The sequence below is a fragment of the Trachypithecus francoisi genome, unplaced genomic scaffold, assembly GCF_009764315.1.
Source record: "Trachypithecus francoisi isolate TF-2019V2 unplaced genomic scaffold, Tfra_2.0 Lachesis_group7, whole genome shotgun sequence".
NCBI lineage: Eukaryota > Metazoa > Chordata > Mammalia > Primates > Cercopithecidae > Trachypithecus > Trachypithecus francoisi.
The window spans coordinates 66,763,714-66,835,802 of NW_022681472.1; the positions used below are offsets into that span (position 1 = coordinate 66,763,714).

Below are 72,089 nucleotides of genomic sequence, written 5' to 3' on the forward strand. Positions count from 1 at the left end.
GCTTAAAATAGTAACTTCCAGATCTGACCACTGGAAGTTATTATTTTAAGTGAAATAAGTCAGGTACAGTTACTGGAAATGCTCCAGGATGTCGGACTGAACAAAGATTAGGCATAGGCATAGGCAACCAAAGCAGAAATGGACAAATGGAATTATATCAAATAATAAAACAAAACAAACTATTGCACAGCAAAGGAAACAACGAAGTGGAGAGACAACCTGCAGAATTGGAGGAAATACTGGCAAACTATCCATCTAACAAGGGAGTAATAACCAGAACATATAAATGATTCAGCAGGAGAAAATTAATAATCTGATTAAAAAATAGGTCAAAGATCTGAATAGACATTTCTCAAAAAGAAGACATACAAATGACACAGACCTGTGAAAACGTACTCAGTATTATTGATCATCAGAGAAATGCAAATCAAAACTACAATGAGATGTCATCTTATGCCAGTTAAAATGAATTTTATTTAAAAGACAGACAATAACAAATGCTGGCCAGGTTGTAGAGAAAAAGAAATCCTTGTACACTGCTGTGGGGAATATAAGTTAATACAACCTTTATGGAGAAGAGTTTGGAAGTTCCTCAAAAAACAAAAAATAGAACTAACATATGATCCAGCAATCCCACTGCTAGGTATATATCCAAAAGAAAGGAAATCAGGCCGGCCATGGTGGCTCACACCTGTAATTCCAGCACTTTGGGAGTCCGAGACGGGCGGATCATGAGGTCAGGAGATCCAGACCATCCTGGCTAACACCGTGAAACACCGTCTCTACTAAAAATACAAAAAAAACAGCTGGGCGTGGTGGCGGGCACATGTAGTCCATGCTACCTGGGAGACTGAGGCAGGAGAATGGCGGGAACCCTGGAGGCGGAGCTTGCAGTGAGTCGAGATGGCGCCACTGCACTCCAGCCTGGGCATCCAGCGAGACTTAGTCTCAGAAAAAAAAGAAAAGAAAAGAAAAGAAATCAGTATATCAAAGAGATAACTGCACTCCCATATTTATTGCAGCACTCTTCATACTAACCAAGATTTGGAAGCAACCTAAATGTCTATCAACAGAGGAATGTATAAGGTAAATGTAATATATATACACAAGGAAGCACTATTCATCTGTAAAATAAATGATCCTGTCATTTACAACAACATGGACGGAACTGGAAGTGATTATTTGAAATGAAATAAGCCAGGCACAGAATAACAAACTTCACACATTTTCACTTATTTGTGGGAATTAAAAACTAAAGCAATTGAAATTGTGAAGATCTACTATAGAATGTTGGTTACCAGAGGCTGGGAAGGATAGTCACTCTGAGGGTGGGGAATGGGATAGTTAATGAATAAGAAAATGTATAGTTATATATAATAAATTAGATCTAGTGTTTGATAGCACAACAGAGTGGTTAGAGTCAACAACAATTAATTGTACATTTAAAAATAACTAAAAGTGTATACTTGCATTGTTTGTAACAAAAGAAGGATAAATTCTTGAGGTGAGGAATACTCCATTTCCCTGGATGTGATTATTATGCATTGTATGCCTGTATCAAATATCTCATGTACCTCATAAATATATACATCTACTATGTACCCACAAAAATGAAAAATGAAAAATAAAATTAATACAGTCACTTAAGCTTCTTATACTTATTATCCAGATAGTATACCATTTTGCAATTTCTAATTTAATTCTTTGTAAGCAGAGCACATACTAATATTTCAATATTTGGAAGTATTTGAAATCTATTTAGAATTATTTTATAATCAAGTGTTTATAAAATGCCCAAACTTGAAAATAATGTGTATTTTTCAGGGTTTGGATGTAATATTGTATAAAATTCACTATTTGATTGACAGTATTCAAATATTCTGTATTTATTTTGTCTTTTATTTATTTTGTTGTTGTTTATTTCTTCTATCAACATATGTAAGAGATTGTGACTTTAAAACACTTCTAGGTTTTCAATCTACTCTTTCTCCAAAATCCAGTCAAAACTGATACAAACAGAGCCTAAGATGAGGACATTCTCTTTTGCACAACACTTGGGAAGACTCAGATGTGAAAACACCTCTGAAGATGGAGAGTGAAGACCTTTCTTGAAGAATTGTGTGGGGCACTAGAATGGGCAACTTTAGAAAGGTAACATGGTGACTTCTTTTCTTCTTAGTCTTTACTTACCTTCTCAGATCTACTTTGTTTATTATTTTAAAAATAGTGTAAACTCCAAAGACAGCTGGCTTTCATCATATGGGGAAGATTCACTAGTTGGGAAGAGACAGCAAAGGGACATTATCCACCTTAAGTATCTCAGAAGACACTGGTAATGATGAGTATGAATAAGCACAAGGACAAACGTGAAGACCTGGTTAGAACCCTAATCACTACTTGATAATGGATTCTAGACATAGAAAGTACTGCCTGGTATCTGAATAAGGTAAAGTCAAACAGAACAATGAAACTGAATTACCTATATGGCAGTATGAAATAACCTTTCAAAACAGATTATGACCTCTTCCATATTTGTGTTGTTTCTGTTATCTTCATGATCAAAATAAATATATCAATGGTGTACTAACAAAAATTTATAGAAAAAGATAGTTAAGTACATTAATATCATACAGCTATTAAACATTAGCTCTGTACTGCATTTTTGACTTAAGGATGGTCAGACTCCACATTTCATTTTCCTGATACTTTACTGCACTATATGCAAAATAATATTTTCTCAGACAAAGATCCAAACTGCATTATTTGTTCTAATAATATTTAACTATAGAAATAGATGGATTTTTTGTATCTGTTAAATAATAAACTTATTTCATTGATTATATTTAAGGAATTAATGTCAGGATAAAGACCCATTTCTCAATAAGCAAGTGACCAGTTCTGCCTCCAAGCAAACAACTATATTATCTCTCTCTCTTTTTTTTTTTTTTTTGTTTATTTTTTTTTTTTGAGACGGAGTCTCGCTCTGTCGCCCAGGCTGGAGTGCAGTGGCCGGATATCAGCTCACTGCAAGCTCCGCCTCCCAGGTTCACGCCATTCTCCTGGCTCAGCCTCCTGAGTAGCTGGGACTACAGGCGCCCGCCACCTTGCCCGGCTAGTTTTTTGTATTTTTTAGTAGAGACGACATTTCACCATGTTCGCCAGGATGGTCTCGATATCCTGACCTCGGAATCCACCCATCTCAGCCTCCCAAAGTACTGGGATTACAGGCTTGAGCCACCGTGCCCGGCCCCTTATCTCTCCTTTTTTAGAAATCATTTTTCATTTCCTTTTTCGCTTTCTTTTTTGAAAGAACATGCTTTAGTTGTGTATGTAAAGTGGCATGGAATTAGGTCAGAAAAAATTCAAATACCAGCCAGTTCTTGAAATCTTTGTTTCTTTTCCAAATCAGTGAGCTGGTAAAAGGTCTCTTTCAATGAAGTGGAGTTCTAAAATTTAATAAAGTCTAACTTATCACTTTTCTTCTTTCATGGATTATGCTTTTGGTATTATATCTAAAGAAAAATTACCAACTGTAAGACTACATAGAATTGATCTGTTTTATTCTAGAAACCTTCAAGTTTTGCATTTTACATTTAAGCCAATGATCTATTTTGACTTAAATGTTTTGTAAGTGTAAAGTCTGTGGTTCCATTAAGTTTTTTTGCATATGAATGTCCGATTGTTGTAGCACCACTGTTGAAAATATTCCTTTCTCCTCTGAAGGAATTGCTCCTTGAGTTCCTTCCTTAAAGATCCTTTGACTATATTTGTGTGAGGGTATTTCTGGGCTGTCTACTCACTTACATTGACATATTTGTCATTATTCCTTTTTATACTGTTCTTGATTTCCAGCCTTTCCTTTTGAATCTTTCTTATTATAATTAAAATTTTCACAAAAAGACATGATTAAGAAACTGTAGTAGTTAATTTTGTGTATCAATTTGACTAGGCCGTGGGGTGCCATATTTGATTAAACATTATTCTCTGTGTGTTTGTGAGATTTTTTTCTGGATGAGATTAATATTTTAATTGGTAAATCAAGTAAAGCAGATTGTTTTCCCCAAAGTGGGAAGGCTATAATATGAGATAATTTCTTATAATACATTAGTTTCTCACTACATCCATTTATCTATCTAAGTATAGATATATTAAATAGATATAGACATAGATATAGATATATCCTTTTTTTTTTTCATCTGGAGAACCTATTACAGAAACTAAAAGGTCAAATCAAAAATGGAAGAAAATATATGCAAAACACGTAAGAACTTGTTATCTAAAACTTTGCCAGAAAAACTCCTTAAACTTGACAATAAAAAAAAGACAACCTAAGTAAAAATAGATAAAATATGACCTGATATCTCACCAAAATGATATAAAGATAGCAAATGAGCATATAAAAATATACTGAACACCATTTGTCATTATAGAATCACAAATTGAAATAACAAGATACCACTACACATCTGTTTGATTTGCTAAAATCCAAAATACAGATAATACTAATTTCTGATAAGGATATAGACGAATGACACAGCCACTTTGGAAGACAGTTTGGTCAATTTTTTACACAGTTAATTATCGTCTTAACATATTATTGAGAAAATCATGTTCCAACATATTTCATCTCACCTGATTTGATAACTCAGGTTCACAAAAAACCTGCACACAAATGTTTATAATAACATTATTTATATTCTCCCCAAACTGGAAATAATCAAGATGTCCTTCAATAGGTGAATGGATGAACTGTGATACATCCATACAATAGAATGGTATTTAGTGATAAACAGAAATAAGCTGTCAAGACATGTACAATCATTAATGAATCTTAAATGTATATTCATAAGTGGAATATTCCTAAAAAGGCTACATACTGTATGATTTCAACTATATGATCTACTGCAAAAGGCAAATCTATAGAGATTAGAAATAGATCACTAGTTGACAAGAACCAGGGGGAAAGAAAAGGATTGGATTAATGTGGCACTAGGGATGTTTTAGGGTGGAGAATCTATTCTGTATAATGCTATAATCATAGACAGATGTCACTATATTGTTGCAAATACACAGAATTTTACATTACACAATTGATATCTGCAATTAAAAAATCCTTTAAGAAGTTGAGAGATTCTAGGATCAATGCAGAATATGACAGCAGGTAAAACCAACTGTATTGCAAACGTATAAAACAATCTCACTAAAGGTGGGGGTGGGAAAAATGCTGATCTAAGTAAGCTTTGAAACTGTAAGTCTAAGTGCAAAGTAAACTGTAAATGATTATTCTAGTTGACAAAATTGTTTTTCACAGGAATATGTGTTAGTTCTGTTTTGATACATACGTACTAGAATTGAGTAAGTAAAAAAGCTAATATTGCATTGTGAAAACTGTATTTCTTACTATTTCAGAGCTTGGTATACAGATAAGCAAGGGAGGAAAACAGGAATGATTCACATAATAATAAATTAGAGATAGAGGTATGATCTCATGAGTATAAATCATGCTTATCATAATAGAGATACAGATGTGTATGTACAGAAAATATTTACAGATATTGTATATACACAAGCTAGTATACACACTTTCTTTCCTCTTTTAGCTGATGGGCTTCAGAAACGAAAACACTGTTAGCAACAAGAGTCTCTAACAATCAGATATGGTTTCTTATACCATTCCTCATTCAATACAAGAAAAAAGAGCTTATTGGAGACATGGCTGATCCTAGGAATGGAGCAGGAAATATACAAGATGAACCTGGAGTGTCTTGTAGTGCCAGAAAGGAAAAAGTGCTCCAAAAAATGCACAATGAAGAAGGCATATCAAAAGGTCACAGGAGCCAAACAAAAGAGCTCCCAATGGCTAAGTCTGGAACAGTGTAAGCAAAACAAATTAAAATAATACATAGTATTGTTGGATTATAACAGAAAGTATAAAATGTGCAGGAGCCAATAAAAGTATAAGCAAATTATTGAATATGTACACAAATAGAGGGGAAGAAAAGAGGCAAATATCTTATACTGTATCTTATATTGACAGATCCTAAATAATTTATATGAATGAGGCTCTTAAGGACGGTAACATTACTTGCCACTCTTTGGAGCCTGGGCTGCACATAGTTGATTCTTTCAGAAGGAAAGAGAAAAATAGTAACTTTAAAGTAGTACAACCTGACAATCACTACCTCAGCCAGGAACTCAAGGTTATCATCTACAATGATAAATCATGTGAATGATATGCACCCTTGATTTTGTGATGGGATTAGATTTTACCTCTGTAGTCTTTCTCTCTAAAACCCATAAACTCAGTCTAATCATGAGAAAAGCAACAGACCAATCCCAATTAAAGGAGAGTCTAAAATACACCTGATCAGTACTCCTGAACACTGTCAAGGCAATCATTAACAGGGAACGATAGCAGTATTACAGCCAAGAGGAGCCTAAGGAGAAATGATAACTAAATGGAATGTAATATCCTGCATGGGATCCTAGAACAGAATCAGGACATTCGGTGAAAATAAGAAAATCTGAATACAAATAAAATATGGACCTTAGTATAAAAATGTATCAGTATTGCCTCATTAATTTTAGCAAATATACATAATCGGGGAAACTGAATATTGGGAATGTGGGAACTCTACTATCATTAATTTTTCTATAAATCTCAACTTCATATAAATAAAACTGATTTAAGATAAACCCCCCTCCAAAAAAAAAAAAAAAAAAGAAAGAAAGAAAGAAACAAAGGGAAAGAAGGGAAGGGGAGAAAGGAAGAATATAAGAAAGGAAGGGCCGGGCGCGGTGGCTCAAGCCTGTAATCCCAGCACTTTGGGAGGCCGAGACGGGCGGATCACGAGGTCAGGAGATCGAGACCATCCTGGCTAACACTGTGAAACCCCGTCTCTACTAAAAAAAATACAAAAACTAGCCGGGCGAGGTGGTGGGCGCCTGTAGTCCCTGCTACTCGGGAGGCTGAGGCAGGAGAATGGCGTAAACCCGGGAGGCGGAGCTTGCAGTGAGCTGAGATCTGGCCACTGCACTCCAGTCCGGGCGACAGAGCCAGACTCCGCCTCAAAAAAAAAAAAAAAAGGAAGAAAGGGATCAATCAAGCAAGGAAGCAAGAAAGAAGATTAAGGAAAGTTAACTGCCCCTTTTGATATTAATTTCATTCCTTTATCCTTTTGTAGCACAACTCCTGAGCGATTCTCTATAAGGCACTGTGTCTACGTCCTCACCTCTCATTCACTATGTTCCCTACTCATCACTCTGATAAACTCGATCTAGGACACCAGAAACTTCCCTCTGTCCAAATCTAAAGGCATAATTCTGCTCTACTGCATTCTCTTGCTCTGCAACATTTTATACAGTTGACTGTACCTTCCTTCTTAACAAAAAAGGGTATTTTCTTGATTTCCTTATTCTTCTTTTTGTTCCTTCCTCTTCTTTAGTGGCTAGTCCTTTTCTGGGTTTTTCATCTCTCTCTGTCTTTTTTTTTTTCCCACAAAATGTGCTTTTTGTGCTGGACTGAAATTATTGGAATGTCTCAAGGTTAATACCTAGCTCTTTTAGTATTATTTGTCTATATTTTTTCAAGGTGGGTATGTAAAAATGGTATTTATCTTCAGTTCAGACCTCTCTCCTGGATTCTGTACCATTATATAATAGTTGAATAGCCAATGGGGATGTAATCATAAAGGAACAGAATATAACTATGATTTTCCCACATGCATATCTGCCGCATCTGAATCTTTCTTAATTTAATAAATGATGCAATAATCAATGATGCAGTTCTCAGGCCTAACCCAAGCATGATAATTAATTGCTTACTTGACTTCAGACCTTACATCCAGTTCATAAATAAGTCTGATTAACTCTAACTCTAAAATTTGTTCAAATTCATCCACTTATATTGATTTTTACTACTATAATTTTAATTTAGACCCATGTCATCTCTTACCTACCCTACTTCAAAATAGTCTTCCTTTCTTCTTTCTAGGTGGCAAAGGCAACCATTAATAAAGTAAAACAATTTATATTTCTTCCTAGCTTCAAAAATATGTATGGTTTTCTATCACTTTACAATATTCCACAAGGCCAAATAGAATCTGACTCTTGTTTATCTTCCTAACTTCATCTTTAACTGTTCTTTTTGGGCTCATGCTTTTCCAGGAAAATAGACTTCTATTGTTTCTTGAATATACAAAGATCTGTGAAACACTTATAGATTTCTTTTGCTGTTAGAGAAACTTTTTTTGAAATTTTTTGTCTTCATATCATTATATCTTTGAGAACTGTTGAGGTCCTAGTGGTAGTAAATGCTTATAACTTTATCTTGTTTCAGTATCCACTTGTAAAATTACTATAGATTCAGTGGGTATATGTGTATGTTTGCCATATGGATATATTGTGTAATGATGAAGTTTGGATTTCTAGTGTAACCATCACCCAAATAGTGAACATTGTACCCAATAAGTAATTTTTCAATTGTCACCTTCTTCCCACACCCCTACATTTTGTAATCTCCGGTGTTCATTATTTCCATCTTTATGTTCATGTTTGTTAAGCTCCCATGTGAAAGCATGTTGTTTCAATTTTCAGTTTCTGAGTTATTTCACTGAGGATAATAACCTCCAGCTCCATCTGCATTGCTGCAAAAGACATGATTGTGTTCTTTTTATGGCTGAAGAGTATTCCATGTCATATATATTCTTTATTGCAGTATCTATTGATGGGTACTTAGGTTTATTCCATGACTTTACTATTGTGAATAGTATTGTAATGAACATGTAAGTCCAGGTGTTTTATCATTTATATATCATATATATATATCACATATATATATATATTGCTGGGTTTAATGGTAGTTCTATTTTTAGTTCTTTAAGAAATCTCCATAGTGTTTTCTATAGAGTTTCTATAAATTTACATTCCCACCAACAGTGTACAAGCATTCTCATTTCTTCAAATCCTCATCATCTGTTGTTTTTTGAGTTTTTAGTAATAGCCATTCTAACTGGGTACGATGGTATCTCATTTGTGGTTTTAATTTGCATTTATCTGATGATTAGTGTTGTTCAGCATTTTTGCACATTTGTTGGCTTCTTGTATGTTATCTTTGGGTAGCATCTGTTCATTTCCTTTGTCTACTTTTTAATGTAACTATTTTCTTTGTTCTTGTTGAGTTGTTTGAGTTTCACTATTTTAGATATTATATTCGTTTGTTTCCATACTGCTATAAAGAACTGGTCAAGCCTGGGTCATTTATAAAAGAAAGAGTTCAGTATGACTCACAGTTCGGTATGACTGCAGGAAATTTATGGTCGTGGTGGAAGGCAAAGGGGAAGCAAGGCATATTTTCACAGGGTGTCAGGAAGAATTGCTGAGAGAAAGGGGAAAAGCCCCTTGTAAAACCATCAGCTCTCATGAGAACTCATTCACTATCACAAGAACAGCATGGGGAAAACCACCCCATGATTCCATTACCTCTGTCTGGCCTCTCCCTTGACACTGGAGATATGGGGATTCTGGGGATTACAATTCAAGATGAGATTTGGGTGGGGACACAAAGCCTAACCACATCAGATATTAACACATTGTCAGATGCATAGTTTGCAACTTTTTTTTTTATTATTCTGCAGGTTATCTGTTTTTTGTTGTTGTTGTTGTTGTTTTATTATACTTTAAGTTCTAGGGTACATGTGCATAATGTGCAGGTTTGTTACATGTGTATACTTATGCCATGTTGGTGTGCTGCACCCATCAACTCGTCAGCACCCATCAATTCATCATTTATATCATGTATACCTCCCCAGTGCAATCCCTCCCTCCTCCCCCCTCCCCATGATAGGCCCCAGTGTGTGATGTTCCCCTTCCCGAGTCCGAGTGATCTCATTGTTCAGTTCCCACCTATGAGTGAGAATATGCGGTGTTTGGTTTTCTCTTCTTGTGATAGTTTGCTAAGAATGATAGTTTCCAGCTGCATCCATGTCCCTACAAAGGACGCAAACTCATGCTTTTTGATGGCTGCATAGTATTCCATGGTGTATATGTGCCACATTTTCTTAATCCAGTCTGTCACTGATGGACATTTGGGTTGATTCCAAGTCTTTGCTATTGTGAATAGTGCCGCAATAAACATACGTGTGCATGTGTCTTTGTAGTAGAATAATTTATAATCCTTTGGGTATATACCCAGTAGTGGGATGGCTGGGTCATATGGTACATCTAGTTCTAGATCCTTGAGGAATTGCCATACTGTTTTCCATAATGGTTGAACTAGTTTACAATCCCACCAACAGTGTAAAAGTGTTCCTATTTCTCCACATCCTCTCCAACACCTGTTGTTTCCTGACTTCTTAATGATTGCCATTCTAACTGGTGTGAGATGGTATCTCATTGTGGTTTTGATTTGCATTTCTCTGATGGCGAGTGATGATGAGCATTTTTTCATGTGTCTGTTGGCTGTATGAATGTCTTCTTTTGAGAAATGTCTGTTTACACTATTGATTAAATAATATTGATTGTTTAGTCAACACTGTAAACAACCTACAGAATGAAAAAAAAAACCAATTTTTGCTGTGCAGAAGCTTCTTAGTTTAATTAAGTCCAATTTTTCTATATTTGGTTTTGTTGCATTTGCTTTTGAGCTCTTAGCCATAAATTATTTGTCTGCACCACTGTTCAAAATAGCATTTCCTAAGTTTTCTTTTAGGATTTTCACAGTTTCAGGTCTTACATTTAAGTCTTTAATCTATCTTTAATCTAGCTTGAGTTTTATAATATTTATATGATACGAGATAGTGGTCCATTTTAATTCTTCTGCATATTACTATCCAATTTTCCAAGTACCATTTATTGTCCTTTCTCAATTTTTTTTTGTCAACTTTGTCAAAGATGAATTGATTCAAGGTATGTAGCTTTATTTCTGGGTTTTCTATTCTGTTCCATTTATCTATGTGTCTATTTTTGTATCGGTATCATGCTATTTTGGTTATAATAGCCTTGTATTATAATTTGAAGTAAGGTTATTTGATGCCTCCAGTTTAGTTCTCTGTGCCTAAAATTGCTTTGGCTATTTGGGCTCTTTTTTTGTTCCATATGAATTAAAAAAAAATTTTCTAATTCTCTAAAAGATGATATTGGTAATTTAATAGAAATAGCATAGAATCTGTAAATTGGTTTGAACAGTATGGTCATTTTAACAATAATGATTCTTCCAATCCAATATCTTGGGATGTTTTTCCATTTGTTTGTGTTATCTAAGATTTCTTCCAGCACTGTTTTGTAGTTCTCTTTGTAGAGATATATCACCTCTTTGGTTAAATATATTCCTAGACATTTTATTTGTGTGTGTGTGTGTGTGGCCACTTTAAGTGGGACTGAGCTCTTGACTTGGTTCTTACCATGAACATTATTGGTGTATAGATATGCTACTGTTTCTGTACATTGATTTTGTATGCTGAAACTTTATTGATGTTATTTATCAAGTCTCTGCTAAAACAGACTTTTTCCTAAAGTCTTTTGGAGAAGTCTTTAGGGTTTTCCAGGAATAAGATAATGTTATCAGTGAACAGAGATAATTTGACTTCCTTGTTTTCAATTTGGATGCCTTTTATTTCTTTCTATGGTCGAATTGCTCTGACTAGTACTTCCAGTACTATGTTGAATAAGAGTGATGAGAGTGGGCCTTTGATTTAGTTTGGCTGTGTCCCCACCCAAATCTCATCTTGAATTCCCAGTGGGAGGTAATTAATCATGGGGTCAGGTCTTTCCTGTGTTGTTCTTGTGAGAGTGAATAAGTCTCATGAGATCTCATGGTTTTAAAAAGGGGAGGTTCCCTGAACAAGCTCTCTTTTTGTCTGCTGCCATCCATGGAAGATATAACTTGCTCCTTCTTGCCTTCTGCCATGATTTTGAGGCTTTCCCAGCCACATGGAACTGAAAATTCATTAATCTTTCTTTTGTAAATTGCCCAGTCTCAGGTATGACTTTATCAGCAGCACGAAAACAGACTAGTACAGCATCCTTATCTTGTTCCAGTTCTTAGGGAGATGTTTAGCTTTCTCATAACAGAGGCAGGGTTTAATCACCCCTTAACATATTTTTCAGTTCTACCTCACCACCAAATGGCTCAAGCCAGTGGCCAGAGATAAGAATGAGGAAACATCTCTCCTGCCCAGAAGACTAAGCTCTCCACTTTCCCACTACTCCCTTTAAAGGGAGCATTGAGGTATTTGCCCACGAACTTAAAGTGACCCAAACCCTATGCCCTAATATGTATGGTTAGTTGCTGTGATATCTTCTCTCTCTCCAGCTGCACTTTGGGACATCTATGTGTGTGGCCTTTAGGTATGCTGGTTACCCCTCAGGGTCAGTAATTACTATAAACTCATGCTTTTACCTTGTGGACAAGACTGCCCTGAAGGGACCCATGCAAGTGGATCTTCTTGCATGTTTTCCTTCAGAGCAACCTTGCCCACAAAGGTGTCCTTTCTCTGGGCCTCTGGTGGCTTCAGTACTAACCACCTAAGTTGATGAGGAAACTCTCAAAGAGTTTCATTCGAAACACTAATATTACTTCAATGTCACTTCTTTAGAGAGGATTTCCCTGAGCAAGAAATATGAATATTTTCTCCAGTCTATCTACTCCATCAGTCTATGTTTATTTTATTGTTTTCAACAACATTAATATTATTGAAAAGTTCCTTATCGCTATGGTTGCTAGTATAATGTCCATTTATCTCCTTCTTGACACCTGCACTATCAGTTACTCTGTGAATACAAGACCCAGATTTGCTACAACTTAGGTCATCTCCTTAACAACTAAATCTTTAGGGCTAGCACAGTACCAAGAACATAATAAATATTAAATAAACTGAATATGTAAATTTGTATATTAATTAAATTAAACAATATTTGCTACTTAAGTAAATATTTAATATCTGTAGAGACAAATCAAGACAAATCACGAAGATTGAGACTGAGATATATTTACTTACCATGATCTAATGTTCTAGAATTGACTTCTACAATTAATTATGTATTTTATTATGTCATAGCTCTTAGTAAAAGAAATGTCTTAGCTTTCTAATGTCTGAACTAAATCTCTCAGACATCAAGTTATTGTTGGGCTGGCTATTCATAGTGGGAATGGAGAAATGTGGAAATTCTCCATTCTGGAAGATCGTGGAAATCAGTGGAAAGGAAATTTTAGTTTTGGGGTCAGAAACATATGGGTTTATTTTGTGCTTAGTAGGTAGATTTATTATTCTTTAACTAAATAAGATTAACCACAATTCTCTAAGCATTGATTCTTTGCATTTGTGAAACATGTCCACATATAATTAGCATACACAAATGCTATCATGAAAACATGCATATAACTCTATAGGACCCCAGTCGTGTACAAATCACTCTGGCCTGATGAAATTAGGAAGACTTCGAAGAGTAGAATATTTTTGAGCTGGATCTTGAACTTTGAATACAAATTTAACAGAAGTTTGACAAAAATGACAGTGCAAGGAAAAGGTACAACATGCAAGAACAATGTAGGATAAAAACATGAAAGCTTGTTCTAAGTACACAGATGTATCCCTTGTAACTGGAGCATGAGTTTTATGTGGTTAGAAACTATAGTAACATGTCATTTCCAGACTTTAGATTTACTAATGTAAAGTTCTTAATATTAAACATATGGACACTTTCTCAGTCATCATAATTTGCCCTTAGACAGTTGGGTAAAGCACTGCTTATTCAGATGTGTTCCACTAATAGAAATGCCAGAAACTACTTATTGTCCCAAAATATTCAGAATTATTTAATATTATTTCTTTAATAATGCAATGCCCAAATTTTAGCTGAGCACATTATTACCCAGCTATCCCACTACATTTCCTCAAAATTTTCAAAGCTAGATGTGGTCATGTGGTTACGTTCTGGCCAATACAATATTGCCAGATAAGTAAAATGTGTTACCTCTGGATGTGCTCTTAAAAACGTCATTTATTGGCCCATTTTCTCCTTCTACAGGGCTAGAGTGTGAACATCATGGTTGGCAGTGAAGTAAACATCTTAGAATTTACAGTGGAAGTTACATGCTTCAAGATGATAGAGTGGAAAGATAAAATTAGCCTGGATCACTGGTCTGCCTAATGAACCTAATAGAAAAATCAAATTCTATCTTGTTTAAACTATGGATCTTTTCTTTTTTAGCTACAGCAGCTTAGACTGTATAATAACCGATATAAAATAAACCGTTAAAAAAAAAACACAGTGAAAGTAGAGATATGTTAAATTGGACTTTTCTTCCTGCCCCAAAATTGACCATGATGACCCAAAGTTAGAGGTGACAAGATAATAAATACCCTTATCTTATGAAGGAGGCTACCTAAGAATTAAGAGTTACAGATTTCTGCTACAGTTTATCAAGAGCTTAATAAACTGGCACTACTATTACCATGTACCACTGTTCTAATGAATCTTATCAAACTGTAAATAAAATTGAGAAGTGGAAAGAAAGCCAACATTTGTAAGCATCGTTTGTGCTAAATATTTTTCTGCCCTATTATATAATGATCTTTTCTGAAAGTGAGAGACGATAGATTCCAAAAAAATATATTATAGGGTTCAAATGAGTCTACAATAAAAAGGAACTAGTATTTTGTTCTCTGATGGAGTTTGCATAAGCAGCAGACCTGTTTATCTGCCTTTAATCTATCTGAGCCGTGATACGGATCAGTAAACCAGTTATTCACATATGCATATCATACAAAGGAGCACTCTACCCTAAAAATATGTCGGATTAATTGTCAAGTTCCTTAGCTATTTGAGATCCACCAAAATCACAAATTCATAAAGTAAATGCAATGCATTTTAAAGTTGTTATCAAATCTGAAAATTAGTTTAGTCTAATTACTTTTCTACATATTGAAATAAATCACAATTTGTATGTGTTAAGTGGCACAAAATTACACTGATGGAGTTCAAATATCTGTAATGCTTTGTTACTTTCTATAGAAATGAAGACTAATTTACAGTAAAATTATTATAAAATGTTTGGCAAGCAAAGTCAACTTAAAGTGCTACTATTTTATAGGAAAATATGAAGCTAGCATCTTAATTTTGGAGTACATTAACAATCTTTGCTTTCTAGGCATCTTGAATTCTCTTGCAGAAGATATCATTTCAAATAGAGAAACAAAAAGATGCTAAAATGTTTGCCTTTATAAAATGAGTAAATTTTCTTGATTAATTTATTTGATAATTTATTTATTAACAACAAACAAGTTATCTTAAACTTATTATGTGTTCAAAATATTCCAAAAATTCCTAAGGTTTTAAACATCTTTTTCAAAGTTCATAATAACCAAAATCTAAGCATCTACAATGAAAACTTATTATTGTTAATAATAATAAGTATATGTTTGAGAAAATAAAAGCTTTAAATGCTCCAGAGAATAAATATAAGTGGCTGAAAAACATCAATTAAAATGGTTTACTTGTTTATGTAACATACATAAATGATATTTTACTTTTTAATAAATCACTTAACTTATTACATCTCAGATTTGAGCCAAGAGAAAAGCTAGAGTTTTCTTTGTCCTCAATTAATTTTAGTAAATAAGTGAATAGTTATTTAAACAACAACAAAAATATTATTTATACAATTATTGGCATATACTGGTACATGTCCTTAGTTCCAGAGTCATGTGAGTTCGGGAATGTTATGTTTGAAAAGATAATAGAAAGCTTCTGAAAAATCACTTTAATAATATCTACTCCATATATTTGCTCATAAGTTTATCAGAGCCTCTGGCCTACCAAAGGGTCAGTAATGGCATGTTTTAACAGAAATAATGATGATATATGAAGATTGGCATTGGAGCGTAATGTGAATAAACTTTGTCAGTACAGATGCAAATTGGAATATCAAAGAAATAAGGTTTAAAGTATCGCCAAACTGTATCTTTAATGCTCAGCAAATGTTAGTCATATTAACAAAGAATGCAGTAACTTCTCAACCTCAGTAATTATGAATCAATTATTTTAATAAATTGCCTCTCCCCTCTCTCTTTCTCAATCTGTCTTTCTCTCTTTCTCTCTCTTTCTCTCCTCTCTCTCTCTCTCTCTCTCTCTCTCTCCCCATCCCTCTCCCTCTCTCAGTGGTTCTGTCTGGAGAACCCTGAGTAATACAATTATCTTATGTGTATATGAATTTGTTCTAATCCAAAGAAACACCAGATCTATTTGAAACAAAACCATCTGGTCTAACAACCACAATACCAGCTGGTTCAAACAAGAAGCCCATTATCTTACTTGAAAATATTTGCAGTTTTTTGTTTGTTTGTTTGGTTTTGTTATTTTTCAATTATCTTCTTTAACAACAGCTTTTAGGAGTTTCTCTCAGAATTAACCTTGACTAGAACCCAAGGAAAGAATGAGAAGTTTTGATCTTTCTTCTTCCTTTATTTTTCCATTCTTACTCAGAACTACACGTATTTTCTATGCACCAAGAGGGAGAAAAACATACAATAAATTACATGAGTCTTACTTTGATGACCACAGATCAATTCACATTTTCTGACATGTACCTTATATTCTGGTTTCATAATAAATAGAAAAAATGAATCAATGACATTTACTTAAAATCTTCAGTAGCTAAAATAAGACATTGAATGACAGAAACAACTTAAATTATTGGATATTTAAACAATTACTGTATTCAAATAGTACTATATGGACACTAATTAGTTGCAATTCACTACTGTATTAATTTATCTTGTTGCTCCTATTACCGCAGGCACAAGTGTGGATGTTCCATAACTTTGAATTTATTTGCCTAAGATCTACAGTGATAGCTATGACTAGTTTCCATTCATCAACTCCCATTTTCATTATATTTGAATTTCAGATAAATTTGATTCAAGATCCGTAGCCCATAGCAATTTTACTGAGATGAAGGAGGATGAAAATAGAAAGATGAAAAATTGAGCTGACAAGGCTGTATGGAAAGTTAGTGATGCACAGTCACTAAACCCTCTATCTGTTGCATTTCATAAACAGCTCACAGAAGAGGTGCAAACTAGAAGACAAGCAACATTCACTCATTGGATGATTATTTAACATGCCCTTTGACAAGGCTGTGTGGAAAGTTAGTGATGCACAGTCACTAAACCCTCTATCTGTTGCATTTCATAAACAGCTCACAGAAGAGGTGCAAACTAGAAGACAAGCAACATTCACTCATTGGATGATTATTTAACATGCCCTTTGACAAGGCTGTGTGGAAAGTTAGTGATGCACAGTCACTAAACCCTCTATCTGTTGCATTTCATAAACAGCTCACAGAAGAGGTGCAAACTAGAAGACAAGCAACATTCACTCATTGGATGATTATTTAACATGCCCTTTGACAAGGCTGTGTGGAAAGTTAGTGATGCACAGTCACTAAACCCTCTATCTGTTGCATTTCATAAACAGCTCACAGAAGAGGTGCAAACTAGAAGACAAGCAACATTCACTCATTGGATGATTATTTAACATGCCCTTTGACAAGGCTGTATGGAAAGTTAGTGATGTACAGTCACTAAACCCTCTATCTGTTGCATTTCATAAACAGCTCACAGAAGAGGTGCAAACTAGAAGACAAGCAACATTCACTCATTGGATGATTATTTAACATGCCCTTTACAGTGCAATATTTAAATGCCTACATTAAGTCATCTCACTTAAGACATTTTTGTAGTATATACAAAGCAAACTTGTATTGAGGAAGACATTCAATACAAATGTACACCATTCCTAAACCATTAGGTCATAAATTAAAAGCTGTATCTAGAAAGGACAATAATTTGAATCTGTAAAATATCAGCACCAGGAAAACATATTAGAGAGTTGTGTATGTGTAATAACTTAAAGCTTAAATTGAAAGTAATGATACATAAAAAATTAGGGTACAAATGAATATAATTGAATAATGTATTAATTCATTCACTCAAGCAATATTTAATGAGTGCCTAGAACACAACAAACATTGGCAGAGATTTTTACTCAGTGGTGAATAAAAGTGACACTACCCTTCCCACATTGAGCTTGAATTCCGGTGAGAATCATAGAAAATAAACTATCACTTTTGGCCAAGCAGGGTAAGTGTAGAGGAGATTATGAGGTGCTAGAAGAGCAAGGTTTGGCTACCTACCCATTATTTGGGTGGTAGGAAGAGGGTTAAGGACATTGCCTGACCACAGCAACTTCCAAACTGAGATTTGTATACCAGTAAATATTAACCAAACGAAATGAGAGGATCAAGTGTTTCAGGAAGAAGGAGCCAGATCATGAACACCTTATAAGTTACATTTATTGCTTTTGTGCTTTAATTAAAAGACACATCAATTGAAGTATTTAAAGCTCAAGAAGACATGGGAATATTTTATGAAAATTGTGTAACCTACAGTGTAGAAAAGAAATAAGAGGTAGTCTACCTTGATGGCAACAGGATGTGTTGAGAAGCTGTGAACGTTTTGAAAGGTGATAGTAATTTGAACTTGGATAACCAAGGGAGGTAGAGAAAAGTGAACAAATTTAAATGATAAGTAGGCTTTAGAATTGATAATACATCATGATTTAGTAGATATGTGTAGCACTGAGTGGCCATAAAGGAGGGTAGGATGGAGTAGAATATGCCCCAGCTTTTCTAGCTAAATCCACTATAAAGATAGTCTTAGTATCTTTAGTAGTTCTTGAGTTATTGAGACAAAGTAGATTGAGAAAAGGGAATAATGAATTGCGTTTTCTGCATATTTAAGTGAGCCTGCTGTGTAGATGTTCTCTGTGGGGCTAGATTATGTGGGTTTAACAATCCAGTGCTGTCATTTACTGTGAATTTTGGGTGTGTTATTTAACTTTCCAAGATCAAGTACAGATATCAATAGAAACAAAAGTATAGGGTTATTGTGATTGTTCAGAGAAAAACTAGAATGAAACATTCAGATTAGGGCCAGGTACATAACAAGCACTCAATAATTTTACATATTCTATCATTATTAGATATATATGAAATATGCAAGTAGGCATCCCAGAAATGACTGGTGACACAGATTTTATATGAACAGTGTTTTGGCTTGAAGATACAGATTCAGGAATTATCAGAACACAGTTATTATTTGAATGACAAAATAACAGCACTGCTAGAAGCATGAAATATATAGAGACAAAAGAGAAATGGACTTTTGCCGGAAGATTAAAAATATGCAATTAGAAAGTTAGGAGAAAAGGAGAATATGTTATAAGAACATCAGTGAAGAAATCTGTCAAAATGGATATGCTTCAAAAATAAAATCCTACATTTGACAAATGAAAATGGGCTGGAGAAAAATCAAGGAGTCAAGGTAGATTTCAAGATGTTGTACAACCTGGTAAATGACAGTGCTATTTCTAAGATTGGAGGAAAGATGAGGTTTGAGGTGGGAAAAAATAATCATTACCAGTAAATGTCTATATAAAAGAGGATTTGATCACTTTTAGTTTTAAAAATAGAGAAAAGAAATAGGATATAACTAAGAAAAATATGAATGAGTGAGGAAGAATTAGGAAAACGCAGAGAATATGTCACTGGAGCCAAAGGAAGAAGGAGTAAGAGTTACTGAGTTACAAATAATGTTGAAGATGAAGACATTGGCAGAGGCCACCAGCAGCAGAGGGAACCAGGTAGGACCAGAGTCAAGCCAAGGTGGCTTAATCTCAGGTTCACAGTTCCCAGAAGGAATGTGTATATGTGTGATACAAAATGATAAAATTCTGCTGGTTAAAATCAAAACCTTTTTAAAATAAGACAAACACTAAAACACACGATGTAATGAAGCCTAGCATAATGTTTTCTGAACAGTCTTGCTCTTGATCAAAAAGCATAATGAGTATGATCTGTGGCAAACTCTCTGGGTCATATATTCTTATTCGTGTAAGCAGGTTATTCTCTTCAAATCTCAGCTTCCTTATCTATAAAATAAACCGTACTCCATTATGTCAAAATTTGAGGGATTTTTTGTATCAAAGAAAATCTGGTTCTAAACCATAAAATACATCAGATGTCCCGATTACAACTGATTAATGAGTATTGCACAGTATGTATACTGATTTATCAACTGATTATCATTTAAAATATATGTGTTTGAATGCATGTAAAACCTAAACACCAACAACTAAAAAACAGGTTCTCAGTTAGGGTGTAACCACTTTTTGGAAAGCACTTTCGGCCAGGTGTGGTAGCCCACGCCTGTCCCAGCATTTTGGAAGGCCGAGACTGGTGGATCACCTGAGGTCAGGAGTTTGAGACCAGCCTGACCAACATGGTGAAAGCCTGTCTCTACTAATAATACAAAATTAGCTGGGCGTGGTGGCGCATGCCTGAATCCCAGCTGCTTGGGAGGCTGAGGCGGAAGAATCTCCTGAAGCCAGGAGGTGGAGGTTGCAGTGAGTTGAGATCGCACCATTGCACTCCAGCCTGGGCAACAAGAGTGAAACTACATCTCAAAACAAAACAAAACAAAACAAGACAAAACAAGCACTTTTTTTCCCTACATTTGTCAACGCTTAGATTTGTCACCAGTTTTTGACAGACTAAACAAGATAAGCTAAGAGTCATGACCTGAGCTGGTATCATGAAACATTTTTGAAAAGCATTTTCCTCTCAAGGCCCATGCATTTTTATTTCTTCTGATGAGTTTTTGCCCTTGAATTAGAAAATTGATCATTTTACTGTGATGCTTTGACAATTTATTACTATTATTACTTCTAGTTTCATCATGTTTTTGTACTTTTCAGACTTAGAAACATGAATATTGTATGTTTCTGCTGTTATATGAAATATTGTCAACTAAGATTTTAGTTTTATTTATCTTTGTTTTGTTAATCAGTCATAGGCCAATTTTCTGCTAAATTGATGTTGTCTGTCTCTTTCTATAACACAGTATTGTTGATCATGCCGTTTTCTCAATTAGACATGCTGTGCCTCTCTATCCCACTGCATTTCACCTCACTTGTACACACTTAAAATTTTAGAGATAATTATTAATCAAAACACAGTTATTTTGCTTTCAGTAGCAAACAAGAAATGAGACCAAGTTGCTATGATTTTTCTTCAACTACAGTTGAAGGAAATGGTCAGACCATTCTTCTTTATTAACACTAGTGTATATACCATAACTATAATATATTGTATACTTAGTGACCACAGCTACTTCCCTTATGAAGTAAAAGATACTCATTATTCAGATACTATAACTTTGTTAAATGTTTTCTTTTCATGTGTGTTTATGTTGAAAACACTTATGATATATGAGAGTAAATCTAAGAAAGTAGTTTATAAAACATATTTTATCTTACTAAATCCTGAATATGATATGTTTCTATTCTATAGCTATTGCATCATAAGATTATGACATTAAAGTCAAACAAAGACAACTGGGATCTAATTAAACTAGAGATCATCTGCACAGTAAAATAAAATACCAACAGAGCATATAGACAACCTACAGAATGGAAGAAAGAAGATACTTGCAAACTATGCATCTGACAAAGTCCTAATATCCAGAATCTATAGGAAACTTGAATAAATCAACAATCAAAAACCAAACAACCTTATTAATAAAATGTGCAAAACTTTTCAAAAGAGAATATTAAAGTGGCCAAGAAACATATAAAAAAATGCTTAGCACCACTAGTCATCAGAGAAATGCAAATCAAAACCACAGTGAGATACTATCTCATACCAGTCAGAATGGCTATTACTAAGTAGTCAAAAAACAGCAGATGCTAGTGAGGCTGCAGAGAAAAGGGAATGCTTAAACACTGTTGTTTGGAATGTAAATTACTCCAACCACTGTGGAAAACAGTCTGGAGATTTTTCAAAAAAATTAAAACAGAACTACCATTTGACCGAGCAATCCCATTACTGTAGACATATCCAGAAGAAAATATGTTATTCTACCAAAAGACATGCACTCATATGTTCATTGCTACACTAGTCACAATAACAGGCATATGGAATCACTCCAGGTACCCATCAACAGTAGAGTTGATAAAGGAACTGTGATACATTAATACCATGGGATACTATGAAGCCATCAAAAAGAATAAAATAATAACCTTTGCAGCACGATGAATGGAGCTGTAGGCCATTATCCTAAGTAAATTAACACAGCAACAGAAAAATCAAATACTTCATAGTCTTACTTGTAAATGAGAGCTAGGCATTGAACAAACATATACGTATACATGAATATAGAAACAACAGAGACTACTACAGGGTGAAGGGAGGGGGTAGGTTAAAAAACTACCTATCAGGTAGTATGCTAACTATCTTGGTGACGGGATTTGTACTGCAAACCTCAGCATCATGCAATATTCCCATGCAGCAAATCTGCACATATACTTTCCATATTTAAAATGTAAGTTGAACTTTTTTACAAAAATGTAAAATAAATGGAAATATAATAAGCAATTTCAGTGGATTGACACAAAGTAATAGAATGTTGGACTTTATTCTATTCCAAAAATGCATTTATTATGTTCTTCATGATAATGAAAAAAGAATTGAAGGAGATCTATTAATTATAAGATGCTTTAAGGAAGTAAATAATATAGTAACATACTTAGATATTTACTCAAATGAATCAACTATTTAAAACTATGAGAAAATTGGAAAACTTTAAGTTTGACTGTGTAGTTGATGGAATTATTAGATTGTTCTCATCTACAGATAGGTAGTAAACATTAGGGCTCTCCTATTAAAAGGATGCCTTTCTTAAGAAATACATCTTTGATTATTTTTGGATATATGTACAAAAATCTAAGTTTTCCCAAAAATAATTCTCTATGAGTAACATAGTGGATACAAATGAAATGAAACAGTCACTTGTTGATATTTACTTGTTGAAGCTGCTGATGCATTCACAGCCTTTATTATATTTTTTTCTTTTTACTATATTTTTGAAAATTTCCATTGTAGTTGCTTTCAAATTCTTTCCTTAAATCTATAATTTTATTTTTGAAATGTTTTGCAATGTCAGGTGAGGAAGAAGAGAACCATATTGACACCAGCATATAAGGGTAATTATTTTCCCAGTATAATTTAATCAATGAAACAGAAATAATAACTATCAGATGAATGTGTTATAAAAGTAATGTATTAGAAATTAAAATATTAGATTTTTATAATTGTGATCAGAATGGTTGTGTACTTGTGACACATGATAGATCCACAAAAATATTATTGGAATTAACTACATAATTTCGGAAACAAATAAATTCTAAGCAATCAATCAGAAGGAAAAAGATTTGCTATTTATTGATAATATTATCGTAAATACTAGTATTTGTGAAAGTTAATTTTCAATAAATTCAAATAAACAGAAAAGATAAGAATACAAATTAACATAATCCCAGAATCCAGAAATACTTATTCCTAATATTTTGATTAATGTGTTTTCAAATTTTTCAACTTTTCCATACTTTTACTATTTTGTTGCATAATCACAATAATGTACATGTATGCCTACTTTTAATGGTTAAAATTATAAAGTAAGTTATAAAATAAATATTTGCTTATGCCAGTTTTATAAGTTTGAATTCTATGTGCCACAATATTTCACAGAGCCTTTTTTAGATATTGATATTATTGTGTATGCATAATAGGTTCCTTTTGACCAAATATATAATTACTTTAAAACACTTGAAAATTTACTCATTAATTTTCATTATAATAGTCAATTTGATAAAAATGTCAAATCTCTTGGGAAATAATGTGATATTATTATGCTGAAAATTTGGTCATGCTATTGTCAAGAAAAATATTTAAGATGGGACTATCTAGTTGAATAAAACTATATTTAAATTCAGACCTATAAATCCCAGTGCTTTGGGAGGTATAGGCAAGAGGATCCCTTGAAGCCAGGAGTCTGAGGCCAGCCTGGGCCACACAGCAAAAGCCTGTTATTATTATTATTTTTTAATTAGCCAACTGTTGTGGCACATGCCTGTAGTCCCAGGTATTTGGGAGGCTGAGGTAGGAGGACTGCTTGACACCAGGAGTTTGAAGTAGCAGTAAGCTATGATAGCACCACTGCACTCCAGCCTGGGAGAGAGGAAAGGAGTTTATTAAATTACTTAAATACTTAGAGACCCTGTCTCTAAAAAATAAATAGATTAATTAAGCCTATTTATCCATCATTTAATAATTCAATATTTTTATGACATCTTATTTGTGGACTTTTTTCCCAGTAACATATTATTTAGAGTTAATTGATTTAACTGATGCAAAAAAAAAAAGATTATTGAAGAAAAATTAGTTTTTGTAACATCAAAAACAAATTCTTGTATCATTTTCTTATACGATTTGGTGAAAATTATTTATCGAACATGAGATAAAAACCAACTCTAGCACAGTTTAAATTAGTCAATTCTAAATTCTACCTCTAGTCTGCTGGATATTAACCTGTCTGTGATACAGATACTTCCATAGGAATGTGATTTTCATTTTATCTGCCTTCTGCCTACAGTTGAATTGTACACTAACCTTCTCTTATTCTCATATCAAAGTGATAATATTGTTCCAGATAGGTTTGGGTTACATAATATGGTGGCTAATTTTATGTGCCAATTTGGCTAGGTCACAGAGTACACAGATATTTGGTCAAATATTATTCTGGGTTTTTCTGTTAGAGTGTTTGTTTTTGGATAAGATTAACACTTAAATTAATATACTGAGTAAAGCAGATTGCCCCCTTAATATCGGTGAGTCTCATTCGATCAGTTGGAGGCCTAAATAGAAGAGAAAGGCCAATTCCTGCCTCCCACCAGCCAAGTAAAAGAGAACTCTTCTTGCCTGATGGACTTTGAACTGGAACACTTGTTTTTTTCACACTAGAACTGAAACATTGGCTATTCCTGGGTCTCCAGGCTGCCAGTCTTTGGACTAGAATGGCACCATCAATTCTCCAGGTTGCTGACTTATCCTGAAGGTCTTGGGACTTGCCTGCCTTCATGATTACATGGGCTAAGTCCTTATAGTTTATCAATCAATTATCTATCTATCCATCTATCCATCTATGTATTTATTTACAAAGCAATATACAAATAATTGAAATTTACTGCTCAAATTCTGCGTGTATTCTGAAAAAAGGTGGATGCAATAAAGAAACTGTAATAGCGTGTGGCTTACCCAGAGTGAGACATAGTCAGAAATGTTTGTTTTTTTATAAAAACTAAATCTACATAATCAGAAACCCATATGTATGTGCTCCATAGACTATTAATATGAATTCTTCTAATCATTTACATATTCATGTTAAAATACTTTGTATTGATTACTGCATTACTCAGCTTCTGTTAAGTAATTTAAATGATCATCTCCAAAAATCAGACACATACAACATTAGGCATTTATTCCTTGTTCTTGGGTCTCCCTGTTGGCTTGGGCAGTTTGGCCACATTTCAGCTCCATACGTAGCTGCCAAGAGCATCTTCTTATCAAAGATGTGAAGAGGGCACAGAGGATTCATCCTCTCCCTAAATGTTATAGATAGGTAGGTGGATAGATAGATAGATAGATAGATAGATAGATAGATAGATGATAGAGATTATGGATAAGTAATATATAGTGGTTCCATGTAGCTTGTGGTGTGAGGTCTAAAATTAAATATGTGCTGCATTGACATCTGGTAAAATGAGGAGGGCCTCAAATGACCTAACTGGCAAGATTCCTGCCTGCTCTGCTCTTGCAGATAAGGACACCTAGCCAAAGAAACCTCCTTATCTCAGAGAACAGGTACATTTTCTGCTTATCTCTGAGTGGTGGGTTTCAGTTTCCTGTCAGCGTTCAGAATTATGCAAACAACACAAGGACTTCCCCATAAGGAAGTAAAAAGTCACTCTACTCTAGATTCTACAAAGCCTGCATCCCACAGTACATGGTTGGTCATTCCATTCCCAAGTGCAACTGCCAAATATGGTATGGGTTGTCCTCCTCCACTGCACTGTGAGTGTAAGTGACTAATGAACTGCTGTCCATTTCATCTGTCCAGTGTTAAGAGTCATGTGTTCAACCATCTTCATAATCCTAAGGCAGAAATTCCTCCTCTATTAATGGGATCAATAGGACACAATAAAAATATAACATATGAAAAATAGATTGGTAAAAGCATGAATTGAAATGCTTAGGCATTGAGGGCCTTTTCTAAATTTTGTTCTGACAGTGCACATGTTGCAGCATATTCATAAACAATATTAACATGAGGCAAGTAACAGATAAACAGATCTGAAGGTTTGTAATTTCAGTTATTGCATTTTTAAATAATAGTATACCTCAACATTGCTTCTCACCATTTCCCCTTAAATTCTCCCACCTGCCCTAGTTCTCTTACCAAGGGAATAAGTCCATACTTTTTCTTGTAATAAAATTATTAAAAGCTAATAATATTTCTAATGTGTACTTAAATAATGATTTGGAGCCAGTTTATTCAAAAATCACATTTTTACTAACTTAACCATAGATTTGGAAAGCTTGCAATTTTTTACCATTTGGCAAAAAAAAAAAAAACCTGTCTTCATTAATTTTGACATTAATAATGATTTTTTATAAAACTCTGAGTTGTAAGCTAGAAAAATTATGAACCATTTTACGCTCTATTGTGTATATATATATTTTTTAACCTAGTAACTCAAATAGTATTTAATGTGTTATAATGCACATAGAATTTATCTAGAGCTGGTATAAACAGCAAGGTACAAATATGATTTGTCATGTTTCCATATCATGTTAAATATTTTTTGGCTATCATGAATATTTATAAATAAGTGAAAAGATAATTATTATTAACAACTCTGTACAAGTTTCACTGTTGAAAAGCTGAGACTGTAGAAAAGCTGAGACTGTATAAACCTGTCTAAAAGCTGTACTATTCCAAAATCTTGTAGATGCAGTTATTTTATTTTAAGAAGTTTATATATTGAGTTATCCTGAACTTCAGACTTCTTTATCAGTATTATCATCGAGAATTCTATTAGTGTTTCCATTTTGGTCTAAAGCATCATTATCTCTTTCCAGTATTGTTTCAATAGCCTCCTAAACTGATCTCACTACATCTCCTGTATACTCCCTAGAAACTTTTCTTCATCCTGCTGCTATATTAATTTCCTTTTGAATGTGCACTCTTTTGTGGCACTCTTCCAATCAAAATTATCCAATAATTTCCTATCTCAGAGAGAAAAACAAAACATATATATATATGGTTTTCAAATTTGGCTCTACATTCAGTCACTAGGGCTTTTTAAATTTGTTGTGGCTAAACCTTAGCCCAGATCAACTGAATCAGAATTTGTGGAGTTGCTAACCAAGCAATGGTCCTTTCGTAGTGATCTTATTGGGCAACTGGGGCTGATAACCACTGACAATTTTGTTCTAGCTCCTACTTCTCTATAACTTTATCTAGCACATTATTTCTTGCCAACTCTACTGCAGTCACATGGCCTGGTGGATAGTCCTCAAACTGCTGCTGCCATTAGATAAAGAAGGATCTCCTTTTCTGAGCTGGATATTTTAAATGGTTCTAGTTGGCCTTCGTATAGCAATACTCTTCCCCTAAATGGGAGTCTGTGGAGACAGAGAATGAATGTACTAATGCACATACCCATTCTAGAATATGCTACAAACACCTGGAATCCCATAATTCCCTATGAAAAAGATTCTAATCCCACCTCCAGGGTCTTCACAAGCCTCTTCTCTGGACTATATTCACAAGTGTGGTGGCCCAAAGAGTGGCCAAAGGCTGTGTTCATTGGGAAGTAAATAAGAGTTTGGATATGGAAGGTAAATTCCCACAAACACATGTGACCCTTTGTGGTGTGATACAAAAGCCCAGGGTGGAAAAAGAAAGGAGGTGAATATCAGTCTGCTGTCCCACCTTGAGGGCTTGCCCTTCCCACAATGGTATATGCTCCTGTGTGGAATTTCAGAATCCTAAATACCAGGTCATTATAAAGGTTTAATTGTCAAATATATATTATAATGATTTGTTAACTTGATATTTAGTTTTAACATATTTAAATATATGGTTTATAAACCTCCATTTGTATTTTGGTCCATGACTCTACAAATGTTAAAAATGGGCGATCTCGAACACGTGAAGCATGATCTTGTCTTGAGGATTTTGCGCTTTTGTTCCCTCTGCTGGGAAGTCTACCTCCCAGAGTTCTTCATGGCATTGTATCCCACTTTAAATCTCTGTTTAAATATTATTTTGTCGGCCGGGCGCGGTGGCTCAAGCCTGTAATCCCAGCACTCTGGGAGGCCAAGACGGGCGGATCACGAGGTCAGGAGATCGAGACCATCCTGGCTAACACAGTGAAACCCCGTCTCTACTAAAAAAATACAAAAATCTAGCCGGGCGAGGTGGCGGGCGCCTGTAGTCCCAGCTACTTGGGAGGCTGAGGCAGGAGAATGGCGTAAACCCGGGAGGCGGAGCTTGCAGTGAGCTGAGATCCGGCCACTGCACCCCAGCCCGGGCGACAGAGCGAGACTCCATCTCAAAAAAAAAAAAAAAATTATTTTGTCTACGAGGTCTTTTCTAACACTCTTGTTTTGAATGATAATTCGCCTCCTCTCCAAATTCTAACATGTTCTGTTCTCTAAAATGTGCAGTATAGTTCTCCAAAAACTTATCATTGTTGTGTCCTCTGGTGAAAGTATTATCCCATGGAAACAAACACCTGTATTTTGCAAAGCCTCAAATTCTAGGAATTTGAGAAAGAAAAGCAAAATGTCACAAGTGAATACAACAGGTAATAGAAATAGAAGTAATAGAAATGACTCTCATTTTCACCCTTCGATTTCTAGACGGTGAATTCTGAATAGGAGAAGAACATAAAAACTATATAGTGGTTTCTGATATGAAGCATATACCGTATTATGAAGGACATTATTTCAGTCTGCAAGGTGTTTGCTGCCCAGCTGGTACCATAACTGAATAGTCAGAAACAGCTAAACCATCGTGCTCTCAGGCTACCTGCTTCGGTGTAGTGAGGGAAATGGTAAGACTAGTTATGTCAACAAGTATGAGCTCATTGCCTAACTTTGTTTGTTATAAAGTAAGTTCCCTGTTCAAAAGGAATGATGTGAAGAATACTCAGGAGGTCATTAAGGTATTTGATAAGTCCATAGATGATGAGTTTGACTAAAGCATTTTGGATAAAGAAGTTAAATTAATACCAGAGTATCTCTTCTAGAGACGACAAAGCACTGCCCTTTTCACAATGAAAGCTGTTGAATGTAATCAGCATACCAGTATCCCCCTAGGGAATGGCACAGTACTAGAGCTTGTTATTGATCTCTGCTGTTGGCGTGTTGGTCACTCACCCATAGTTAGCCAGATCAAGCGGGCTGTCAAAGCCCCGTATTACTGAGCACAGCATAGCATCCATCCCTGCTGATATTACCACTAAGTTCCTATGCCCACTGGGCTACAACAGAGATATCTGGGCAGATAGACTGATTTGCATCCATAGAACAGTTCCACTTGTCCACATGGGTTTGAAGATTGCCATCTGCTGAAATGCTTTTTGGTTTTCCTTCATATGGAGCACAAATATCATTATATTTTGTGCCCACTCAGAGGAAGTTTATCTACATAATTCTTTCCAGAATTCCTTGTCACCAGTTTCCCAATTGTGTTCCTTCCATATCCCTGACCATCCAACCAGATAATTTGCCACTTGTCATGAATGACTTCAGATCATTACATCTGGCATTTTCTTCTTCTTGGTAAAATGAACAATCAGGTGTACTGCTCAAAATTCTGCCAACTGGAAAGGTTTTCCTTTACCATTATTTTAAAAATGATTTTCCAGTATGAGGCTAAAACTTTGTAGCTCTCCACATTCAGGTAGTATTAGCATATTATGTAGAATCATTTATAAATGGGCTAGAGTATTGTTTTCAGTCTAATGGACATAAGAAACCATAATAAGTATTGAAAGTGAGGAAGCAATTTAACATGTATATGAACAATGGACTTGTGGACCACTTTCTAAGATGCCTTATTTGAGTCTGTAGGACTTACTTGAACTCAATCTCATATATAACAATTTTGCTTGATGATGAAGTGCTGCTGTGCTCACCTAATTTTATGGTTCAGTCAGTCAGACAACATCCTTTTCATGATGTTCACTTGATAAATTTGTTGGTAATCATCAAGCATTCAGTCTCTACTCAGGCTCTGTAATATGCCCAGATCTTTTTCTTAAAATAAGAATAGTTATCCCTAGAGGGTGGTGTAATTTTTGTTAAAATCTTTAGAGTTGCATTATGATTATCTGGACATGCCTGCCCAGTGCTCTGTACAGCATACCTGGCTGTCATAGATATGTCAAGGAAAATTGGATCTGCTGAGTCATATGGTCCAAGTGGCAGAGCAGTTTGCAAGCAACCTGGACCTGCTAAAGAGCCTTTTCTTGATTTGAGCCACACTCCAAACTAGTAGCTTCTCAGGTTACTTGATAAAAGTTTTGGATTAACAAGCCAAAGTGAGATATTTGTCACTTAGTAAATCTAAAAATGTCAATAAACATCATGCCTGTCTCATAATTTAAGGAGGGGACAGATACAGCAACTTGTCTTCAATTTAGAAATTGTATCTTACATTGTCCCAGGCTCCTAAATCACTACAAAGCATGATGAAAAAAAAAAAAAAAAAAAAAAAAAAACTAACAAAACTAAAAATCCATATGGTTGGCCTGTAATCAATAAGAATAAATGAAATTTGAACTTGCATTTTTGTCTTACTGCTTTGAAGCCTCCAACTTTGATAATGTGCATGACCTACAATAGAGTTGATGCACTTTACCATGGAACTTCAAAAGCACTTGGCCAAGTACTTGAAGATGCTGAAGGCAGAGACCCAGTGGGACCTCCAGGTGCTGCAGATCCAACTACTTCCTCATGCCAACAAGATAATCTGGCACACTTGTACAGTGTGAACTATCTGAAACCATACCTAATTTTACATCAAATTTCTGAGTTTAAACATGGACTACTGCTGCTTCACTTCCACCTTCTAAATCTTACACAAATTTATTTTGTGGCCAACACTGCACTAGAACCTTAAAGGAAAGGGAATTTCAAATTACATAATTCCAGTTTAGCTAAATTGATACAAAACAGCATCACATTAATTATTTCCATGTTAATTTCCTCTTCCTTTAATATCCAGAATCTACATAATTATTTTGAAGTCATACTCATGTTTCAAAATTTAACAAGATGTACTATGTCTTTTGCAACTGTAACTCAATTATTGACACCAAACTCTTCTTTCAAGGCAGTTAAGTGATAGCTCACTAGACTTGTAAGCGCACCCAAGGTAACTAAAAGAAAAATTCATACATATAAAAATCAGATTGAATTATTAAATTTTTAAAAATTCCAACAAAATATTCATGCAATGTTTTATAATTTATCAAAATACATTGCTTTACACATTTCTTAGTGCATGAACCTTTTAAAAATGAATATATAGTCTATGTCATTTTATCAGTTTATGGAATATATTTCTACATTCTTTCAACACATCTATTAATTGACTACCAGATGACTGGAACATGGTGCAGAGTTTATAATAATAATCAAGGTAGGCAAGTCCCAATTGTAAAATAATTAGTATTCTGGAAGATAAAGGGGAGGGGGGATAGGAAAACCAGGTAATGAAAAGTAGAAGTACTATACTAAACCTCAAGTAAAGTTTTATGAAGTAAAGAAAACAGAGTACTGTGGGAGAGAAATATAAGTCTATCTAAAGGAAGTTACTTCTGTTAGATAGAATTTGAACTGGAAAAGCAATGACAAGAAGGTGATCACTGTAGGGAAATCTAAGATAAGAGATCTAAGATAAGAGTGCTCCAGCAAGATACTAAGGAAGGGGAGCAAGGTTGGCATGTTGCAGGAGAAAAATAAAAACAAAAAACAATGGAGTGTCTGGAACATGATGAGAAAAGGATGAGTGTTGCTGGAGGAAGTCAGAGAAATAGCTGGACTCAGAATATGTAGCATTTTATAGGCTATGGTAAGTAATCAATATATGTTATCTTTCACAGCCTTGAATTTTTGAAGTGTATAGACCAAGTATTTTGCAAAATGCACCTCTCATTGGGCTTATTTGATGTGTCCTCATGATTAGATTTAGGTTATGCATAGGGATGCCAAGGAGGTAATATTGGGTCATTAGTGAATCATGTCAAGAGTCATGATGTTTCCAACTTGCTGTCAGATGGCTCCAAAAACAATCAGTGTAGTTGGGGAGGGAGAGGAGAAAGAAAGTTGGGAGGAGGAAAGAACAAGGAGTGATAAAACAAATGGATAGAAACATTTAAAAAATTACCATCTCTATACCCTTTGTTTAGGTATGAAAGTTCTTTGTTCTATTCTTCTTTTATGTAATTTTGAAATTATATCAAAATAAAAATTACCCAAAGTAATAAATAAATAAATAATATCAATTATTTAAATGTGATATGGAGACAATTATTTTTAGTATAGGAATGGCATGACATAAATTACATTTTAAAAATACCTTCTCTTTTATGAGCAGAACAGATCCTTTAAAAGTGGTCGAGTGTAGAGATGGGGAAATTAATCAGGAGACCATAATGATAGCCAATCCAAGAAGTAATGGTGACTATAACTGGATTTTATTCCTAAAGATAGAAATAAGTGGCTATAAAATATGTTGGAAGTAGAAAATAGGACTTATTAATGAACTGAATTTAGAGTTATGTGAAGAAATAACCAATCAAGAACCTTCTTGGTTTCAATTATGAGCAAGTGCGTAAAATGCAAGTAAAAGCCTGGATTCGGAAAAGTTTTGACAAGGAGTTTAAGGGGATGGAAATTATGAGCTATGTTTTGAAAATGTAAAATGTGACATTAGTATATAATATCCAAGTAAAGATATGGATAATTTGAACAATATAAACATTTTGTGAGTCCAAAAGAGTCAAATGTCTTCAATTTCATATGATTCATTACCTAATATTATGTGGCTGTGGATATTAATCTGCAGTTCAGGGAAAAGCTCAGATTTAGACAGAGATTTGAGAAGCATTGGAATATTGATGTTATTTAAAGCTGTAAAACTGGATGTGGTCACATAGGAAAAAATGTAAACAAAAAATAACTTTATAGGTGAGCTAACAACAAGATATTTATAAATAAAAATTGAGGCTGAGCACAGTGGCTCCCACTTGTGACTTCCCAAAATTTGGGGAAGCCAGGGTGGGAGGACTGCTTGAAGTCAGGAGTTCAAGACAAGCTTAGGTGACATAGGGAGACCCCTGTCTCTATAAAAAAAAAAAACAAAAAACAAAAAAATGAGTCAGGTAGTCCTAGCTTGTAGGTAGGCTGAGGTGGGAGGATTGCTGCAGTCCAGGAGTTGAAGGCTACAGTGAGCTATGATTGTTCCACTGCACTTCAGCCTGGGTGTTAGAGCGAGACACTATCTTAAGAAGAAAAGAATAGATTAAGAAAACAAGTACAACAAGAAATTTCAGAAAAAGCAGATGAAGTGATTAAAATTATTTGTATTTTCTTGAACAAAATATTAAAACTATTTTTCAGTTTGATCTTTTGGCATTGCTGTGTTTCATTCCCTGTCACATAAATAAATAAATACAATCTTCTGAGTCACTATGAGTCTATAAACTTGACTCTTGATTTAATAAAGAATCTTAGCAAACCTTTTCAAATTTCACAACCCTAGGACTTACCTAACTGCAATATTCAACATTTTATATGCTGCTCCAACTTCTACCAACTGTACAATAAACTACTAACAGTTTAAGATAGACTCAAAAAGAAATACACAACCATAATACTTTCTTATGTTTTATTGTGCAATAAATTTGACATAAAGGTTGCAAACCCACATTTACTTGATACATGGTGCAATGTAAACGGATAATTTCCACTTTCTCTTCTCCTTCTCTTCTCTTTTCATCCACAGACTGTTGATTTTTTATCTTATATTCAAGAGCCCCATCAAGGAGAAGTATATACTTGCTATATACATCAAAGCAGCATTTTTCAAATTGCTACTACTTGGTAGCAAAACCAGAAATGTAACATGAAAATGAAAATAGCTTAATAGATGATATAAAATTGCTCCTAGGGTAAATCTGAAGGACCAGGCTCAAAAAAATAAGCAAGAACAAGGTAACTAACCAGTAGACAACAGGCTACTGAAACAGACTGGCTAGATGATACTCTGAACATTAATGTTTCTGGAAACAGCCCTGTCATCACTCAGGAATGCCACTCTTGGAAATTTGATTATTTTAACTTGAATAGCCTCAAACTTTTCTTGAATAGCTTTCACTCTCCCTTAGCATTCAATGCCTGAGAAAGAAATATGTGAATTCAAGCTCAACCCAAGTTTATATGTCTATGAGCTATTACAGTGTGAACGTAGGATGGGGCCCTGCCTGCTTCAAGTTCCACCATCACACTAGGGATTCCTTCACAATTCAAGGGGTGTTTACACGATAGATAATTAACAAGTAACAAATATCTACTATAACCAAAATTATACATACAATCTTCTTTTGTTTAGAAAAAATTTATCCTATATGACATTATACAAATATTTCTTGTACAACTGAAACAAATTTCATTTTCAAGGGAAAATTGCCTAAAATTTCAGTAATTTTTGCATCCAATTCTATGTTTGAATTCTGTAGAAAATGCTTACTGCTTTTTACAGGAGGAAATTTGTTACAATATAAATATAAGTATAAACACTAGCAAAGATTTAAAAATGGATAAAGGCTCTAGTTTATAGCACATAATTTACAAATTACCTCCTCTATCACCCATTTCAAATTCTTCTGGTTTTGAGACAGCAATCTCAACCTGACAGGGTTCTCTACCTAATTCTATGATCCAAACTTATGTTAATTAAATATCTGTGACTTTGGTGTTCCTGCCTGTACAGATTACAATAACATTTAGGCCTCTATGCTGTTGTGCTAGTGGGTGTAGTAGGGGGTCATCTGAATTCTATTCATATTCTTCCCTCCTTTATGTAGTATTTACCTATTTGGATGGTAAGGATTGATCATCCCAGCCAATATAAATAGCCTGTTTTGACTTTTGATTTAATCATATGAAAAGCTACTTTGGCCAGAGATAATCTCGTCTAAATCAACATGACTCATCTTGGAAGCATTCTTCAGAACCCAGACTTTCAAATGAGCAAAGCCATGAATCATGGGGGATAACAATAGACTTTTTTCCCAACTACATATTTAGGTGTAATTTAACTTCTGTTCTTTGTCTCCAACTGCATTCTGCTTATGGGAGGACATTTTCGGAAGATTGGTTGTTAGTTCAAAACACGTTATATAGTCTTCAGGACAACATTATAACTAGTCAAGTTTCAGGCTCATGTGTTGGGGAAGGGAGGGAGATATATTAAGTATTTAGAGCTCATCAAGGTGACTAGCGTTATGTAGTCCCTCTAGTTGCTTTGGACAGCAGGTGGAACAGAGGCCTTAGAAATCACTGAGTGGTGACCAAAAGAAAATGCCATAGAATAATGTAAGCTATACTTATTTTTTAGATAGCTTTACACTGATTTTTCACCTAGAGCCCTGATGGACTTATTAGAGGACACTTTTAGGAAATTTATTCTAGTTCTCAAATACTAAGTTATATGGACTTACCTTGATCATGTGTGTGGCTGCCTGCCTCTGAGGTAACCTCCATTGGTCTCCACCTCCTAGTATTGATTCCATTGTACAGTCCATTCCCACCTTCTACTAGGGTTGATCTATGTGGCCAATAGAATATGACAGATTGATGGTATGTTGCTTCTGTGATTGAGTTATAAAATATATTGTGACCTCCATCCTAGTCCCTCTTTTTGTTTTTGTAATTTCAATAGCTATAGGAGTACAGGGGGTTTTGGGTGACATAAATGAATTGTATAGTGGTGAGGCCTGGAGTTTTAGAGTATCCATTACCTGAATAGAGTACATTGTACCTAATAGATGATTTTTCATCCTTCACCCACCTCAAACCCTCCCTCCTTCTGAGTCTCCAGTTTCCGTTAAACCTCTCTGCACATCTTTGTGTATCCATAGCTTAGCTCTCACTTCTAAGTAAGAACATGCAGTACTGCATCTTCCATTTCTGAGTTACTTCACTTAGAATAATGGCCTTCAGTTTCATATAAGTTGCTGAAAAAAAAATTCATTATTGTATTCTTGTTTATCAGTATTTTTCCATGTTGTTAATATACCACATTTTCTTTATCCACTTATCGGTTGATGGCCGTTTAAGTTGATTCCACATCTTTGCAATTGTGAAATCTGCTGCAATAAACCTATGCATGCAGATGTCTTTTTAAAATAGTGACTGCTTTTCTTTTGGGTACAAAACCAAAACTAATAAATAGGACCTAATTAAACTAAAAAGATTCTGCACAGCAGAAGAAATATTGAATGAACAGTCTACAGAATTGAAAAAAAAAATTGCAAACTTTACATCCAACTAAGAACTAATATCCAGAATCTACAAGGAAGTCAAACAAATCAGCCAGAAAAAAAAAAAAAAATCAAATAATCCCATTAAAAACTAGGTAAATGACAACAGCAGACATTTCTCAAAAGAAGATACAAAAATGGCCAACAAATATTTTAAAAATGCTCAGTATCACTAATCATAAGGGAAATAAAAATTAAAACCTCAATGAGATACAACCTTACTCCAGTATGGGTATTGGGCATTATTAAAAAATCAAAAACAATAGATGTTGGTGTAGCTGTAGTGAAAAGGGAATGTTTATACACTGTTGGTGGGTATGTGAATTAGTATCTCACTTTTTTAAGTGGCTTATCAGGGAGAAGTCAGCTGCAAGGGAGCACAGCTTTATGTTGAGACTCATGTGATAATTAACCGAGACTTTCTGCCACTGACCATACAAGTGAGCTACCTTGGAAGCAGGTCCGTCAGTCTCTGTCAACTTTCAGATGACTGAACTTTGACTGACAGCTTTACTAAAATGTTATAAAAGATCCTGAATCAGGATCAGCTATATAAACCACTACTGAATTTCTGATCTTAAAAACTATGTTAGATAATAAATGCTTGTTATTTAAGCTGCTGTTAATAATGTTTAGAGCAATTTTCACAGTAATAGAAAATTAAGTCTGTTAGGAAGGTTGTCTTAAAAACATTAAAGAGCTATATTAGTAACCATTACTAGAAACCCATAGTCCTTATGATTTTGGACTATTGTCACAGGATCCTTTGGGTGTCAGTTTAATATGATATAATTTTGTACTACTCAACAGAGATAATTAAATATCAAGTCCATTAACCAAAGAAAGTGGGATACATTTTTTTTTCCAACAGAAATTTTGATATGCCACAGCAAGAAAAAACATTAAAGAGTGATTAAGATATCTTAGTGTAAACAGATGTTTTAGAAAACACACAGTAGGAAAATGAAAACACAGTGAAACAATTTTTGAAATTAAGATAATTGGTTAAAAATGGAGCTTCTTAGACAAATAAACAAGTAGTCAATCTTTCATAAGAAACAAGAAGGCTCACTTTGTGCTCAACAATTCTGGCATGATTTATTATAAGGAGAATATTTTAGGCCTGTGGAATTATCTTCTATTTTACATCAGCTAAATGAAGAACAGAGGATGAGAATGGCAGAAGGAAGAGTTTCTAGAGAAGAAACTAGAAACACATTTTTACAGCAGCCTTCTGGAAATAGAAGTGACAGATTTTTGTTGCTTTTGTTTTTGTTTTTTTCTCTATTCAGGTTATAAGCAAGCCTTGAAAATTTGGGATTTAGACCTAATCTTGTTCAATAGTCCAGAGTATTAAAGGCTCAGGATCAACTCTATAAATGTAAGATAATTTCTATGCAATTATAAAGAATACTTGTTTACAGTTAGAAAGTTAGGAGAACAATGTTTAATTCGAATACTTTCTTGAGGGTTTCAGACTTAACATCAGATAAATACCTTGTACTTTTCTCAGCTCAATTACAACAGGAATGTTATTCTACACTTCTTGTTGAGGATGACCTGCCAGACTGTGAGGCCGACCAACTCCTGCAGATGACTAGGCTCCAATACATGCATCGACCAAAACTTATTACAGAAGACTTAGATAAATTAACAGCAAAGGCTCCATGAAACAGACCTGGAATGAGTCTTAGAGACAAATGATGGGTCAGAAATGTTGGATGATGAGGAGGATTTGCAGAGGGCTCGGGGACTAAGTCGCCAAGTAATTGACCTGGAAGATGAAGAAGCAGATCTCTGCAGAGCTCTTCAGCTAAGTATGCAAGGCATTTCCAGAAATTTATCTCAAGATGTTCCATAGACCTCAGGGACAAATCTCACTTCAAAAGAGCTTTGGAAGAGAAGAGAAACCTATTTGAAAAGCAGCAGCAGCAGCAGCAGCAGCACCAGGTAGATTCACCAGGACAAATTTCATATCCATGTGAAAGACTGACCACAAGTTCAGGAGCATGTGAGAGTGATCTAGGTGACATGAGTGAATAAGCCATGTTTCAGGCAGCTGTGACCATGTCTTTAGAAACTGTTGGAAATAATTTGAAAACAGAAGGAAAAAATATCATTCAAAAATAATTTAGGCTGGGTGTGGTGGCTCACATCTGTAATCCTGACATTTTGGGAGGCCAAGGTGGGAGGATCACTTGAGGCCAGGAGTTCAAGACTAGCCTGGCCAACATGGCAAAACCACATCTCTGCTAAAAATACAAAAAAAAAAAAAAAAGAAAATAGCCAGTTATGGTGGTGCACATGTAGTAATAGCTATTCGGGAGGCTGAGGTATGAGAATTTCTTGAACCCCAGGGGCAGAAGTTGCAGTGAGCCGAGATCATGCCACTGCACTCCACTCTGGGTGACAGAGTGAGACTCTGTCTCAAAAAAATAAAATATAGGTAAATAAATAATTTAAATACTCCTATTTTTCCAATATTATCCCGTGTGATTACAGCATAGGATTCCAACGTTATACTGTAGGATAACAGCACAGCTCCATTTTGGTAATGTGTCAAATACATGAGGAAATAAGACTTTTAGGTGGCTTGAAAACAAAATGATGAGAAAGTGGGAAAATGCATCAGTTGTAGGACTAAATAATGATTTTTCAAATATTAGCCAAATAGGCATTCAGCAATTAAAGAAATTTAAAATATGTATTTTTTAATTGATCTTCTTTTCCTCACCATGATTAACTTAGGTACTTAACCAGGCCTTTCATACTCTTACCTAAGTACTGGATTATAACAAGAAGATAGTATAATCTGTGGATTACTTAATTCCAACATAATTTTAAAAAATTCTCTATGATTTGTATTTTCTTCCAAAGTTAACATATGTATTCATTGCATCATACAGAAATATGGTTTTCTGTATTTTTTTATTTTAATAATAAGCACACCTCTATTGACACACACACTTGTGAGTATGGCTCTATTTATCTGTGGGATTTACCACCTGATGAAGTTTTGTAACTAAGACAATTTAGTTCAGTGCTTTTCTCTAATTAGGCCCACTGTAAAGACATTTTAAATTGAATTTAATTGTATTAATCACCTCTGATTGACACTGGACTACTATTATTTTAATAGTTGTCATCAACTCTCCTAAATACTTTTGGCAGAAATGTATTTTTCCCAACACTGTGTAAAAGAAAAACCACCTGAAAAGCAGGATCAATTCTAAAATGCCAACTCTTACAGTTTCTATTTTAAGGACATCTTAATAGTTATAAAGGACCACTTAGGAAAGATACAAATACATCTCTCTTTTTTTCTCCACTTTACTATGCAAATTAGCCCTGAATACCTGAAGACCCTGATTGAATTATGAAAAGTAGCTAAATCATTTACAGGCATGTACGCGTGTGTGCATGTGAATGCGTGCGTGTGAGTGGTGATAATGACATAAGAACTGAGACACTGGAAAGTCGTTTGGAGGGGAATTTGTTGCACATTTTAGTGTGTATTTTAAAAATAAGGCAGGCCGGGCACGGTGGCTCAAGCCTGTAATCCCAGCACTTTGGGAGGCCGAGACGGGTGGATCACGAGGTCAGGAGATGGAGACCATCCTGGTCTACACGGTGAAACCCCGTCTCTACTAAAAAATACAAAAAACTAGCCGGGCGAGATGGCGGGCGCATGTAGTCCCAGCTACTCGGGAGGCTGAGGCAGGAGAATGGCGTAAACCCGGGAAGGCGGAGCTTGCAGTGAGCCGAGATCGCGCCACTGCACTCCAGCCTGGGCGACAGAGCTAGACTCTGTCTCAAAAAAAATAAATAAATAAAATAAAATAAAATAAAATAAAATAAAAATAAGGCAATAGATAAGAGAAAATATTTGTAAGTAGCAGAGCTTCAGAATCCTTGACAAATCAAAAATATATAATATGAAAAATGCATCAACAATGGCATACATATCTTGTCATTGATTGAGAGAACATATCTGTTGGTTGGACATTGGAAATAATGTAGAGAAATAAAATGCTGTCAGTAATTTACAATGAACAGTAGAAGAGAGCACAATAAAATCCAGGTGCTTCCTCTTCCAAACTAGTCTTTGGCTAGACACAAAGACATGACAGTGGTTGGTGATTAGGTTAGAATGTATGCCTGGAAATGAAGACAATACCAATAAAACAAATATCTATTGCATTGTCATCATTCTACTTTCTGTGAAGGATAATATGGGGAAAACTAGAGAAAAAATGGTTCCTATAACAATATAATCATAGCAGTGTCTACCACCTGGCATTCAGAAATAATGACTTCCTGCACCTACCTGCACCTACCGTTTGCAAAGCTAATTCTGCATTCTTGTTAATGGATATCCATACCTTGAGAGAAAATGATAGGTGTTGTAATTTATAATATTCTGCTTTACTCCAATAGCACAAGATCATTTCAGTTTCTGTTTACTCATCTGTCAAGGTTTTTACAGGAACACATATTTTTAGTCATAACACCTGCATCTAGAATCTCATATATGTTACGCAAAATATACTTAAGATTTTCGGTTTGTTGCACATGCACTTAAGATATGTCTCTTATGTTAAATAGCGATGACGACAGGTGTACCAAATCAGCCTGTTATGTTTGTGGAGCTCAAAACAAAATACTGCTGCATGTCTTTTGCATTTTAAAAACCTAACAAATAACATACTTCAAGATGATTAAATCTGGAAATCTATTTTTAATTGTTCCTCTTCTCTCTTTTGCTTTCACCTCTGATGGAAGTCCTTCCTGCTCCCATTTCCATCCATACTATCCCCTGCAGATTCATGAATGAGAATAATTTCTACCTAAAACCATGATGAAAAATGAAGGAAAAAGCCTTGTTTTGAGTTTTTCATAACTCTTGTTTGAATGACTAATAGTGGTTAGAATGCTGGAGTTATGTTAGGAGATTTAATGGTGTATTCAGTCACATTTAAATTTTTTCTTTTTTTAACATTTTATGTGAACATTTAAATGTTGTATCTTTCAGTTAGGGAAGCTACACAAACAGCTACACAAGGAGATCTCCAACACAGAATTTTCTACTTACCTGGTCTCTGTGTCTTGTGTTCCTGAGAAATCTGAATAATGTGTCTTTGGGGCAATAACTGAATATAATTTTCTGTATTTCTCTGTTCCAGCACCATGTTTATGTGGAGATGAGGCATATGGATTTTTCTCTCTGTATGTCTTTCTCTCTGCCTCTCTCTCTCTCTTTGATTTGTTTATAGTATAGAGATACTATATAGCTATAAAGACTACATATATAGATAGATAATATATATATACACATGGAAATATTTAACAAAATTTATAATAAAACTTTTAAATTTCACCTTGTTAGTTTTCCTTCACTCTTTTCCTTCTTTTTTTTTTTTTTAGGGTTTTCTATATATTTTATTTCAAATGAATTTTAAGTATTATATATACTACATGGTATGTGTATGTGTGTATGTATATATATCTCATGTATATGTGTGTGTGTCTATATATGTATCGTATATAATATGCACATTTTACTTATGATTGAAACAGGTGAGTTCCTTTATTTCCTTTGCAGGACATGTGACAGGGGATTGGCTTGCCCCTTTGGTTGCACTGCAGCTCAAACCCCTAGGGGGAGCATGCAGATGGGCAGGTGCAGAGGCCCAGGGGAGTGTTTTGGTCTCTCGGCCCCACGGTAGTGTCTAGGGGTGACTGCCTGCAGCCCCAGTGTTACGTAGCTCTTTCAGCTCTGCGGTCTGCAGACAGATTGAATGTCAATCAGCTCAATGGGCCCTCTGCCTTATCACAAGGGCAGAGAGCCAGTGTGACAGTCTTCTGTATCCTGAGTTCTTGCCCAGTGTCCCAGAAGAGTCGGGTCACATGTGGCTTGAAGGATGAATGTAAGGTTTTATTGAGTGGTGGAGGTGGCTCTCAGTGAGGTGGATGCGGAGCCAGAAGGTGGAGGAGTGGGGGAGATCATTTTCTCCTGGAGATGATCCAAGGGGAGATTGTCCAAAAATGGCTGAACTCCTCTTGACGTTCGGGTACCTCTTTTCTCCTTCTCTGCCACGCCATCCTGCTGCTCCCTGCAATGCCATCCTGCTGCTCTCTGCCATGCCATCCTGCTGATCTCTGCCACACCCTGCCACTCTCTTCTGCTCTCTGCTGCTCTCCACAGCTCCTCTTGATGTACAGCCATGTGGGTGTGTGTCCACTAAGGTCTCAGGTTTATATGGGCACAGGATGGGAGGCATGGTGTGCCAGAGTGGTCTTGGAAAATGCAACATTTTGGCACAAAAACAGGAGTGCCCGTTCTCACTTAGGTCTGCAGGCACAAGTCTGAGAACGGAACCCTCACCAGCGACCCTGCCCTTCTCTACCCAGAACTTCTCTGCCACCTTCTGTATCACCATCATATATATTTATAGAATATATGATAAATACACTAATATATACTTATATTATATACATTTAGTATTTATATATATACACACACACATATATATATATTATACACACACACACACACTTGATCTGTACATTTCTAAAACCAGTTTTAGATTCTGACTATATTCAGACTTGATATTTTCTACAAGAGCCAAAAATTGAACAAGATTTTTTCATTCTCAGGGGTATTTTAAAATAACAACAAAAAGTTTTAATCAGAATTTGTTTTTTTTTTCTCAATTTGCCTTTGTCTTTTTAAGTGAGGAGAGTTGATTCATAATTTTTAAAAGATTGGGTTTCTTTTTGAAAGGTGTCTGTTCATATCCTTTGCCCACTCTTTAATGGCATTGTTTGTTTCTTTCCTGTAAATTTGCTTAAGTTCCTTGCAGATTCTGTATATTAGCCCTTTGTCAGATGGATAGATTTCAAAAATTTTCTCCCATTCTGTAGTTTTCTGTTTACTCTGATGATAGTTTCATTTGCTGTGCAGAAGCTCTTTATTTTAATTAGATCCCATTTGTCATTTTTTGCTTTTGTTCCAACTGCTTTTGGTGATTTCATCATAAAGTCTTTGCCCATGCCTACATTCTGAATGGTATTGCCTAGATTTTCTTCTGGGGTTTCAAAAGACATGCATGTGGCCAATAAACATATGAACACTAGCTCATCACTGATCATTAGAGAAATGCAAATCAAAACCACAATGAGATACCATCTCACACCTGTCAGAATGGTGATTATTAAAAAGCCAAGAAGCAACAAATACTGGTTAGGTTGCAGAGAAATGGGAACGCTTTTACACTCTTGGTGGGAATGTAAATTAGTTCAATCACTGTGGAGGACACTGTGGTGATTCCTCAAAGATTAGAACCAGAAAAACCATTTGACCCAGCAATCACATTACTGGGTATACACCCAAAGGAATATAAATCATTGTATTGTAAAGATACATGCACACGTATGTTCACTGCAGCACTATTCACAACAGCAAAGACATGGAATCAGCCCAAATGCCCATCAATGATAGACTGGGTAAAGAAAATGGGGCACATATACACCATGGAATACAATGCAGCCATAAAAAGGAAAAAGATTATGTCCTTTGCAGGCACATGGGTAAAGCGGGAAGCCATTATCCTCAGCAAACTAATGCAGGAACAGAAAACCAAACACCACATGTTTTTACTTATAAATGGGAGCTGAACAATGAGAATACATGGACATAGGGAGGGGCACAACACTTCCTGGGACCTGTTGAGGGAGAGTGCGGGGAAAGCCTTAGGGAAAGGAACTAATGCATACTGGGCTTAATACCTAGGGGATGGGTTGACAGGTGCAGCAAACCACCATGGCACACGTTTACCTATGTAACAAATCTGCACATTCTGCACATATACCCCAGAACTTAAATAAAAATGTAAAATGATTTTTAAAAATAAAGAAAACCTGACCAACAATTCTATTTATTTATTGAGAGATGGAGTCTTGCTCTGTACCCTTGCTGGGGTGCAGTGGCACGATCTTGGCTCACTGAAACTTCCGCCTCCCAGGTTCAAGCGATTCCCCTGACTCAGCCTCCTGATTCCTCAGCCTCCTGAGTAGCTGGGACTACAGTTGTGCACCACCATGCCCAGCTAATTTTTGTATTTTTATTAGAGATGGGGTTTCACCATGTTGGCCATCATGGTCTCGATCTTTTGACCTCGTGATCCACCCATCTTGGCCTCCCAAAGTGCGGGGATTACAGGCGTGAGCCACCGCGCCTGGCCAACAAATTTTATAAGGTTAAACGTATACAATTCGGATGGCCAGTCATTCCATTCCTGGGAATTTACACACTGTATCTGCACAATGATCTGTATGTGTATTCATGATACTTTATTCATAATAGCCCAAACCTGGAATGACAGAATTGTCCAATAACAAGTGAATGTATAAACAAAATGGTATAGTCACACAAATAAAAAAATATATATCGGGTTTCAGGAAGTCTCTTCTCCAATGGAATGGCAGTAGAGACAATAAGAATGGAAGAAAGAAAGCTAAGAGGTTGAAAGTGAAATGCTCTGTTTTTTTTTTTTTTTCCTTTCAGCAGATGTAACTCTATGCAGTATAAATATTTCCAGTAATATTTTTTTAATTATTTGTAAAATAGAAAGTGTTAATTCAGTTAGGTGTAGTTAGAGCCAAAACAGTTTTCTTTTTAATTTTTAAGCACTTGTAGAATTAACAAAACAAAACAAAACAAAAAAGGGGGTATGAGAAGATACATTGAATAGCAAACAAATTTGAATGTTGAGAAAAACAGGATTAAAAATGATCTTCAAAGATTAGAATATAAATGAGCCTTTATACTTCATGTTTCCGTATCTGGATAACTGGAAAAAAATGACGCTAAGAAAGCAGGTGTTGCATTAAAAAAAGAAGTGAGGAAAAAAATCTAGAAGCATGAGGTTTTCACTGATTTGAAGCATACATGAATGCCTGAATCAATTGGGATTCCAGCCAAATGAAATAGAACAAGGCAGCAGAGACAAATCATGCTGTGCTTCATCAAAGATATTAGCAGCTTCATAATTGTGCCTTGAAAAGCTTTTCTTTATTTCGGTCTAATTGCCATTAAATTCATCATTTCACAGAGAAGTTAAGGCCAAAACTAAAGGGACATTTCAAAATTTATGTTTCTTATTTATCATTGACATAATAATTACACATATTTATGGAGTACAATGTAATGTTTCGGTGCATGTATACAGAGTACAATAATCAAATCGGGGTAATTACCATATCCATCACTATTATCATTTATCATTTGTTTGTGACAACACTCAAAATCTCTTTTGGCTTTCTTGAAATATACACTACACTGTTATTTGTTATAGTCACCCTATCATTTTAGGACTCACTTGATCTGCTGAAAAATCAAACCGATTTCCTATCTTAAAAGTCATTCACCAGAGAAACATGATTATAAATTGCCTGAAAAATTATATGGGTGGGTGCTAAGAGATCCCACTGTTGCTTACTTTTCTATTATCCTTTTATCTCTGTTGGAAACCTTGAGAAAAATATTTTCCATTTTTAAGATGGGAACATAGGTGGGGGGTTAGTGATAATTTAAAGGTTATAGCCAATAAATGGCCATTGACATCAAAATTTCTGATTGTAAGTGATGTATTCTTTCAACAATTTGATGTTATTGAACTAAATTGCCCCCACACAGAAGTTTTTAAAAATTGACACAAAAACAAATAAACCAAAAAAACGGATAGGTATGCGAGTTGATGGATGCGTTCATTTGCTTCACTTCAGTGACAATTTTTTTCACTATGTATACGTATCTCACAACATAATGCCATGTAACTTAAAATTTTTTTTTAATTGCAAATGGAGGAAAACTTCAGAATGTGTCTTTAGGGCTTGGAGAAGAAAAAGGTGCTCTCCTATCAGTGCTGCTGTCACCAGTGGATGTTTCTATATTCACTAAGTTTACATACAGAATTATACAAGTCTAGAAGCTATACTCCTGGATAAAAGGTAGTGAAAGCAGGTAATAAGATAACACAACAAAACTGATATTTATGTCTCAGATTTACCCATGTTTCCTTAATACCTATATCAGGAAATACAGTTTTAGCTTTAGGAAAATAACTGAGTTTGGAGTTGCTTCTTTATGGCACCAATGCAAGATAACCTGTCTCTTCTTTGGAATGCAGCCCAGTAAGTCTCTACATTCCTCCATTTCTTCAGATTATCCCTGCCAACACTGGTACCTGGTAAAAAGTAAAAAAACAACCAATCCTAAAGTGTCACTGCCAGTGACATTCTGAGTCCCACATGTGTTAACAAACTAAACTAAGCATTTTCCAGTTGTTTATTTATCAAAAAAGAAAAAAATACTTTATGCAACTTCATTATTCCTTTAACGTTCTTCCAATATGCATACTCTAGTTAAAGACAGATTGTCAGCTTGGAAGTAGATTATTTTGAGTCAAAATAAATAATATTCTGCCATGGGGTATTACTCAAGTTGTAATATTTCTCCTAATATTATGACCTAGATTGATACTCAAAATCATTAAAATTGGAAAGTGTTCCACCTAAGCTACATATAAAAAAGTAATTCATAATTTCACAACACAAATATACTCTGGGGTTCATTGCCTTCCTTTGCCATTTTGTATTCTTAAAACCCATTTGAGAACAATAATATTTGTAAGGGCATAACCTACTCATGTTAGGGCCTCTTTCAATTTAATATCATATTATGTACAGCAATATCTGAAATGCATGTAGATACACTCGATTACCAGAGTGAACACCTTATTTAGAAATAGTAATAAATAGTTGGTTATGTGAAGTTGCATATATAAGACTGGATAGGTCCACTCCTATTTCATTCTCTCCAAAAGCCTCATTGGAAAAGGATACAAAAGAATCATTGGAAGGGGACAGGAAGTAGTCAGTTCATCCTTATTTGGCTGGTCTTTCTTCCTTCTTTCTTTCCTTCCTTTCTCTTTCTTTCTTTCTTTCTTCTTTCTTTCTTTCTTTCTTTCTTTTTCTTTCTTTCTTTTTTTTCTTCTTTCTTTTTCTTTCTTTCTTTCTTCTCTTACTTTCTTCTTTCCTTTCTTTTCTTTCTTTTTCTTTCTTTCTTTCTCTCTCTCTCTCTTCTTTCTTTCTTTCCTTTCTTTTCTTTCTTTCTTTCTCTCTCTCTCTCTCTTTCTTTCTTTCTTTCTTCTCTTACTTTCTTCTTTCCTTTCTTTCATTTTCCCTTCCTTTCTTCTCTGTCCTTTCTTTCTTGTTGAGATTCAATTTTCCACCATCCCACGGTCAAGGATGATGACAATCAAATCCCACTCTGACCGTAAAGAGCAATGAAGGATTCTAATATGTTTTCGGGGAAACACCTGCAGAATAAACTTCCTCTTTGCATAACCTCATTTCCATAGTGAACTAAGTGACCCTTCTCATTTGGGGTAAGTTGTGAAGAAACAAAGAAGATGAGGGAGTGAAAAACCTTGACCTGTTATATAAATGACAACACTCTGTGTTTATAGTTCACAATTTCCCCCTACTCTATGGGTAATGAGTTACTATTAATAATGTGAGCATTCATAATATATCATATCATATTACATCTCTGTCTATATATTCATACTGCCTTCTCACACTTGGATAACTCAAAAATAAATATTCTTCTTCTTTCTCAAGGCAGGGGCTATTTTGTTCAACTTGTAGATATGAGAGATTGAGAATTTTCTATTTGAGAGACAAGAAAGGAGAAACTTCAGAGACTATTGTCTTATTTATCTCTATTTCATTTTATACTTTCCTCACTAGAAAAAGTAATGAATAAATAGTTCTTAATAATTTAAGTCAAGGACTCTAGGTTCAGTGAGTTTAGCCATAGCTTTTGCTAATTACTGAAAAGGGTTGTGTTCTTATCATTTTTGAAGATCCAGGTTCTTTTGATTTACTGATGAAAGTTATAACTACTTTCCATACAAAAATCAACATATGCTTTCAATATGTGTTGTATAGAGAATGTCCAGTTTCAAGGGATTCACAGATCTCATGGAGCCTACGCATGGGCTTTCTAAATGGACACAGTTTCATGATTTTTAGAGGAATTTAATACCATAATAGAAATAGTTTGAATAGTATATAAAAGTGGATATTATGAGTCACTGACAAAATTCTGCTTTGAATCTGAAGGATTTACTCTTGCAGTGACTGGATATGGTACTAGAGTCAGCCTTTAATTCTCACCTCTAATCCAAATTGCCTTAGATGAATAGAGCTACTTCACAAGGTCATACTTCTTTTGGGGGACATTCCACTTCCAACAACTAGTTGATGAGGTGTGTGCATGTACCTAACCACTTTGCATGAATTCAGGATAATTCTGAAGGCTATCCAAGCTACAGATCTCCTCATATGCTCTTCTGAGACTGCTTTACCGTCCACCTTCCCATTCTACCCAATCCTGGTTCCATTATTCCCCTTCTACAGATGGAAATCTGAAGGCCACTACCTACTAAGCCACTTGCACTCTACTCTCCATCCCAGAGTCTCTTTCCAGGACCCTAATCTGATTTCCGTGAGAAAGCAGGCAGCCAAAGGAGTCATCAGGCTGATGTCCAATTGGTTGCCTTTTGTGTCTGAACCTTGAATTCTTCCTTTCAGGGAATACTTGGGATAGTTTAAGAAAAATATACAGAAACCTATAGTGAAAAATACTGGAAAGACTCATGGGCTTGAAGCTTCATGTTCTAGTTCAGGTCCTTTACTCATGAGCTTGGTGAATTGAATAAATGTTAAGTGTAACATTCCATGTCCTAAACAAGGTATATCACAAAGCAGGAGTAGAATTTTCCCTAAAATTAGCTTATATTATCAAGTTAAACCTGAGAATACCAAGTTTTCTAATGACAGCCCTTAGGCAGTCAATCAGGTATTTTGCTTCTTTGGTTTACTTATAGACAAGGTGATCTTGTAATGTATCGTTCATAGTAGAGCACTTCAGAAAGTGATTGAGGAACCATTACTAATCCTACCAACACAACATGAATAACCTAGAACTATACCAGATAAGCCAGAATAGATTGTCCACCTTATTTATAAGTTCCCCAGATAAAAATGTGTGTTCATTGCATGTTATATGCCATGCCACAAGCCCTGATAAAGAGAAAATGGTTCTCTCCAAATTCAGAGGCTGATGATATTTGAACCCAATCATGGAAGTACAGAGTCAGAATAAAAATGTCTAGCCTGAACCTAAGTCCATGGTTTAAAGTTTTCTGGAAACTGAGAGACAGCCTCATGGCACTGTGGCACTCCTTCTATATCACATAGAGAATTAAATAAGAGAAACTGAGCATGCATTATATATAAACATAATTTCTAAAAATGTTAATAGAAGTTTACCAACTCTAATATTTCATGAATTACAAAGTACTTTCAAATTAGTGTATCTCATAATCAAGAGGAAAGTTGTTTTTTTTTTTTTTTTTTAAGTATCTCTACTTAGACTGCATTAAAATCCAATGAGCTTAAAATAAATACATTGTTTATTATTAGCACATTGTTTTATTTTCATTACACGATGTCTTCACTCAACTTTTTACAGGTCACATAACTTAAAGAGTTAAGTATAAAAATAGAGCTGTTGGGGGGTATTTATCAGTTTAATAAAGATTGAGTTTCATTCTCACCTAAGTTCAAAACACACTGAAGGATGAATGCCAAGTGTTACACAGATAGAGATCAGACTCTCAGTTTATTTTGCAATAAAGCTGACCCTGGGAAGCACTTTTTGGCCTCTGATTTGCTCATATTTAACCCTGAATTAGACATATGTATTCACCAGTCACTGGCACAGGAAGAACATTGTAGGACTCCCTAATGGAAATGTCCTATCCTTCTTACATTATTGCTACAACAAGAGTAGCTCTGAACATAATCTCAGAACAGGCAAGACATAAGAGGAAGGAAAAGAAAACATGAGTGGTGTTTCCTCACTTAAACTTATCAGCTAAATCACTCTTCCTTCCTTGGAGTAGCAAGTGAGGGAACTCAGAATGGTCATAAATGTTATATTACCTATTGTCTCTCCCTGTGAAATGCAGGATGAATGTTTCTTACTAACTTGGAACTCTTTAGACTTATGTAGAGAACTTACATAATTCTTTAATTTTTATCTAATGAAGTTTGAGAAATGGTACATATTGATAAATCAAAAAAAAGATTTCTTACTAACACATAAAATGCTCAGTACTATAGATTTAGCAAAACCCATTTGCTGACACCATCTACATTTCAAAATCCTATGTTAGCACAGTGCCTGGTTCATAACAAAGCTAGATAAATTTTATGTATTTTTGTTTGTATTATGATAACCCTCATTTTGTATAACAGGAAACTAATGCTCAAAGTACATAGCAGGTATATAACTATATTGGCTAACAGTTTGGGAGGCTGAGAAGTTCAAGATTAAGGTGCTGGCATCTAGTAAGGGTCTTCTTGCCACACTAGCCTAGGGCAGAAGGTAGAAGAGCAAGAGAGACCAAGAGAAGACTAAACTTGCCCGTATATAATTGTACCAATTCTATCCATGAGGGTAGAGCCCGATGCCATGTTCTTCTCTTATGAGTTTTGGCGCTTAATATTATTTCAATGACAAATTTCAAAATTAGTTTTGGAGGGAACAAACATTCAAACCATAGCAGACCTTAAACAAACAAACAAACAAACAAACAAACTAAAGGTTCTGTATTAGTTTGTTTCCATGCTGCTGATAAAGACATACCCAGAAAAGGAGATTTAATTGGACTTACAGTTCCACATGGCTTGGGAGGCCTCACAATTATGGCTGGAGGTGAAAGGCACTTCTTACATGGTAGCAGCAACAGAAAATGAGGAAGAAGCAGCAATAGAAAAGCGGAAATCCCTGATAAACCCATCAGATCTTGTGAGACTTAGTCACTATTACGAGAATAGCACAGGAAAGAAAGACTGTCTCCCATGATTGAATTATCCTCCCCTGGGTCCCTTCCACAACACGTGGGAATTCTGGGATATACAATTCAAGTTGAGATTTGTGTGGTGACACAGCCAAACCATATCGGGTTCATATAAAGAAATACAAACATTCAGTTGTGATAGGCACTATAGAGGACACTTTTTCCTGCCATAATTTGAACATTTCTTAAGAAAGATTTCCCTGAGAAAATACATAATAAATGTGTGGTCTTAAGTAAAAGCATAATTTAACCAGTTAAAGAGAGATGCATAAAAAGACTATTTTGCTAGAAAAGACAGGTAAAAAGAACAAGAACAAATTCAAAGTGGCTCAAAACCAGAAAAGATCAAGGAGATCAAGGTAAAAACGTGTGATATTACACACAAACAGTAAGTAACCTGGACCAGAAAACATAGGTGAGAAGCAAGCAACCGTCCTCCTCCTGAACAAAAAACAGAAAACGTGCTGTACTTGGTTCACGGAATATGTAGACCTTATCATCTATTATAACTAACTTACCAATTTTTTGTTATTTTTATTACTTTTTTACTAGAATTATGAGATAAATATTTTTCAATAAAATATTATTTGATGACTTCTAAATATATAGTCTAGCAATCAATTAATAAGTTACATATGTAAATAATATAGCAAATTAAGTATGTAAACAATATAAACAATTTACAGTAGAGACTAGAGTGAGCCAGAATATTTGCAAAAATAGACAATTAAAATATATTGCATAAAGCCTAGCACAGTTTAGTGAAATTTCATGAAGAATACGACACATATTGCCAGCTGTTTCTCTACAAATTCTGCCTCTCACTGCATACATTGGACATCTGATGACTTTCGCTAAATTCATGGTCATATTCAAGAGTACAAAAAGGTGAGAACTTTGCACAAATTCATTAGCAACACCTGGGACTTGCTGGGTGCCAAGAAAACATATTAATCAGAAAAATGGACTTGAATCAGAATGGCTATTAAGAAATAGAGTGGCTTCTTATCACCCTGTTTCGTATCAACTATTTTAAGTGCTTCAATTGTTAATGATGGCTCTTGTACCAGATGGAGGTTGTATTAGCCCGTCTTCACACTGCTGATAAAGACTTCTCCAAAACTAGGTAATTTATAAAGAAAAAGAGGTTTAATGAACTCACAGTTTCATGTGGCTAGGGAGGCTTCACACTCATAGTGAGAGGTGAAAGTCATGTTTAACATGGCAGCAGACAACAGAGAATGAGAACCAAGAAAAAGGGATTTCCTCTTATAAAACCATCAGATCTCATGAGATTTGTTCACTACTATGGAACAGTAAGGGGGAAGTCACCCCCATGATTCAATTATCTCCTACCAGGTTCCTCCCATAACACATCAGAATTATGGGAGCTACAATTTAAGATGAGATTTGGGTGGGGATGTGGAGCCAAACCATATCATTCTGCCCCTGACCCCTACCAAATCTCATGTTCTCACATTTCAAAACTGATCACGCCTTCCCAACAGTCCCCCAAAGTCTTAACTCATTTCAGCATTAACTCAGACGTCCACAGTCCAAATTTTCATTTGAGACAAGGTAAGTCCCTTCTGCCTATGAGCTCATAAAATAAAAAACAAGTTAGTTACTTCCTAGATACAATGGAGGTACAGGCATTCAATAAATACACCCTTTTCCAAATGGGAGAAATTAACTAAAATGAAGACGCTATAAGTTCCGTGCAAGTCTGAAATCCAATGAGTCAGTAATTAAATCTTAAAGCTCTGAAATAATCTCCTTTGACTCCATGTCTCACATTCAGGTCATGCTGATGCAAGAGGTGGGTTCCCACTGCCTTAGGAAGCTTTGCCCCCATAGCTTTGCAGAGTTTAGCCTCTCTCCTGGCTGCTTACTTGGGCTGGCATTGAGTACCTGTGACTTTTCCAAGTGCACGAAGCACCTCTGTGTGGGAGTTCTGACCCTATATTCCCCTTCCACACTGCCCTAGCAGAGCTTCTCTATGAGGGCTCTGGACATCCAGGTCCTTCCATATATCCTCTGAAATCTAGGCGGAGGTTCTGAAACCCCAATTGTTGACTTCTGTGAACCTGCAGTCCCAACACCATGTGGAAGCTGCCAAGGCTTAGGGCTTGCACCCTCAGAAGCCATGACGTTAGCTGTACCTTGGCCCCTTTTAGCCATGGCTAGAGCAGCTGGGATACAGAGCACCAGGTCCCTGGGCAGCATAGAGCAGGGGGCCCCTGGTCCAGCCCATGAAACTATTTTTTTCTCCTTGGCCTCTGGGCCTGTGATGAGTAGGGCTGTCTCAAAAGTCTCTGACACACCCTGGAGACATTATCCCCATTGTCTTGGCAATTAACATTTAGCCCCTCATTACTTATGCAAATTTCTGCAGCAGGCTTGAATTTCTCCTCAGAAAATGGGTTTTTCTTTTCTATTGCATTGTCAGTCTGCAAACTTTCCTAACTTTTATGCTTTGTTTCCCTTTTAAAGCTGCTTTTAACAGCACTCAAATCATCTCTTGAATGCTTTACTGCTTAGAAATTTCTTTTGCTAGATGCCCTAAGCATCTCTCTCAAGTTTGAAGTTCCACAAATCTCTATGGTAGGGGCAAAATGTCGCCAGTCTCTCTCTCTCTTTTTTTTTTTTTGGAAGAAGGAATGCTTTATTGTAGCATCAATTTTAAATAAGATTAATCCAAAACTTTCCCATTGCAATCTTTACTAAAACATAGCAAGAGTCACCTTTACTCTTTACCAGTTCCCAACGAGTTTCACATCTCCATGTGAGACCACTTCAACCTGGATTTTATTGTCCATATTATTATCAACATTTTGGTCAAAGCCATTCAACAAGTGTGTAAGAAGTTCCAAACTCCCACATTTTCCTGTCTTCTGAGTCCTCCAAACTGTTCCAGCCTCTGTCTGTTACCAAGTTCCAAAGTCGCTTCCACATTTTTGGGTATCTTTATAGCAGTGCCTCACTCAACCAGTGTCGATTTAGTATATTAGTCCATTATCACGCAATGATAAAGACATACCCAAGACTAGGTAATTTATAGATTAAAAAAAAAGGTTTAATGGACTTACATTTTCACATGGCTATGGAGGCCTCACACTCATGACAGAGGTAAAAGGCATGTCTTACATGGTGGCAGACAAGAGAGAATGGAAACCAAGTGAGAAAGGTTTCTCTTGATAAAACCATCAGATCTCATGAGACTTATTCAGTACCATGAGAACACTATGATGGAAAATTTCCCCATGATTCAATTATCTCCCACCAGGTCCCTCTCACAACACAAGGGAATTATGGGAGCTACAATTCAAGATGAGATTTGGGTGGAGACATAAAGCCAAACCATATCAAATAGTGTCACACAGTGAAAGTTCATGGATAAGCATTTCATAATGCTGTATGTTGACTATAAATGGATAATTAATTTATTTGAGATCATGACAAAAAAAACCTTTAATTTTATTATTTTCTTTCTTTCCCTGTCTTCATTCCTTCCTTTTTTCCTTTCTGCCTCAAGTGTCCAGGAATTTTCTGGCAATAATGCTGAAGTTATATTGATGCTGCATTGAGTAATAGAAAAACTTTCTCAAGATTCTCAACTAAGGTAGAGAATATATGAATTCAAAGTTATTTTACTAATTTAGTTAAATTGCTCAAAAATCAAAAAAGAGAAGAGTCTAAAATAGAAAGTTATTTTTGTATGTACATAATAGCACAGAGTTGTATGTAAAATCCTAGAATTGGAAGTGACAATATTTTGACAATATTTTAAACTTCAGGAATTACCATTATCATTTTTTCTACCAACTCCCATACAGTTACTGAGAAATATTAAATATTTATACTTTTGTAACTAATTTAACATTGATAGCCATATATATTCAGAAGCTATAAGCAAAACTATAGGAGAATCAGCCTTCATTATTTCTCTCCCTTAATTTACAAAATCATCAATACTTGCCAATACTATTTAAAAACATCGCTGGAATTCCAGCACTTTGGGAGGCCAAGGTAGGTGAATCATGAGGTCAGGAGATTGAGACCACCCTGGCTAACACGATGAAACTCCACCTCTACCAGACATGGTGGTGCCCACCCGTTACCCCAGCTACTCAGGAGGCTGAGGCAGAAGAATCACTTAAACCTAAGAGGCTAGGTTGCAGTGAGCCAAGATTGTGACATTGCACTCCAGCCTGGGTGACAGAGTGAGACTCTGTCTAAAACAAACAAACAAACAAACTCTTGAATTAATTGGCTTCTCTCCATCAACACTGAAGCTATATTGTTCAAGCAGCCATTATCCCCCACTTGGACACATCTAAATCTGTATACCTTCCTGTCCACATTATCTATCACTTTTTTAGTCATTTAGCTTTATAAAACCTAAAACATAAACTACATAGTACTCCATAATTCCCCTATTACCTGCTTCCATAACTTTCCATTACACACAGACTAAGATCTTCATTACTTACCATATCACCAATCTCATTCCTTCTGGCTTCATTTCAAGTCAGCATGCCCTCTTATTAGTATAATCCAACCATACTGGCTTTCTTCCCATTCCGTCAACATATTGCACTCTCCACATGATCTTTGCTATGAGCGGTTTTCATGCCTGGGATGCTCTCAGCTTCCACCCTCCTGCATCATTCTCAATACTATCTCATTCTCATCCTCCAAATCTCTACTCAAGTCTCTTCTTCTTTGAGATGCTTTTTATAACAATGTTATTGAAAATAGATAAAATTAAGCCCTTTATTCCCTTCATGGCAGTTATTTTATTTTTCTTCTGATTATTTTTTGTATAAGGTTTTTGGTGTGACTTCCACAGTAGACTGTATGTTTTATGAACGCAACAAAACTTCATCATTTTTAATTCACCTTTTTATCCTCAGGGGTTGGCACATAACAGGTGTTCAAAAATTATTTCAGATAAATAATTAAGACTTCTTGTAGAAGTGTTTAGAATTAGGAAGTCTTCAGAATTAGAAACAAAGTAGAGAAGAGTCCCTGGGTAAAACATGGGTACATCATCACACAGACACACCCACACAAACATACATGCATGTAACATTCAAATTCTAACAAAATACAACTTTAAGGAACACGATTTTTATCTTAGAATAATGAGAATTAATATTAGGTTGGTACAAAAGTAATTGTGGTTTTTCCCATTACTTTTGCATTAACCTAATAGTAAATAGTCATGCCCTTTTATTTCACACTTTTATATGATAAAGTTAAAATCAGTAAACATAAGATTTTTGTAACAGGTAGGCCGAGAAAAAGGAAAGAAATATTCATTAAAATTCATTTGACTATGTATACACTGCCCTGTTGCTTTTTTTCCTCCAATTTTGTTTTTGAATAACAAAATATTCAGCGCTCAATTCTATAGAGTGTTTTTTACACGAGCATATTCATCTAAATACCAGGATACTTATTTTAGCACACAAATACTGTCCATTCTGATTATCTAGAGAGAATAATATTTAAAGGGATTATCTAACTTGAACAATTATGAAAAAGGGAAATTGTTTTATAATAAGGAATGGACCCCTACTTAGAACAAAGATTATGCAAAGTTTAATACATGTATGCATGTATAAGTAATTTTAAAAAATAAGCAAATTTTAGTGTCTCTTTTTAAAGGAATTAGGATTAACCTTTGAGATTGCAGCTATAGAAATTATCTTTGTATTTTTTTCCTCTTTATAATCTACGTTTTTTTGACTACTAATTCCCATTTATAGTGTGATATCCATTTCCTATATCTGGACTCCTATGAATTTTTTAATGTATTTGCATTCTAGTCACATCTTGGAATGTAAAGCTCTATATATTAGCCTCTTTTACTTTCTATCATAATCATAATAATCTTTTGTCTGAGTTTGTATTGCTCTAAAAGAATACCTGAGGTCAAATAATTTATAAGGAAAAGAGGTTTATTTGGCTCATGGTTCTGCAGGTGGTACAAGAAGTATGGTGCAGGTATCTGCATCTATTGAGGGCCTCAAACTGATTCTACTTATGGCAAAAGGGGAAGGGGAGCCAGGGTGGGCAGAAAACCTATGGTAAGAGAGAGCAATTAAGAGAGATGGGGGAGGGAGGTACCGGACTCCTTTTTTTTTTTTTTTTTTTTTTTTTTGAGATGGAGTCTCGCTCTGTCGCCCAGGCTGGAGTGCAGTGGCCGGATCTCAGCTCACTGCAAGCTCCGCCTCCCAGGTTTATGCCATTCTCCTGCCTCAGCCTCCGGAGTAGCTGGGACTACAGGCACCCGCCACCTCGCCCGGCTAGTTTTTTGGTATTTTTTAGTAGAGACGGGGTTTCACCATGTTAGCCAGGATGGTCTCGATCTCCTGACCTCGTGATCCGCCTGTCTCGGCCTCCCAAAGTGCTGGGATTACAGGCTTGAGCCACCGCGCCCGGCCCAGACTCTTTTTAACAACCACCTCTCCTGGGAACTCATAGATTGAGAACTCACTCACTGGCCTTCATGCCAGGGAGGGCCTTAATCTATTCAGGAACGAGTAGTCCCAATAACCCAATCACCTCCTATGAAGCACCACTTTCAAAATTGAAAGTCAAATTTCAACATGAGATTTGGAGGGGTCAAACCACTATATCCAAATGAAAGCATCACTGATACAGCTTTCTCTTGCTGTCTAAAATATGGAAAGATGTTTGAAGACCCATTAGCAAACTGACTTTCAAATTTGTTTTCCACTTAACTCTTCCAGGGTGCATAATACCTGATCATAAAAAAGATGTGATATTATATTTTAGAAATATTCTGTAAATAACATGACTTTCTCTCCTATCACCTAGTTAATGTTTCATCTTCCTTCCCAACTGTTCGTACATCAATTACATGAGGATCCCTTCCTCCTTGTCTTTCTTTCCACAGTGTTAATCAATATGTCTTCAATACTACTTTTGTCTGTGTTAGTTATCTATTGCTGTGTTAAAAATAGCTCAATATTTAGAAGTTTGAAAGAATAAACACTTAGTATTTCACAGTTTCTGTGGGTCACAATATAGAAGTAGCCTAGCTAAGTAGTTTCAGCTCAAATTTTTTTAGTTTGCAGTCAAAATGTCAGTTTGGACTTCCATCACCTGAAGGTTGAATTGGGGTTTGATATTCACCTCTTAGATGTCTCCTTCACATAGCCATTGGCAAAATGCTTCAGGTACTCTCCATGTGTATTGTTCCACTAGCCTGTTTTATTGTGCTTGAGAAATGGCAGATGGCATCTCCCAGTGTGAGATAAAAAAGAGAGGGCAAGGAGAAAACCACAATGTCTGTTATGTCATAGTCTCAGAGGTAAAACACCATCACTTCCACCGTATTCTGCTTGTTAGGTGTAAGTCACTTAGTCCACCTCACAGTCAAGGAAAGAGGAATAAGATCCCACCTTTTGAAGGAATATTCAATATGTTTAAGCATACTTTAATAAATTTCTCTTACAAGAAATAAACATTAAGAAAATAAAAGTGTTATTTAGATTCCTCTCCTAAATTCAAAGCTCAATTTTGGCACATAGTAATATCAAAATAAATGTTTAATTCACTTTAATTGAAAATTGATGTCAATACTTTGTAGTCACAAACAGTGAACATATCATCTCTTAATTGGTCACCTTTCTGTTAAATTTGTTTATTATGTCCTTTTAAAAATATTATAAAATTGACCAGGCGCAGTGGCTCAGGTCTGTAATCCCAGCACTTTGGGCGGCCCAGGCAGGTAGATTGCTTAAGGCCAGGAGTTTGAGACAAGTCTGGCCAACATGGAAAAACCCTATCTCTATGAAAATATAAAAATTTGCTGGGCATGGTGGTGCTCATCAGTAGTCCCAGCTACTTGGGAGGCTGAGGCATGAGAATCGGTTGAATCCAGTAGGCAGAGATTGCAGTGAATTGAGATCATGCCACTGCACTCCAGTCTGGGTGACAGAGGGAAACTCTCTTTCTCAAAAAAAAAAAAAAAAAAAAAAAGTATACACACACACACACACACACACGTATATGCACACACACACATATATATAATTACATGTAATTACACATGATAGGTCATTAACCTATTAACTTTTTTATGATTTTGTGATTTTGAAGTCGGGTTTTAGAAGACCATTTTTTTCTGATATCTCCATAGTTACAATTCTGTTGAGTCAAAAGGGGATATAAGAAAGAGTGTGTAAGCTTGCTTAAATAAAGTTTGTAAAAATATTTTGGCCATAGGATTACTGCAATGCAACAAAAAATTAGAATTAATAATATAAGAAGTCCTAACAAGCATATCAAATATCCAAATTACTTCACACTGTTCAATTGTACAACAGAAGGAACAAATTTGCCACAATCTGATTTTTATTGTGAGCTTTATAAGGGCACACCAAGCTATACAGACAATAATTTAGATATATAGTTATAAGAGTAGAGGAAAAACTTTGTAAGTCCTGGAAAGAATAACCAGTTTTTAACAGCAAGACTATTTTTTGTATTTAGTATAATGATGTTGTAAAATACCTACTTCATTCTGCTACTCCTCTTCCATCATCAGAAATTTTCTGGATGTGTTTCAGAATAAAATAACAAGCTGGGCAATCCTGTATTTTCATCATAAACCTTCAAACGAAGTTTGTAATATCATCAAACTATGATTATTTTGAATTTCTTCAAATATACTCCTGTTCAATGTGGTTTCAGCAAATGATGTTTTATTTTCTGAAAGTATGGTTGTGAAAATAAGAGAGAAAGATATTTTGTGTATATGACTGAAGTTAATACATGCCAATTATTGCTAATGTATAAAATTATCAGAGTTGGAATACATCTTTTACTCTAAAATACTTCTAGAAATGAACCAATGAAATACAGATGTGCTACGATGAGAAATGTGGGGTTTAGGACCTATATGTGACAATTCAGAAAGAATAGATGTTGATATGGAGGTGATTTACTTATATGGAAAGCAGGGATGTTAGCATATGCATGTTATTACAGATCATATATGACATACTGTGCTAGGTGTGCAATGGATCTCTAATAGTAAAATGTCCTGGGTGCACACATGTACACACACACAAATGTATATAAATAATGCTATTATGCTAGGCATTTATTGCACTTATTTTTCTTCTAAGCTTATATGTGCAGAAAATGTCTTTCAAAAATAATTTAAATTTATATGCTTTCCTGGAGAAGAGGATAAATTATTCTAGACCCTTCAATGAACACATTGAAGAGTCTTAAGAAAATATAAGCAAGTGATAATACGCTTTATACAAACAAAAGCCTTCTGAAGTTAATCTCTTAAAAGAGAGATAAATAGGAAGATAGGAAAAGAAGCTTCCTCATAGTCAGAGTCAAAGCACTTCCTGGTGATTTCTTCAGTCAATTCATTGGATGTACCTGTGTGTGTGATCATTTAGCTTCTATGGAGAAGTGAAATTCTTCTGGAAAATGAAAAAAAAAAAATCATTGATTATTTTAACAGCTGTCTTAGACCATTTAGTCTACAATAAGAAAAATATTGTAGACTAGGCAGCTTATGTACAACAGAATTTTTTTTTCTTACAATTCTGAAGGTTGAGAAGTCCAATATTAAGGTGCTCACATATTTAATGTCTGTCAAGGGCCTGCTTTATGGATCATAGATGGACCTTCTTGATGTGTCCTCACATGATGAAAGGATGTGAAGTCTCTCTCAGTTCTCTTTTATAAGGTCACTAATCCCATTCATGAGGGCTCTGCCCTGCTGATCCCATCAATTCTCAAAGGTCTCACCTCATAACATCATCACACTAGTGATAGGTTTTAACATATGAATGCTGGGGAGACATAGATTCATACCATTGCAACAACTATATAATTAAATGAGACTGCAAAGATAGAAAGACCAGAAGTGAGCACACTTTCTGGTATTAAATCTTGACTCATATTCTGACTCAACAATTTCATACTGATGTGATATTAAGGAAATTAATAAAGCTTCCTTAGCTTTTATTTACTCTTCGGTAACATTGTATAATGGGATTATTGGGAAAAACAAAGGAATATTGCATATAAAGCCCTAAGAATCATACATAGAACATAAATATAAACAACTGCGATCAGAATAATTGCAACATCAATGCAATTTGCTTGTTAAAATGGAACAAAACTCAAAAATCAGATATTTTAGGTTGAATATTTTCATCTAAACACAGCTTTAATGATTAAATAAACAAAATCACAGTGAGGTAAATTGAAATTTTAATGCATTTGAATAACAGAGTAATATCAACAATTGACAAAAAAAAAATCTTAGCCTGACTTGTATGAATGTGTACATAGAATATCAATGTGACATTTCTTCTTTGAAAGATTTTTAAAACAATAAATAGCAACAATAAAAATATTTTCAGGGGGTTAATTAAAAATAAAGAGCAGAAATGACATTATGGGTAGAGAAGTGGTATCAGGAGAATGTGGTATATATTGATATTACAATTGATGCATTGATATTACAGATCTGTTTTTTAAATTAAATTTTCAAAACTATTATTCCACATATTTGCTCTTTCAACAAATATTTAATAAGCACATCTTTGTGGTAGGCACTCTTCTAAGCACTATGTAGATAGTGTTGAACAAACCAACATTCCTGCTTGCATGGAATTTACTTTCTAGGTAATTCACATAAATATAATGTAGTGATATAAATATGATTTTGGTAAATGTAGCTAGAATATAAGTAAGATAAACTTAAATATAACTATCATAATATAAATCATGTTTACATTCACTTTTTTTGTCTGAATTCTGTACTAACCTAGTGTAGATATCAATAGAAGGGAATAAATTCAATAGCTAATAGCAATAACAAACAAACAAAACTTACAGAGTTTAAACTTAACATATGGTAACTTTTTTTTTTTTTTTTTGAGACGGAGTCTCCCTCTGTCGCCCCAGGCTGGAGTGCAGTGGCGAGATCTCGGCTCACTGCAAGCTCCGCCTCCCGGGTTGACGTCATTCTGCTGCCTCAGTCTCCTGAGTAGCTGGGACTACAGGCGCCCGCCACTACGCCCAGCTAATTCTTTGTACTTTTTAGTAGAGACGGGTTTAACATATGGTAACATTTTTTACATGTAATGTTCTCATTTATTTTACTAATATATATAGATTATGTTAGTTATGACACTTTTATAGTTATAATTTCCTCCTAAATGTTAATAATGAATGGGAACACAATATTGCATTTAGTATTTTTATATTTACTATGAAATGTCTTCCTGCTTCATTTTCTTCAAATTATTTAGTAGGAAAATTAGGTATATTGTGTACCAAGTAAATTTTAATGTACCCTATTAAATGAAATATAATGCCAATCTTGCTTTTTAATTACTCAGACTTTTACTATGAGTTTTAACTTTGAAATTAGCTGCAATGGCAAATTCTGCTAGTACCCCACTCCCACTCCATCCCTTCCTATAATTGTTTTCCATTTGTCTGCCCAGAATAGATAGTAATAGCCCACTCTCTCTTGCTTTCTAGCCTCTCTTGCTTCCTATGTGAATAACTTCTTGCCAATGGTATATATGTGAAAGTGGCAGTTTGGGGAATCTTAGCAGCTGGCTAGCATGTACCATTTTTTACACTATGTTCTTTAATTTTCTTGCTGGAAGGAAATGGTTATGGCAGTGGTATTAGTCCATTTTTATGCTTCTGATAAAAACCTATCCAAGACTGGGAAATTTACAAAACAAAGAGGTTTAATGTACTTACAGTTCCACGTGGCTGGGGAGCCCTCACAACCATGATGGAAGGTGAAAGGCACATCTCACATGGTGGCAGACAAAAAAGAGAGCTTGTGCAGGGAAAGTCCCCTTTTTAAAACCAACAGATCTTGTGGCACTTATTCACTATCACGAGAACATCACTGCAAAGTCCTGCCCCCCCTTGATTCAATTACCTCCCACCAGGTCTCTCCCACAACATGTGGGAATTCAAGATGAGATTTGGGTGGGGACAGAGCCAAACCATATCATTCCACCCCTGACCCCTTCCAAATCTCATGCCCTCACATTTCAAAACCAATCATGCCTTCCCAACAGTCCCCCAAAGTCTTAACTCATTTTGGCATTAACACAAAAGTCCACAGCCCAAAGTCTCATCTGAGACAAGGCAAGTCACTTCTGCCTATGAGCCTGTAAAGTCAAAAGCAAGCTAGTTACTTCCGAGATGCAATGGAGGTCCATGCACTGGGTAAATACAGCTGCTCCCAATGGGAGAAATTAGACAAAACAAAGGGACTACAGGGTACATGCAAGTGTGAAATCCATCAGGGCAGTCCAATCTTAACATTTCAAAATTATCTCCTTTGACTCCATGTCTCACATCCAAGTCATACGGATGCAGTAGATGGGTTCCCGTGGTCTTCAACAGCTCCGCCCCTATGGCCTTGCAGGGTGCAGTCTTCCTACAGGTTACTTTCACGGCTGATGTTAAGTGTCTGTGGTGAGATATATATATATATCACCACACTTATATATATATATATATCTCCAGTCAGTTCTTTATATATATATATCTATATATCCTATCAGTTCTTGAGGAGCAAGGAGAGCCAGTCCAAGTCCCAAAACTGAAGAACTTGGAGTCCCATGTTAGAGGGCAGGAAACATCCAACATGAAATAAGATATAGGCTGGGAGGCTAGGCCATTCTAGTTTTTTCATGTTTTTCTTCCTGCTTTATATTCTAGCCATGCTGGCAGCTGATTAGATGGTGCCCACACAGATTAAGGGTGGGTCTGCCTTTCTCAGGCTACTGAGTCAAACATTAATTTCCTTTGGCAACACCATCACAGACACACCCAGGATAAATACTTTGCATTCTTCAGTTCAATCTAGTTGACATTCAGTATTAACAATGACAGCAATTGTGATGATTGAAGCTGGATTAGCTATCTTTAATCATGAGGTAAAAACTGCATGCTTAGAATGAAGGGAAAACATAATGCATACAGTTTTAAAGAGCTTCAAATTTTCTATATTTTTTTAAGACAGAGTCTTACTCCGCCACCCAGCTGGAAGGCTGGAGTGCAGTGGTGCCATCTCTACTTGCTGCAACCTCTGTCTCCCAGGTTCAAGTGATTCTCATGCCTCAGCCTCCAGAGAAGCTGAGATTACAGGCGTGTTCTAACATACCCAGCTAATTTTTGTATTTTTAGTAGAGACAAGGTTTGACCATGTTGCCCAGGCTGGTCTCTAACGCCTGTGATCAAGCAATCCTCCCATCTCAGCCTCCCAAAGTGCTGAGATTATAGGCATGAGCTGCCACACCTGACCTAAAAAGCTTAGAATTTTTGTGAAGCTAAATTGGTTACCTCAAAACTTACTTTATGTGACAGGAATAGCCTTCTGTCTTGTCAATCCACTGTTTTTTGGCATTTTATATGACTCAGTCTTACAGAGTTGGTTTCCAAAATTTCAGAAGTATTTTAGTCTTTGAAACATAATGTGTACTCTTTGGTGAGATAAATTTCTATAAATTATGACAAGATTTATCTGATACAGATTAGTTCACTTGGCAAATAAATTTTAAAATTCCAAAGTGGGTGCCCTTACCAGTATAATTACATTGTAGGGTAGATATGTTTTTACAGATTACCTGAAAATTTTACTATCATTTATTAATTTTCTTTCAGCATACATATTTCCATAAATCATAGAAAGATATAACTTTGAAAACTATATTCTCTGCCCTCTGCATCCCAACCTCTCGTCCACCACAGAGTTGTTATATAGCTAAGGAAATAAAGATACTGAGAATAATTCAGAAAATTTAGGTGGACTGACCAAGGAAACTGAAAATTGAAGAGGAACTTAGGTAGAGACTCAGACACACTGGGCACTGGAAGAAAAAGAACAGCTTGTGTGTCTGTAACACTAGCTTACTACCTCATGGAACTGATCAAATTCAATTAAATCCAGTATTGTGCAGTGTGATGGGGGTATACAGTAGTAACCAAAATAGATGTTTTCCCCTGCTTTCATGGAGCCTTGTAAAACAGGGAAAACAGAATAAATAAAATTACAAGAATTTTGATGTAATGAATAGGAGAATACAGTGTGCTATAAAAGTGTGTATAAAGTGCAATTAACAATGTCTTTCTGGAGTTCACAAAATGAGGGCTTGATGTTTAAGGTGAGATTTTAATACGTACAGGTTATTTTGATAACTTTGGTCACTCAAAAGTTTGCAGACTGTTTTGAGGAAATTAAAGAACTTGAACCACAACATAATCTATTTGCAATGCATAAAATATCCTATATAGCTAAAGAGCAGGGAGTAATGAAAGTATTGAGGCTGCAAGATAGGTAAAGGTCTTATGTTGGGGGTCTTGGTAAGTTTTGCTATGTTAAAGAGTAATGCATATCATTAAAAAATTTTAAGCAGAAAGATTTTAATAGACACAGACCCCTAGAGTCTGGGACCTCACAAAACTGAGTCACATCACCTCTCTCTCAGCGAGAGCTGCGTTTCTGGCCACTTGAAAAGTGAATGTGGATCCCAATGCCTCTACCAGTTTCAACTAAGTTTTATAGCAGTGTGAGAACCATATCTCTCTTCTCTTTGCCATAGTTATAGTCACCTTGTATGTGACAAGTGAAAAAGACAATAGAATGGAGACATTTATTTTTCTGAAACTAGTAAAGTCTGCTCTGCCCACTATTTTGACACAGGGTAATCTCTTGGAGACTAAGTATATTGCGGACTGAATTGTCTTTACATGTAACTTCTTGACTACAGTTTGATTTCTATTTTCAACCTTGCGTAGAATATGGTAAGAAAATTTAAGCCTGAGCAAATTTCCATGTGGAAACCCTTTATTATATACCAGCATGTAGGCAGTTGTAGGTCCAATTCCTTTTTGTCAACACAATAGCAGGTTATTTTCATTTTGCCTCAAAGGTCAATTGGTTTTTGCAATTGCTATACTCTGTTTCCTATCCATTAGACATGCATCATTGCAATGATTTCTTAAGATATTTTCTTGAGGTTCAAATTTTCTTTTGAGTAGAAAAGAAAGTGAGATCCAGCTGCTTTTTTCATCATATATTTTCTCATTTGTTCGGGCTGTTATTTTTTCAGTTATTTTTTTTTTTTTCCTCTGAGATTATGTGTGTTTATGCCATGTAAAAGGCTGAAGCCCCTGGCTCCTTTAAGGCAAATCAGAAGCCCTATATGAGCAGCACACTGTAGTTTGTAATGTTTTGTTGTGGTACTCTATTAAATACCGGTAGCTGCTTCTCACTAGCACCTTGCTCCCGAAATTGCCTCAATGAGATCTGAATAGCAATAAGCTGTGTCATTAACCTTAATCACGAAACCATGTCTACTGCATTTAAAAATAAATGCCTTATTTTGTGATGAGATATATGAATCATCAGCTTGGGGAGAAATTTATCTTTAACTCCTCTAGTGGTTATGGTGTTTGGTGATCCTTAACATTGAAATTGCTCTTAAAAATAAATCTTTTAGTATCAATAATTAAAAGGCAATCTCTATTTGACATATATTAATGATCCATATTATCTGTGTACCAACATAAATTTGTGGAAAAGAGTATGACAAGATTCTTGGCTTTGATGAAGCATATGCTTACTTCCTGTCAAAATAAGAAATTGTGCTTATTTTTAAAGGATAAATCAGGCTGTGTCTAGAAACAAAAACATAATCTTAAATTCCTCATAAGAGGCTAGCACACCAAAGAATACGATAAAAAGAAACTATTCTCACTACATTACTATTTGAATCTAAATGTCAATGCCAAAAATTTAGTGGTTACTACCCAGAGAGGAATGAGTGATTGTTTAGAAAAGTAACCCAATTTATGATATGTTCCAACTTTGCAATATGTTTTACAGTGATAAGATATCCAAATTAAATAAACAGCATATTTTACTAGTCAGTTGTCAACTGTTCTAACAACTGACTAAATATCTAGTTATAATTCTGACTTTTTTAACATTTTACATTACTTTTTTTTTCAAATTCCACCTGTATATCCATACACATAAATATTAACTTATTTATTTTATTGGCATTTAGGTTAAAACACTAGACTTTTAATTATGATCATATAAACTTATTCTAACAAGTGAGTTTTAGTTTAGTCATAATAACTTTACATTTTAAAAATAATTTTTTAAAAATCTCATTTTTGGTGTCTCTTTATATCTTATGAGCAATTTATGTTGTATTTAATTATAGTTGATCTGGTCACAAGTCTTTCTAAAGAATTAATTTCCAAATGACAATATTTGTAGGAGCAATGATGGAGACTTGAAGAACCTAATAATTATTTTCTGAGATTCTGTCTCTATACTTAGGCAATTTTATCACTGACTAAACTGGTCATTTAGTGTGTGTTGGGAGCAAGCCCCTCAAAATATGGCCATAAACTGGCCCCAAAACCGGCCATAAATAAAATCTCTGCAGCACTGTAATATGTCCATAATGGCCCTAACGCCCAAGCTGGAAGGTTGTGGGTTTACAGGAATGAGGGCAAGGAACACCTGGCCTGCCCAGGGCAGGAAAACAGCTTAAAGGCATTCTTAACTCACAAACAATTAGCATGAAGGATCTGTGTCTTAAGGGCGTGTTCCTGCTGCAATTCATCCCATCCCTTCATTTCCCATAAGGGATACTGACTTGTTTTTCTAAGACCACCAGAGCGGGCACAAAAGAACCAGCGACTAGGCAAGTGTAGGAGCAAAACTGCAAGTTTATTTTGGTCACCTAGCTTCAGGGGAAGAAGGTGGGTAAGGAGAGGTCTGTTGGCCTCCGGCGAATGAGGCCCACAGAGTTCTCCATGGTGCCCTCGGACGGAGTTCCGACAGTCCCGACCGCAGTGGGGAAGCTGGGAAGTCCGTGCGTGGCACTGGTCCGGAGCGGCTTTTCTGGGAGTGGGAGGGCGATAGGCGGGGCACGGGCGTGTCCGGGGGCGTTCCGCAGGTGCGCCCAGGTAAATCTTGGTCTCTTCAGATTGACGTCACCTGGCGCATGCCCAGGTGGTCTGCACCTTCCCGGGCGTCGGCTGCATTTTCGCGCGCGCGGGAAAAGTTGGGGGAGATGAAGAACCCGGAAGTGCACCATCTTGCCTCCGCTCATCCAAACATTCCAACCTTTTATTGGTAATAGTGATAAGGGGCGCCGTGGTCTGTCTGGCTACTTCCTGCTGTTAAGGGGCGTCGTTAAGGTCGGGGCCCATGGTTGGCATTTGGACGTACGGATGAAGAATAAAATAAGGCACAGTATTAGTATAGGAACGAGGTATGGAAGCAGTTGTCGGAATATGGGCAAAACCCAGAAGGAAGGTCCTGGCAAGGTTGGGGTGTTAAGGTTTTGTATCTCAGTTTTTTATTTTATTGAGGGTTTGAATGTTAGTGTCTACTAGGCCTGACTTGTTAACATAATAGCAGCACTCTTCTCCAAGGAAGAGACAAGTGCCTCCTTTTTCAGCTGTAAGCAAGTCTAGGGCTCGCCTGTTTTGGGCAGCTACTTAGGCTATTGAGGTAGTTCGGTGCTGCAGGGAGGCCAGGCTTTCAGCTGATTCCAATAACTAGAGGGAGGAAAACAGCCCGTTTTTTTTTACGGGGGTGGCGTAGTGGCATGGAAAGTTGCTGGAAAAGCTCTGCTACTTCTGCCTGGCTGTATAAAGTTAGACTGGGGACCAAGGACACGGGGACATAGAGGGATCAGTTAATGGCTGTATGGTTAAGAGTTTTAGAGAGAGAGATCAGTTGCACGAGAAATAGCCTTCAATGGGGGCTGTTTGGCCTCCATTGGGTGCCTGAGTATGATTACCTCAGGATGAATTTGGAGTTGAATAACGGAAAGGAAGGATTGGGCAGTTTGGACGAGAAACAGCCTTCAATGGGGGCTGCGTGGCCTCCATTGGGTGCCTGAGCATGATTACCTCAGGATGAATTTGGAGTTGAATAACGGAAGGAAGGATTGGGCAGTTTGGACGAGAAATAGCCTTCAATGGGGGCTGTGTGGCCTCCATTGGGTGCCTGAGCATGATTACCTCAGGATGAATTTGGAGTTGAATAACGGAAAGGAAGGATTGGGCAGTTTGGATTTCTGGTATAGTGGCGCCTGGAGTGTAAGTAAATTGTGGGATGTTTGACCAGTTGTGTTGAAGGCCATGGGCAGGGGGCTGCCACTAGGTGGGGGCCTTCTAAAGCCTCACAGAGGAAGCAGTGGGAGAGATTGGTTATATTCACAGTGTAGGTTAAGTCTAGCCTTTGGCAGATAAGTGCGAGCCATGAGAAAGGGGTCTCTATTGTGTGGAGAGAAGTTTGATAGCCTTAAGGAAGACAACTGGCAGAACTATGTACTACTGAGTGTGTTCGGCTGTCTTGTGGCCAAGTTTCAGTGATGAGAAAAAAATTGCCATACAGTAGGCGGACTAGCAAAGGTCTGAGTGTATGAGTGAAACAGCAATATAAGTATAAAATGAGACTTCATTTTCCGTGTAGTCACGGAGTGTCCCTTGCCACTGGAGATGTTCAATGAAGGTTAGGAGATGGGAGAACCACTGCTCTGGACTATTGTCTGGAGGTAGATATAGGTCTGGGGTTATGTATTGAAAGTCTGATAGGTTTATGTAGAAGATGGTGAGAAAGCGAGCTAAGCGCCAGGGGTCAGGGAGCATGAACTAGTTAAGAAAGTTTTGTAAGTTTGAGGCGAGTGGGGGAAAGTTGAACTGATGTCCACTGATTGTTCCCGGTGGGGGCCCTCTTTAGCTGGGAATGAGGAACGAGTGTGCAGAGTAGTTGTTGGCCAGGCAGCAATTAAGGAGTGGAGTTTTTAGTGGGGTGGATGGCTTTCCGCTTACTCCTACTACAGAGATATCGGATGGAAGGCTAGGTCCAGAGAAGGACGGCAAAACAGAATAGGTAGCCCCGCTATCTATTAAAAAATTAATTGTCTTACCCGCTACCAGGAGAGTTACCCGCGGCTCGGCGAGGGTGATGGGGGTCCCCGAGTCTCGGCACCTTCAGTTGTCATTGTCGTCCAGATGTAGGAGCTGGAAGGAGCTCCCAGGATCCTGGGAAAGGGGGTCACGTGGAGACGCAGCACCTGTTCTCAGGGTGGGGCAATCAGACTTCCAGTGTCCTCCCTGCTGGCAAGCAGGGCAGGGGGTTGCTGGTGGACGAGGCTTAGGACATTCATTGGCCCAATGTCCTGACGCCTTGCACTTATGGCAAGGCTGCGTTGGGGCTCGGGGACCTTGCGGACACCTGTTGGCATAGTGTCCTGCCTTGCCGCACTTATAGCAGGGTCCTTTCGTAGCCTTGGAGTCTGCGGAGTGTGTACTCTCTGGTCTGGGGTTACAATTGGGCTGTAAAGCCGCTGCTAGGAGTTGGGCCTTCTGTTTGAGGCGTGCTTGCCGTCTCCTCTCTGGAGTTATAGACCTTAAAGGCTAATTTAACCAGATCTTGTATTGGTGCCTGTGGACCATCCTCTACCTTTTGAAGTTTCTTACGAATGTCAGGAGCTGATTGAGAAATGAAATAAGACGCCAAAATGGTGGTCCCTGTGGGGGAGGCCGGATCTAACCGGGTATATTGGGTTAGAACCTCAGTCAGCCTATTTAAGAATGCGGCTGGATTTTCTTCTGGATTTTGAATAATTTCTTTTAATTTGTTAAAATTTACAGTTTTGTTTGAGGCTGTTTGCATACCAGCCAACAAACACTGAACCATTATGTCTCGCCTACGGCGCCCAGCTGGTTTGCTTGGTAGTTCCAGTCTGGGTCTGCCGAGGGTACTGCTTGCTCCCCTAGTGGGATGGTGGCATCAGTTAAATGTAGTTGGTTGGCGTGCTGCCTGGCGGCCACTAGGATGCGCTCTTGCTCCTCAGGGTTTAGGGTGGAGGTTAGGATAACCTGGAGGTCATGCCAAGTTAAGTCATAAGCCTGACAAAGATATCTAAATTCCTTTATGTAAACGGTGGGATTAGCTGAGAAATCCCCTAAACGCTTTTCAATTTTGGAAAGATCGGCCACTGAAAAAGGGACATGTACTCTGACTACCCGCTCCGCCCCAGCCACCTCTCGCAAAGGCGCTAACACTGTAGGAGGGTGTGGGGCAGGAGTGGAGGCATCAGCAGGGCACTTAGAGCGGGTGTGTGCAGAGACAGGAGACTCAAGACAGCCAGTTGGGTGCCCCGAAGGAAGCACGGGACTGAGTGGATTACTAGTAGGTAAGGAAGAGGAAGGAGGAGTCCGGGCGGAGGGAGGAGAAGTATAGGGCGGAAGTGAGGGAAACCCTAGATCCTCCGGCTGAACAGAAAGGAATGAAGACTCCTCTTTTTCAGGTTCCTGTGAGCCGGCGTCCTTGGCTAGCATAACTTGGGCCGAAGAGCACCGGCTACACAGGTCGGGACGAGAGCGTAAGGCCCAAAAGCCTTGTATGTACGTAATTTCAGACCACTT

At 36.1% G+C, this 72,089-nt stretch overlaps 1 pseudogene; it reads left to right on the forward strand.

The window, feature by feature from the left end:
• Positions 1 to 19,599: 19,599 nt before the first annotated feature.
• LOC117079069 lies at positions 19,600 to 38,776 on the forward strand (annotated as a pseudogene).
• The last annotated feature ends 33,313 nt before the right edge of the window (positions 38,777 to 72,089 follow it).